Below are 71,536 nucleotides of genomic sequence, written 5' to 3'. Positions count from 1 at the left end.
GCATGGCCTACAACCCATTCTACCCAGGCCCATGGCACAACATGGGCCCACACAGGCTTGGGCCATGGGTCATGCCAGGCTGACCCTCAAATGGGGGAATGTCATTCCAGCAGGAATGGGAATGGGATTCCAATTCCGCCCAACCAAATAATTGGAACCAGAATAGTCCATTCCAATTCCAATTCCAGATCCCCTTATTCTTGTGAGGCAAATGGGGCCTAAGATCTTTTCAGCTGTGAATTGCGGACTTTTGGGAGATCTTGGATTAGTTCTCAGTTCTCACAATAATGGTAATTGGGAATTGATTTCTGGGTGGAAACACAAAGTTAAGAAAATAAATGGTTTTTTTCTTGGTTGAACAAGTGGAATTAGTTCATAGGTATCAAGATCAAACAAAGGTTTCAAGCCTTGGTATAACTAATGTAGTCTCTTTTAGATAGTTTTTTTTTTCATGTATGCTTTTCTTTGAGTGGTAGGATTCATGCCTTGACATATAGTTATTATAAATAATATTCTTCCTTAAGTCTATGTTTGGTTTGAAGGAAAAGGTAGGCAGAGAAACCTATACAAGGTTTGTAAAGGTTTTCCTACATTTCCCTACTTTTTTCCTTCAAACCAAACACAACCTAAAAGATTATTTGATTGTGTACATAAAATTTGAATAAAAAAGGGCAGCCCAATGCACGAGGCTCCTACCAATGCAGTTTTAGGGAGGGACAAATGTATGCAGCATTACCCCTGCACATAGAATACGAATACAAAAGCAATTTCCTTTCCTTGCAATGGCTGAACATTGAAAAGTAAAAATATCGTACACTGAAAGCAGGAGGTAAGGAAACTTCAAGCTAGGGTTTGGAAATGATGAATAATCAATTAGCAAGATGGTTGCTTGGCACCCCTTCAAAATAGGAAGCGTGAAATCAAATCTATGGAATTGTAAACTCTCAAAGAACCATTCAACTTAAAAGCTTAAATTGTTAAGTGAGATCTTTGTATAGATTTTTATTCTTTAACATGCCCTCTCACATGAAATCTCATCAAAATTGAAGCATAAATAAATATAAGCCGACTTATACCTTATGCTTAAATTTAATTAATTATAATAAGGACACTGAAGATCAAACAATGGACCATCAAATAAGCTCTAATACCATGTCAAATGGCCGTTCAACCTACCTAAAAGTTTAAACTATTAGATGGGACTTGAGAATTGGGACAGGAAATGAACACGGTGCTGTCTCACTTTTTGCTTTGGAGGCTCAACAGTCTCAACTTCAATCTCAAAATCAATGACAGTTATAACAGTTCAAAGAGAGGAAGTCATTTTCTTATCTTAGAAAAATGATCAAATTAGGAGATGGATTTCCCTGTAGGATTCCCTTTCCATTGTACAAACAATGAAAATGCCATTCCCCATTGAAAGAGCATATTCCCCAACCCAACAAATGTCGCATCCTTGTAGTGACAGATGTCAATGTTTTAAAGCTCGTTTCGATTAAATATCAAATTGAGTTCAGACCAGAGGAATTAAATACAAGGAACACACACCTACCCTATTTCTCCCACTTAGATAGATGATATGACCACACCCAATTAATATTATCCATTCGAATTTCACATTTCTTAACAAAAATTTTCTCTCTGAAATAGACATTCAATTAATTGTTAATATTAAATTTTAAATCATCACCATTATCATCATCATCATATGTCTTATTCCTGCGTCGGTTACATGATTCGTTAATTCATTTTATATAGAACTATATCTACAGTTAAACTATTGGAGCCCAATTTTGAATGCTTAATTAAATTTGTCTTTAAAATTTTAGATTGGATTTTAAATGCTTATTCTACTTTTTATTCGCTAAAAAGGTTCTTTACAAAGAACTCAATATTGGGTTTTTTTTTTTTTTTAAATTCGAGGGCTGCAACATGAGTTGATCTGGCCCAAATGCAACCCAGCCTACCTAATTTGTTCAATTCCGGTCCAGGGCTCAGTTTTAGGGCCCAAATTAAGTTGACTATCGACCTGAACTTTTGGACTGACTTTGGCCCAATCCACAATTATGGGCCCATTTAGAAGGGTTGAAGTTGGTTCAGCCACTTTCACTGAGCTGCTTTGGAAAAGTCTCCAAAAAGCTTTAGAAAGTCATATTTTTAACATTCAGGCGGTCATTTTCAGCTTTTCAGGATTTTCACCAAACATAATTCATAGGCTGTTCAAGTGGAGGCCCACCTCGCAAAGCCAGAAGCCACTGTGTAAAATCCCTAAGGCTTAGCTCAGTTTGGAAGGAGTACAAATACAAGATTTAAAAATATCATTTATAGTGAATATATTTGAATTTATACTCAGTTTTGCAATAAATATATTTATATTTGCACTTTTTTCCAAACTGAGCCTAGCCTAGTTGCACTCAGTTTGGAAAGAGTATAAATACATACAAAATAATACAAAATACAAGATTTTGCACTCTACATATTTGTATTTGTATTCCTTTCAAACTGAGCCTATTGGAAAGAGTACAAATATAAATATGAACAGTACAAAACCTTACATTTTGTATTATTTTATATGTATTTATACTGTACGTATTTACAATCGTAATCTTTCCAAACTGAGCCTAATGCTCCATTTGTGGGAGTGCAAATCAAGTGTTTGTTTGGTAAAGGGATCCAAAATATTTAGACAATATCATCCGTAAAGTTGATAGAACGTCCTAAAATTTTCCATTTTATATACTGCATCAAAACTGTACAGTCTACAATGGACTTGAGGCTAGCAACTGGCTGGTCTAACCCCCAAAAACCATAACTGACCTAGGTTAGAGTAAGAGAAATATTTATATTTTTTACGCTTCATCTGGGAAGAGGGCAAATACAAATATGTTCAGTGCAGATACAAAATGAAGCCTATGTGTATGAATCATGCATATTTGTATTTGTATTTACACTCTTGGTAAACCGAGCCTTATTCTTTTGGTAACATTGGCTAAATTCAAAATATGCCCTTCACAAACCAAACATATTTATACAGCGTTGGGATTAAAGAACAAGACTGGCCCAATTGCATTAAAATGGTTGTTTTCTCTGCCATATGTAGGTGATAATGACTTAAATTAAACAAATAAATAAATATCCTATTAATTGTTAGTAAAGGAATTATTACATTGTACAAGTTTTCCTACCTTTTCTTTCAAACCAAACACGGCCTAAATAAGATAAGATGTTGCCTAAGTATGACAAACCTTCCTTGTGGACTACATCTTCAGTAATAGACTAATGGTAGAAGAACAAACAGGAAACTCAGCCCAACCATGTTCATTGCCTCAGCCTGGTCTTATAATAGTGAATCCAATCCAACTATGGTGCATTCACTAATATTTGTTGCACATTAAATCAAGACTGTTTATCTACTTTTTATGGTTCACATATTTAACATCAAAACTTTAACAATGTTAAAGATATCAATTGTGGCATTTTGTCTACATTCTTGGTTGCATAGTGCAATTGATGCAACATGGATTTTGGGGTAAAAGACTTAAACATACCTTGAGTTTTTATAAACCGACTTAAACATACCCTAGGTTTTTCAAGTAAATTTAAATGTACATTCTGGGATGACCCATTAGACTTAAACATACCCTCTTTTAATTAAACGTTATTTGTCGTTTCATAGACCTATTTTAATATTTTAAAAATCCTATTTTACCCTTTAAATTTAAAGAATATATCTCTTTTCTTGTTTTATTTCTACAACCGTAAGGTTTGCAATAAAACTTGATTACCACTTCTTAGTTGCATTGAATCCTGTGATATGGGATATATAATTGAGATGCATGTGCAAGGTGTTGGGTTTCCATTTGCTTTGATTTTGATTTGGTTCATAGATTAGATCTTTTTAAGGACGTTGTGATATGGATTTGCATTTTCTGTATCACCCATTTTCAGTTGCATTGGTTGGTTGTTCTTGTTGGGGCCTCACAACAACCACCCACAGTATAAAATCATAAGGTATCTGAAACATCAATCACGAGAAATCTAATAGCAACAAAAATGATGAGATCCAAGCAAAGACAAATAAAAATAAGAACCACAAAGAATACAGAAATTTACGTGGTTTGGCCTTACTACCTACGTTCACGGAAGAGATGAAATCTGATATTCATTATGAAAGAAAATTGAGAAGCATTACATATATCTTGTGCCTTGCAATTCAAACCGACCCTTAACCCTTGTACACCCGTTCTCCCTTTTCTCTCAACCCAAAGAACAAAAACAAGATAAAAAGCCCATTCTCACACCAAGAGCACTCTGTATTTTCCTCTCACACCTTCTCTCCAAAAAAAAAAAAAAGCCTTAACCTTACATACAAAAGAAAAATTGTATATGTATGTAAAACCCCTTTAACTTAAAGAGGGACCGCACCAACCGTTAAATTAAAATTAATCCAATGATTGTAAAATAAGACACAATCCCAACAATCTCCACCTTGGTTTATTTTTCAACCACCTTAGAGATATATTATTTGTGCCTCCACCTATTTGCAAATACCACAAACCTCCATTAGCCTTATAAAATCCCACAAGCTACACATAACATGAATCACTCGGTCATGACTCCACTTGATTCAAACAAAATAACCAATGTACCTCTATAACTATACCCAAACTAATAATCCTAGTTAATTTCAAAGAGCGACCTTGATCCTTTCTTTCTTCCAATAGGAATCTTCTTCCCATCATCATCTATACATTGGAAACTTGCATCACTTTTCTCCACTTTATCCGCAAAAGAGACCTTTCATGTGGCCACACTACCTTGTGCATTCCATTTCCAATATCTCATCGAGGTCTTGGAAACCACTATACTCCCAATCAAATGATACAAACCCTTACATTTTTCTCCAGCCATCAGGACCATAACGTTACGTGTGATTTTCATGGCTCCACCTGCAGCTTAAACCTTGCATCCCTTGAAATTTAACCGGCTAAGTGATATTCGATTCCTGCACATTTTTGGGACATATGCCACACCATCTAAAGTGCGAACCACTCCATCAAACATTTTGATTTTCATTGTCTCAACACCCGTGATGTTACACGTATATCCATCACCTAAGGAGACAACATCTATCTTCCTCTCTTGGAACATGTCAAAATATTCCTTCCTAGAACAAATATGCATAGAACATCCAGAATTTAAAATTTATTCATTTGGAGAAAAATTGCACATACCTTCGGAGACTGTGAGAACGTCTCCATCATCATCAGATGCAATTGTCATGCTTCCGGATTCATCCCCACTCCTTTTTCGTGTAGGATAATCTCTCTTTATGTGACTAAATTCCTTGCATCTATAACATTGTATCTTGCCCTTTTCCCTAGCCTTGGATTTAGACCTGTTGCTCTCAGACCCCTTGTTAGACAACTTTCCTTTTCAATATATTCCCAGCATAACCAATACAGAGTCTTGCTCACTCTCATACTTGGTCTTCCTCCTAACCTAGTGGATAGAAGAGATTCAGTAACTTCTTCTAGCTTCATTGTATCTTTCTCGTACAACAATGTTGTCACAAAGTTATCATACAAATCAGGAAGTGAGGTAAGAAGCAAAAGGGCCTTGTCTTCTTTCTCCACCGTGACATAAACTTTCCATAGTTTATCCAATATATTGTTGAACACATTTAGGTGTTCCAAGAGATTCTCACATTCTTCCATCTTCAGATCATACAACTACCGCTTTAGATGTAGCTTTGTAGTCAAGATTTTTTTTTTCCAAATAAAGATTCTCCAGCTTATCCCACAATTCTGGTGCAGAATCTTCCTCCATAACGTTAAACATAACATTATCAGCCAAGAACAATTGAATCGTACTAACACACCTTGTCTCGATGTACTCCTAATCAGCATCCTTCATGTCTTTTGGCTTCTCATACTTTCCCTTCAATGTTCTAGCCAAACCTTGTTGAACCTGGACATCCTTTACCCTTCTTTGCCATGGGGTAAAACTACCTTTGCCATCAAACCTCTCAATCTGGAACTGAGAACCTATACCTTTTGATGCTATTATCTTTTAAGCAATTTTACAAACGCCTTGAAAATACTAACCTAGGAGCTCTAATACCATTTTGTTGGGGCCTCACAACAACCACCCACAATATAAAATCATAAGGCATTTGAAATAGTAACTATGAAAAATCTAATAGCAACAAAAATGATGAAATCCAAGCAAAGACAAATAAAAATAAGAACCACAAAGAATACAAAGATTTACATGGTTTGGCCTTATTGCTTACATTCACAGGAGAGATGAAACATGTTATTCATTATGAAAGAAAATTGAGAAGCATTATATATATCTTGTGGCATGCAACTCAAACCGACCCTTAACCCTTGTACACCCGCTCTCACTTTTCTCTCAACCCGAAGAACAAAAACAAGAGAAAAAAGCCCACTCTCACACCAAAAGCACTATGTATTTTCCACTCACACCTTTTCTCCAAAAAAACCTTAACCCTACATACAAAAGAAAATTTTTATATGTATGTAAAACCTTTTTAACCTAAAGAGGGACCACATTAACCGTTAAATTAAAATTAATCCAATGGTTGTAAAATAAGACACAATCCCAACAGTTCCTGTCATAGAGGTATCTATTTATCTCCCAAAAAACAATAAATTATCACAGTAATAGAAAACCCAATTTTAAGCGTCCAAATCATTTGATTGTTGCATCCCAGGAACAAGTCTGTGTAAAATCTTTCTAATTTCAGCTTTTCTCTAATTTTTATTGAAATTTTTAAAAATAACTAAAGCTTAAAAAGTCTTTTAATTCATTATGTTAAAAAATCTAACAAGCATAAGGCATATTTAAGTCTTTTTTTTTTAAGTTCAGGATATATTTAAGTCAATTTATGAAAACTCAATGTATGTTTAAGTCTTTTACCCTAGACTTTTCCTATCATATTTTACTTCCTATTGATTATGAACCCTACTAATTTATTTCTTTATTTTCTTTGTGACCATTTTTGAATTAATTTATTTATATTATTCACTATCTGATTGTAATCCAAATTTGATTCAAATCCAATACAAATATGATGTGTAAGATTTGATTCAAATTCAAATCTACCTTTACCCAACTCGATCCAATCCTACTCCAACCTATCCTAAATGAACCAATTCTAAAACCTTATTCCATTTAAATGTTTAAACAATCGATTAGAATAGATGTTGCCTTTACAAACTCAGCTTATCTAGATTGATTAGAATACCAATTTCCTTAGATAAAAATTCATCCCAATAAATAGAGAAATTTTATGCCCAACAATAAATGTGAGCTTTAGAATGTATGAGGCTCCATCAAGAAGCAAATTTGTTTGCCTGATATTTGAGCTACATAATCTTTTTTTATATCTTTTGAAGGGCTACACAGTGGGGGTAAACCATCCACCAACCCACAACCCCCAACCCCCCAACCCAGGTACAGGCAAGATTCGGTCCTAAGTCTCCATTACGATTAGTAGGAAACCTTACCAACCAACTGATCAGGAGTCTATGTTTAGTGGACCCGTGGGTTCACAGGACGCGTGAGCCCACCAATGAGAGGCAACCACATTGTCTGGGCGAAAAACTTCCTAATGTTAATAGGCCTTTGACCATTAACTGAAGTGTTCAGTTGAACCGGACACAAAAACACAGAAATGTGTGCTCATACCAGCGAACACACCACAGCAGCAAAAAGCACAAAAAATTTGATCTTCTGCAATTTCTCGCAGTGCCCGGGTGCTCCACTGGTGAAGTACAATTTGCCTAGAGAAGTAATATTAAATAGTGAGTTTTCATAGTTCATGTACAAGATGGGTTCTTTGAGATTGCAGGTGTTGAAGGCTTCCTCTGTTACTTGAACCACTAAGGTCATGTTGGTTTCCTCTTAATTCTTATCTATTAAGAGGAATCTTATAACTTTAAGAGGAAAATGGGTGCTTGTTTCTTCTTATCTCTTATCTCTTAAAGTAGAATCTTACAACTTTTTATTTTTTAATGATACCCCCCAAAGACATGCAAAAGTTCTGATATATGGGGTTAAAATGGATATCTGACAATTTTTAGAATTCAGAGGAAAGAAAATTTCACAAATACCAAAACAAACAAATGGGCCCTCGAGTAGAGGAATCCTGCAGGGAGAAATGAGATAAGAAGTCATGGATGATGAGATGAGTGCGAATTAGAAATGGGTTTTGGTGAAAAACTTATAGAGAGAGTCTCCAACTCTCAACTGATGTTTGTTGGACCAATTGGTGTAGACATGACGATTTGCTGAAGTGGGTACTCCCCAAGCATCCAAGTCTCCCATCTTGTATTAGTAGCAAGTGACTTGGGTTTGTAGCAACAAAAGCAATTGGAATGCACAACAAAGTTAACATCTTGTACTCATAAAATTAGCCCTCTCTCTTGCTGGTCTTGTCTTCAATTTTATGAGAATTATTGCTTTCAATCCGAGAGAGATGAAATTTTATTGGATCCAAAAGCACAGAAAGACGTCTCAAATTTAGATCAATTGGTAGTTCTGTTGCAGCTAATAAGGGCTTTGTCACCCTATCTAACCTTGAAGGGGTGCTTTTCTGCAATCAGATTGGAATTTGCTTTACAGTAAAAAAAATCTAATGGTTCAAAAGGCGCCCCTTACGGGTGAATCCGCCAGCGTGAGCTCCTTTTCAGGATCACTCACCTTTGTTCGCCTAAAGAATGACCACCAGTGTTGAAAATAGAAGGTTTGGATCATCTTCAATCTACTGAAAAAGAAAATCAGGAAGACCTTTGGAAGAAGAAGAAGAAGAGGATACTAGAGAACGCACCGCCGATGGCCAATGGCTTCCGAATGGACAGATGCGATTGTGGTGTGCTCGCCGGTGTGTGGTGTAGGGTTCGATGGTGGAGGAGAAACAACAAATGGTGGTGTGTTCACCTTCGATCAGCTGTTTTGTCTTTTGTGTCCAGTTCAATCAAACACTTTAATTAACGGCCAAAGGCCCGTTAACGTTAGGGAGTTTTTGCCCAGACGACGTAGTCGTCTCTCAATGGTGGGTCCACGTGTCCCGTAAATCCACAGGTCCACAGAACGCGGACTCGCTGGTTGGCACCTTGCATTGTCCAATATGAATAATGCGAAGAGGAGTATTATCACTGTATAAAAAAATGGGTTACCTTTTTATTCTTCGATCAAATCAAGAACAGATCTTGAACCAGTAGCTTGAGGCAGCAGCATCTTGTGTATTTTCACGTATGTACTAAAATCTATCTACAATTTCGGTTTTACTATAACATCCCGTATATTTTACAATTAATTTACTTCATCGACCTTTTGTTAGACATAAGGTTCAGCTTGGAGATGGTATAAATATAAATCTGTATAATACAAAACAAGGTTTAAAAATACAAAATACAATTTTTTGCACCGTACATATTTGTAGTTGTACTCATTCCAAATTGAGCCTAAGTGGAAAATGATGGTTTTGTTAAAACAATTTTAATTAAAATAAAATAAATATAGAAATTTTGTTCTTTCCCCTAGTAAAACATGTGCAAAGTCTCTTACCACATTAACAAGAAGAAGAAAAAGAAGAAGAATAAAAAAATTATCATGATTGGCATGATTGGCATCTCTTCTTCAATCACATACACTCAGCATCTTCTCCATCCAAGTTGTGTTGTAGGGGAAGGTTTTCTCTCTAAAAACTTGATATAAAGTGCTAGGGGTACTTAATTGACCTTCTAGTTAAATTAATCAATGACTCAAACCAAGTGGAAAATGTTTAAGGGCATGGCCCCATGGGTTATTCAACAACACAAATAGTTCTTAACATATGGTTGATTAAAACAGTTGGAGTATTTGGGGGTGTTTTAGTAAAACACAACTGATAGGTTTAAAAATAAATATGGGAAACCATAAGGGCTGTTTCAATAAATGTCTGTTTTAATTAGGGTAAGTTATAGACTCCCTCTACTATGGCATAAATGACAATTACCCCCCTTGAATTTTCATTTGTGGCAAAAATTCCCTTGAACTTTCATTTTACCAAAAATACCCCTTTGTTAGAGTTCCATAAACTAAATTTGAAAAATATTCTCATCCAACTGTTTAAATTATTTTAAATCCCAAAATTACCATTTTCTTATTTATTTAAACAATTTATTTGCTTAACTTTGGGGGTTGTGTCAAGTCAGTCCCCAAATTTCAAAATGTGTCTCTACAATACCCTGAACTTTCAAATTGTGTCCTATAGGTCCTTATTGTTAGTTGACCGTTAGTCAGCACCGTTACGTGACATATGGTGCACATTAAATAATTTCAAAGTGACAAAATTACCCTTTATTATAATTTTCTAACCATTTTACCCATTTTGTTAAGAGTGTTAGAATAAGGAAAGGGGAAGAAGGGTTATAAAACTAGATACCGATCAACTGTTGAAGCTCTCGCTTCCCTATTCTCCCCATCAACAATCAACTATAACCGGAAGAAGGGTAAGAAAAATATCATAAAGGGTAATTTTGTTATTTTAAAATTATTTAATGTGCACCTAATGTTATATGACAGTGTTGTATGACAATCAACTAACGGTAAGGACCTATTAGACACAATTTAAAAGTCCACGGTACTGCAAAGACATGTTTTGAAGTTTCTGGGACTCACTTGACACAACCCCCAAGGTTTAGGGTATTGTTTAGGAAATTTCCCCTCTAAATATAATATTGAAGTCTTCCTAGTTGTTGTAATAGATCATAGCAAATTACTGGCTAGGTTTAATATGTAGATGAAATGGTAGAGGTTTCTTTTTTATATATGTAAATTTAAGATTTTGCTTGATTTTTCTTGATTTGTTAGAGAAAGGACTTGATAATTTTTATGCTTTAAGATGATGATAGACATTCATATCAGCAGAATGAAACAAAAAAATAAATAAATTAAATTAAATAAGTTTGTTTTTCATCAATGAAATGATTCTTGTTATTTCAGGGGATGTTTGGAACCGTGGCCGTTTTTCAAAAAATGGTGTCACGTCAGATCTACATAGGCATTTCAACAAATGCCCATGTATCTCATTGTTTGGTTCAGCCGATTATTAAAAAATCGGGCATGCCTCGAAAATCGAGACCCCACCGATGTAGTGAACCATTTCCCCCTAACAATTGATTGATATGTATCCTATGTGGTGCTTACCTATCAGCACATACATGAAAAACAGTGATGAAAATCACCTTATCAAGCATCATAGTGTTGCTCATTGCCTACGTGGCAAAAGCGTTTTTTTGTGAAAAATGGGTCTTAGAAGCATATCAGTGCTTTTGTTTGAAAAAATTAAAGTATTCTTAGGTCAATTAGGGTTTAAGAGAAAATGGATGAAAAAAAAAAGAAAATTTTAAGAAATCTTTATTGCAAATGGGGTAATGGTCACTGATCCCATTAATACAGGTGGCTTTTATAAGTTATCCTTTTATTTATGCGACTACACAAAACTACAAAAGCATATAGCAAGCCATGGCTTTTTAATTTTTACTTACCGCAGATTAAAGCTTATCCAAAGTCCAAAAGCAGCTTTTTTTAAGGTTGGTTAGGTGGGCCATTGTGGCGTCCTTGCCCTGGACGAATCCTGGTTATGCCTCCAACTCCAACTCCGACTCCGACTCCGACTCCCAGACAACAATCTGGCCAATAAGGATCGGAGAAGGCCACTCCAAAACTACCAGAAGAAAGACTACAATCCTGAAATCTCAAAAAAGCTCTCAGCTCTCAAGCGAAAATGATAGCTGTTGCGATGCTCCGAGCTCTGAGACCAAGACCGTTCATCATTTCTTCGTCATCTCCATCTTCACCTCTCACTTCCGTCTCAAGATATGTAAGTTCTCCGCAACAACGGACTTCAAATTCACGATTTCTCTGTATAAATCTCCACATCGGCTATAACTTTTTTCTTTTATTTTATCTGAAGGTTGGGTTCCTAAATGTTTTGTTCCCAATGGTTCTTTTCCTCATTTCATGAAACTTGGTTTGTTATCGGATTAGTGGTTGATTTCTTGAATACAATCTTAAGTGTGGCTTAGATTGATCCATCTGAAGAAAATTGCAATAGATTATAACTGGTAATAGAAAAGGAAACCAAAATTCTATTAGTTCCGGTTGCTTGAAGAACCCGAATGATCTACCAAACTGAATTGAATTGGGTGTTAGTGGTCAATCTTTCAATTCAGATGCATTGTTGGAACCTGGAAATGCATAATTGCATATGGTCCTTTCACGAACTTTTTAGAAGGCCGACCTCCAAACTAGGACTATAATTTGGGATTTTGCCCTTTATTTTTATTATCTTTTTTTTTCTTCAGCTGCTTGTCATGCCCGCGTGGTGAACTGAACTAAAACAGTTTCTTTCTTATATGCACCACCTGTATTCTTTTAGCCTCACATATTGATTTTCCCCCGTCATCTTACATGTTAATCATCATCATCATCATCAACTAAGCCTTATCCCAACTATATAGGGTCGGCTACATAAATCCTGTTTTATGCATTCGATCAAACCATCGTAGTCCACTTTCTCTTATTTTAATAACACACCTTCTTCTTTGAAGAAGCAAAACTGCACATTGACTAATTTGGTTGACTGCTTGAGCAAACATGGCTTATGCATGCTAGCCATTGGTCTACTTGGCGATTGTGATGTAACGATAATTGAACTTGCATGTGTTATTTATTCTGCCTGTATTTCTCTGTTTTTTTTATCTAGATAACCACATTGGTTTTAGCTGAACATGAAGGCGGGCTTGTAAAACAATCATCCTTGAGCGCAGTGGCAGCTGCAGGGACTATTAGTGAAGGAAACTCCATTTCTATGCTATTGGCTGGGTCAGGCCCATCCCTTCAACAAGCTGCTTCTCACGCTGCCTCATGTCATCCTTCAATTTCTCAGGTATCTCTTGTTTTCCATAAAATATGATGGATTGTTTAAACGATTAATTTAATAAATTAAAGCTCACCCTATGAACTATTTAGTTGGTTTCACTCTTAATTATTTTATAATCAAACAATATTCAGTATTGTTATAAGGTAACTGTTGAAATCTTCTTCATATAAGTATATCTGGACTGCTTCTAAAATAACTTCAGGTTTTCAACTTTCTCTTACTGTTCTTTTTTTTAGGTGCTCGTGGCCGATACAGATAAATTAGCACACCCACTTGCTGAACCATGGGCTAAGCTAGTCCATTTGGTTCAGCAGCAAGGTAGCTACTCACACATAATTGCTGCATCAAGTTCATTTGGTAAAAACATACTACCACGAGCAGCTGCTCTTTTAGATGTTTCGCCCGTTACAGATGTCATTGAAATTTCTGGACGTCAGTTATTTATCAGGTATTTTCTGTGTATATTTCATTGCACGATTGTGATTAATTCTTTTCAACTATCTGGACTATTCTCTTGTCAAATAAAGTGTAGTTTGTCCAATGCGGGATGTCCCTACTTACCTACTATTCAAGAAACAGATGTTTGACTTTGCAAGAGGTTGTTTTTGTTTTTTCATTTATAATTGTAATGCCTTTTATGTACCTGCAGTCAAAGGCACTGAATGATGCCTGAGAGGGCTGCTTCCTAGGCATATTAGCATGTAGAAAACTTGAGGAATGGTCCAGACATATTCAAGTCCAGTTTGGCTAGCAAATGCGAACCTGACTATTTATTATTTGAAAATGAGATATTCACATAAACTCAGGGATATTCATGCAGATTAAGTTGTATCTTTGAAAAATGAGTGGTTTGAATCCAAGGGCTTACACCTTGATTGTTGCACCACATTCTTTTGCAGATGAAAATGACAAAACGTCAATTTTTGCAGATACTTCAAATGTATCTTACACTGCAAATGCAGAACATTCTGTCATTTCAGAGACCCTTATCTGCCAGTCACAGGTGGGTTCCACAAAGAATGCTCCAATGTGTGGTGTAAGATGTATTTGAAGGAGTATAAGAAAAAAGATTTGTATCCTTGGCAATCTCAAACTTGAATGATTTTTTTTTCGCAACGTGTTGAACCATTAAAATGTTCTGCAAGTTGACCTACATCACATTGTAGACTTAATAAAGATGCATCCTGGAAACTGAGAATTGAAAGAAAGAAAGGACAACTGACCAAGACAGGAATACCAAAAGTGAACTTGGTCTTTGTTATTACCACTTCACCAGAAAGAGAACTAAGATCCAGGATGTAATGTCCATTTCCTTTATGAGCTGGGCAATTATCCCCCATCATGACCATCTTCTAGTAAAAAAATAGTTACGGAAAGAAGCCATGTAACAGTTTCAATTATTAGTTAAACTAAATAAAAAAGATTGTTATTTAACTGAGGAACACATTTGTAGATATTAAGCTAAGAAGATTCTGATATTGTATCATTACGCTTGGATCATTTTGAAGTTGAATTTGATCATCATCTATGATTTAAGTGTATATGTGGTAAACTATCATTACCTTATCGGTTTGTTCTTACACATAATAGGTGTGTGATTTCTTAATTTGGGTCAGATATAAGGCATTGTTCTATCTGGCAGGCCAATTTATGCTGGAAATGCTCTTTGTACCGTTCGATACATGGGAGCAGAGCCTTGTATGATGACTATTAGGTCCACATCTTTTCCAGTGCCCTTGAGTTCATCTGATTCAAAATCTAATGGCGCTCCCATTTCCCAGGTTGATCTCTCAACCTTTAGTGAAGGTCTGTTTGTATCATTGAACTTCTATTCATTACATTTCTTCATGGATATTAACTATTATTAGGCCTAGTTTAGAGGGGAAAAGAAAGGTTCGGCATTACAAGGATCACCAGTTTACAGGATTACAAGTTTCTGTGGAGTTCACATTTGTTCTGTAATCCCATTAATGACATATGTCTTTAATTCCATACATAATTCTAGCCACCTGACAAACAGCTTAAAACCTTAATCGTGTTTTATTGGTTCTTTAGATGTGATAATGAGACTTCATATTTCATTTCTCTTATGTACAGATGGCATTGGGAAATCTAGATATCTAAAGCATACATCTCAGGACACAGAACGCCCAGATTTGGGAAATGCACGTGTAGTAGTCACTGGAGGTAGAGGCCTGAAAAGTGCAGAGAACTTTAAATTAATAGAGAAGCTTGCTGAAAAGCTTGGTGCAGCAGGTATGCATTTTATGAATTTTCTTGATGTACACAATTTTTTCTACCCATATATCTTTCTATATTGAAGTACTGAACCGGTTGATCTGTCTTTTCTCTCCTTGGAACATGCTAGGTAATCATGCCTTCCTCCCATAACTTTGAAGCCTTAGGGATAACTGCTCCTTCTTGGAGCCTTGGATGTTCATAGTTCATTTTAGAATTGACTTTTTTGCTTTTACTTGATTATGTTGGTTTTAACCCCTTTTCTTCTTTTCTGTAGTTGGTGCTACCCGAGCTGCTGTTGATGCAGGGTTTGTTCCTAATGAGCTCCAGGTAATGATGTTTTTCTAGGAAGCCTTTCATTTCGTCCCGAGATCACTTCATTTCAAGGTTTACTTCCTTTTTAAAGCTCAAATATTTGTTAATGCATTCTCTGTAAGACAAGGAGCAATTATCTTCCATTCTCCTTATATTTGTTCTGACTAGAAACTGTTGATGATTTAATGCTTATTAATTCAAAATGTAGGACATGTAGATGCTTTATGTGAAACTGTACTGATGTTTTGAAAACCATGGGCAAACTGCTTTTTTCTTGGTCCACCCTTGGTAGTTTAACCATAGGTCTGGCTGTTCAACCAGTGAAGATACCAAGCCAGTTTGGGAACAGTCCATATTTTTTTCCATCTTAGTGGCCCGGCCCAGTTCAGTTTCAAAACATTGACCGTGAGTCCTATTTTATTATAGCAACTGAATTTCTCTTTGCTGGTTCCATTGTGTCTACGTAAGAAAAATGTTCCAAGGCACAAAGGTCATTGAAGTTCTAATAACATGTTAGGGAATGCTATGCATTAATAAGATGAGTGAGTTGTATAATATCACTGTCTAAGTGTCTCACCATATATAGAGTCATGGTTAATAAGTTAGGATTGGAGTCTCAACCCACCTGGTCTTTTTCTTCCTCAGACTTAATTTCACAAATGCATTAGTTTCAAGGGTTAATTCATTGGCAGCATGCAGTATGTTCTACCTATTGGGATTGTCTTATTTTTCAACCATTGGATTAAGTTATAATCTAATGGTGGGTGTGGTGCTTCCTTTAAGTTAAAGTGGGTTTCATATATAAAAGGTTTCTTTTGTATGTAGGGTTTTAAGAGAGAGAGAGAGAGAGAGAAAGAGAGAGAGAGAGAGAGGTTTGCTCTTTTCCTTGTTGAAGAGGGATAAAGGAGAGCTTGAGAGAAGAAAGGTGGTCTTCGTGTAAGAGTGGGTTTTGTTCTCTTGTTTTGTTCTTTGAGTTGAGGGAGGTAAGGGAAAACGCGGGTGTACAAGGGTTACAGGTTGGCTTGGTTTCCAAGCCACTAATTGCTTCTCATTTTCTTTCATAGTGAAGAATGGTTTTCATCTCTCCCATGGACATAGGTGGTAAGGACAAACCACGTAAATCCTTTGTGTTCGTGGTGGTGCTTGTTTCTATCCGTCTTTTCTTGGATTTTTTTGTTGCTATTTGCATTCTCTTGGTTGTTATTTTGTTTCAAATACTTTATGGCTTTATCCTATGGGTGGTTGTTGTGAGCCCAATACTACCTCCAGAAATTTTTTTGTCAGTTGGGTAGCAAGCAACATCTACCTCTGCAGATTTTTTTTTTTTTGATAAATGAGTAATCAAATTTATTATAGAGAAAAAAGGAGAGTACAGTCAGCCTTGGAGGAGGCATGAGATGCTACCTCCTCATAGGGATGAGTACAGACCCAAACACTTATCAGTAAGCAAAACTATAAGTTAGCCCAATACAAAGAAAACCGAGAAGCCCCTTGTTTAGCCATAGAGTCTGCCAATGCATTTGCTGATCTGCTAACCCACTAGAAACTGAATGACATATTCCTCTGTAGATAATATTTGCCAACATGTAGATATGTATTTTACATGTTATGTGCATGTGTGCATGCATTAGGATTATATTTTAAGATTTGATTGGATTTGGTAGGCTGTAGTTTCCATTACTTGGGATGTACTCATCTATGTATTATCTATGTTCTCATCTTAGCACACTACATTTACACAAGTAAGAAATCTTTTGCTCATGAAATGTTTTATCCTTGTACATAAGTAGTTCAGCTGCAAGGTCATGTATTTTCGTTATGATGGTAGGAAGGTAGTATATATTTTATAAGGGTTATGACCTGAAATGCCTTTTCAGGGCAATAGTTGTTTGATTTGATCATTTATTTGCTTTGTTTCATTATTGGATCTTGCTGACCTCCTTTTTATGATGATCTAATGTATTGGATATTGTTTATCAGGTTGGGCAAACTGGAAAGATTGTTGCCCCTGAGCTATATGTGGCATTTGGGGTATCCGGAGCCATTCAACACCTTGCAGGAATGAGAGATTCTAAGGTCATTGTGGCTGTTAATAAAGACGCGGATGCACCTATATTCCAGGTGGGGAATAAAATCTTTATCATTCTCTATCTTTTGGTGGGTTATTGCAAATTTATTTGGAAATCTTGCATATTTCCTTCTGATTATCATTATTCGATGTGATCCAACCTGTCCTTTTTATATATTTCCATTTGAGAGTTAGGTGTTGGCAAGACCCATGTGGAGAGGATATATATAATGAGTATGGCAGAGTTGTAATTTTTAAGGACCATAACTTAACAATGAATATGGCACTGAACAAAGCAGGGTGGCAGAACAGGATTCATGTGGTAGACTACTACATATAATTAGCAGTTAAGACAAGGCTTAGATGAGTTGAGTTGAGTTGTTTTGAGAAAAGATGTGTGTTGGGATAAATGAGTGGAAAAACTTAGGGGTGCAACTTGGGCGAGCCCAACCTGAGCCCAAACCAACCCAACCTACAATTTTACACCAGTTGGGCTTGGATTTTCGGTCTTTGGGTTGGGCCTGGGCCCAAGACTTTGGGATTTTTTTGTTTTCAGGTTGGGCCTGGGCTTAGCCCTTAGGTAGCCCAAACCTGGCCCAACTATACACATCCATAATTTCATAAATACATATAAATATATATTTACATATATACATACATATTTGTATGCATATTTGCATATGTCAAATTTTAGAGTGGGCTCATTGACCAAGCCAAGCCTGGCCCAGCCCAACGCAAGTGCATCAAATTTCAGTGCAGGCTGGGCCTGGGTTGACAAGATCGAGCTTGACCCCAGGCTCAGTTTGGGCTTGGACCTTAGGCCCAAATCTTAGGGCCTCCCTAGAAAAGCTAGACCCCAGGCTCAAATTTCTAGGGGCTTGCACCCCTAGAAAAGCTAGATCAGATAGGATTAGAAATGAGCATGTTTGTAGGAATCTATGAGTCACCTCCATAGGTGATAAAATGAGGGAAAGTGGACTTAGACTGTCTGATCATGTCAATAGACTCAATACAAGATCACCCAAGCACTAGCAAGTGAATGATTTAGAAAAACTAGGACACAGGTTGAAGTAGTGATAAATGATTTGATGGTCCATAATTACTACAGAAATTATACTGAATAGAGCAGAATGGTGGAATAGGACTCATGTAATCAAACCCATATAGTTGGGACAAGGCTTTGTTGAGTTGAGTTGAGTTGCATGAATGGTTCCCTTTGTCTTGGTCTTCAACATCTTCCTCTAGTTGATAACACTTGATTGGATAATAACAGTCACAAAGTTATGTAGCAGCATATGCAAACTCATGATCAGCATATCCAATAGGATCGCTGTAATTTGGTTCACACTGATAGCCGGGTTAATTTTGGATTTTTTTTCTTTCTTTTCCCCTTTTTTTTTTGGGAGGGGGGGGGGGGGCTAGAGGTGGGGTATCTTGATACCAACTATTGCACAATGTACATTCTAAGTTGATCCAAGTATGTGCCATATATGGTGGCTGGATTTTCAACAATCAAAAAAGTAATAACTAAGGCACAGCAATGTAGAACCATAAACTTGGATGCTTACAAACTACTCTTCGGCATGTCTGAGCAAATTATCTGGTGTAAAGATGGTAGAATGCCATCATTATTAACCATTATGTGTGCCATTAGAACAGTGTCATGTGCTAATCACAAAATATCTCATAGATTTTCCTAAGAAACATAATTTTAACATTGTAATGTTCTTCAGTATCATGTTGGCTGTTATAATGGTAATGAGCTGGTAGCGTTTGATAACTGGGTGCATTTACAACTTTATGGAAATTACATTTTCCAGTCTCTTCTATAATAATTTATCTTGCAGCTTAATGGTTATAGACTTGTAGTAGTGGCAAGTGTTTTCTGTTTTTTTTTTTTTTTTTTTTTTTTTTTTTTTTACTTTGAACAGGACAGTTTCGTCTTATACCCATGTAATTGCCTCTTGAATGACAGGTTTCTGACTATGGGCTTGTAGCAGATTTATTTGAGGTAATACCTCAGTTGCTGGAGAAGCTTTCTGAAAAGAAATAGATGATTGTATTCGAGTCACTCATTGCCAAAACAGTGCTTTATATAGTTATATGTACTAACAAGGAAAGTAAAAGTTCAAATTAAGTTTAGTGGCAAAGGGAACTTTTATATTCTTACTTACATGGGAATAACATTGTGTTCATCCTAGGCAAAGAAAGTCATATCAAGGAAAGAGAAATGCATACACTTATGGTAAACTTCAGCAGGCGAGTTTCAAAAAAGCTATTTTGTAAAGCTGGTGACTAACCAAATACTAGAAGGGTTTTTTTTTTCAAAAAAGCCCATTTCAAAACGAGGCTTTTTCAGAAGCCCATTTGTGCCAAAAAGCACTCCCAAACACGACCCAAGCGATTTGCCAAGGGTCCTCTGGAGGGATTAAGGGTGTCAATGGACCGGTTTTGGACTGGAAGGACCAACAAAACATATTGAATTGGACCAATCCGATCCAAAATATTTATTAGATTGGACTGGACCTGGTCTGTAATAAATTTATATTGGATTTGGTTGGATTAAGCCAATATATGGTCCATCGATCTAAGATAAGAATATAGGTATCAATGGACCGGGTTTGAGTCAAAATCAATCTAAATTAAAATGAATTTAAACAGATTGGCCAGTCCAGACATCAAATTCGCCTGGTACAAAATAGTTCAAAATATTCATTGGATTGGATTGGACCTGGTCCATTTATAATGGATTCACATTGGACTGGATCAGATTGGACCAAATCCAGTCCAATTGACACCCCAAGGAGGGGCTACTCAGAATGAAGTCCGTATTCGTTCAAAGTCTGATTCAACTCTCTCAGTGTTTTGTCAACAGAACACGATATGGAAGTAAAATGGGACTTCAAAATAATGACAAATAGTTATGTAAACTATTAAGTCATTTCATAGATGAGTACCCACTTAAACTGGTTCGACGCATTGAGTCGGCAAAGTTTGAAATCTCAACATATTTATATACAGACATATATGCTTATATTGGGTAATGGCCCTTTGTTTTCCAGGCAAATGGATCAGTGATTACTGATTAGCAGACAGTACTCGGTAATTAGAACTTTTTTCTATGTGGGAGAAGCTTTCTGACAGTTTCATGGCGTTCTGGGTTCCTCAGCTCATGTAATGTCAGAAGCAAGGTTCAAAATATTAATAGTCTGATATGCTGGTAGGGGCGTAACAGACTGTATCATGGCTCACATCTTTTTTTTTTAATGTTTTTTTTTTTTTTCAATCTGGTTCAGAGGGATCGGTTTAAGGCCCATCTATCCCCTGAACTGGGTTAGACCCCAAAACACCCCTTATAGGAACATATCGAAAAAACCCATAATATGATACATGTCCACCGATACTGCCGTTGCATGGATGCCCTCCCAAACAGGCACTTTGTGTAGGCTTGATGGACTTATTGTGATTAAAAGCCTTCTTATGTTTTGCTTTTCTTTACCTTTTAATTTGGGTTTTGTAATTCAATTTAAAAATGAAGCAATATACTATAGAAGATTGTGTTTATGTTCAGGTTGGGTTTGCCTGTTCTTGGCCCAGACAGCCCATTAGAGGCCTCAAATCGAGTTTAAGTCAAACCCAAGTTTTAATTCTTAAGCCCAGCTAAAGAATCCGAAAATCAAGCCCAACTTTTTGCAAGGTTCCTGTTCCTGAGTCCTGAGTCTCCTGACTCCATTTGGTCCCGCCCAAGTTGCAAATTGCAATCGGTGCAAATTCGCTTCAAAGTTTCGCGCGTTTGAGAGGGGCCTTAAGAAGCATCGGTGAATCGTCACTCCCTTTATTATCTAGTCTGCGACATCGAGTCATCGATTGCTGTATCTCTTCCTCTTTTCGGTCACTGGAGATTGCTTCACTTCTTTTCCTGTTCAAATTTTTGTCTGCATTGGCCATTGGGGCGGAAACCTATTAACCGACGTCGCTTCGTCGATGTAGAATCGCTTCACGGGTGAGAGATCTTCATCAAACTCCCCTTATTTATCAAATTTAGGTTTCAACGACAATCTGTGTGTGTGTGTGTGTTAGGATTCATTCAATTTCTGTAATGTTATTGCAGCTAATTGTTTTATTGGATCTCCTGTAATTGTCTTCAATTATTGTGAACTGTTATGGAATTGAGCAATTATTTTGATGCTTTTCTTGCAACCTGAATCAGTAGTTTGTCTTGTGGTTCTCTGATTTTATAGGATCCATTTTTCCATCCGATGCCATGTAAAAGAATGAAGGAAAAAACGAAGAAATCCTAGAAAATGTGAAAAATACAAGATGTCTCTACCCAAATTATAAGTATTTATAGAGCCCGGGATGGGAATTTAGTCTATTTATTTAACTTTAACAGGATTTTAGGTATTTGAATGAACCATACTACATAGAATAATGGAATATTGGTTTTGTATCTCAACTTCATATGCACCTAAGACATTAACAAGAATCAAATCTAATTTTTAAGACAATAGTTCATTTCAATTTAGATGGTTCCTGCCACATGATATTCAACATGAAATGTGTTTTTTTTTTTCCCCCTCTTTCTAACAATAAGATATCTAATTTTAAGGTCCGCATTTTTAAACACCACGACTTATTGTAGCTATATGTAGCTAAAATGTGAGATGGTCCTTTTTTGCAACCTCTGTTGAGATATATTCTTGGTTGACACATGATTTCTAAACCTCTCTACCATTATTTGGATGACAGATTCACTACCATGGATGAGAATGATGTATCTGCTGACCATGTGATTGCAGAACTGATTGAGATGGGATTTGACTTTTGTAAAGTTACAGAAGCTATAGAAGCAGTTGGCCCATCACTAGACAATGCTATTGAGTTCCTCTTGAATGATTCTTGCAGAAAGAAAACAGGTGTATCATGTGGTTCAAAAAGTTCTACCAGTAATTCACACAGTTCAGGTGAAAGGGTTATTTCTACCTCAAAATCTCTGGGCCGGATGAAACAGTCTAGCATCATGGGGCATCTCCAATCATCAGGTAGAACCAAAAGAACCAAGATCCATGGTGCATTCAATACATCCCATTCTGGCTCAAATATGGTTTCCAGGGTAGCAAAGCAGGAAACATCTCTTCCTAATGTTAAACCACTATCACCTCAATCATCCCTACATCATATTACACAAGACCAAGTGATAGGACCAGACTGGGAGCAGAAAGTCGATTACATATTAAACAAGTATTTTGGGTTATCATCATTGAAGAGTTTCCAAAAGGAAGCCATAGAGGCTTGGTTATCTCACCAAGATTGTCTTGTTCTTGCTGCAACAGGATCTGGTATTTTTGTTTTCCTTACATCCTTGCTGCTTCACATCTTGTGTCAAATTTAATCACAGGCTGCAGGCTTGTAGCTAGTTTACTAAATTATCTTCTAAATTACATATTTACATTTTATGCAGGAAAATCTCTTTGCTTCCAGATTCCTGCATTATTGACAGGAAAGGTTGTGGTTGTCATATCACCTTTGATAAGCTTGATGCATGATCAGTGCTTAAAGCTAGCTAAACATGGTGTATCAGCTTGCTTCCTTGGATCTGGACAAAGTGATGGTAGTGTGGAACACAAAGCAATAAATGGCATGTATAATGTAATCTATGTTTGCCCAGAAACAGTGTTAAGGTGGAAGATTCACACTATCTGTTTGTTGATATGTGAATTTGATTTCCCAAAGTCTTTCAAAAAAAATATTGTTAATAATGCATTTGTTTTACAGGCTTATAGGACCACTTCAGGGGCTTGCAAAAAATCGTGGAATTGCACTATTTGCCATTGATGAAGTTCATTGTGTCTCCAAGTGGGGCCATGACTTCCGCCCTGACTACAGGTGTACTGCTAGTGTGTTCTAAAAATTACATATTATAATTTTGCAACCAAGTACTGCTAGTGTGTTATACATTATACACATTCAGGCACATGAGACCCATAGACATCGACTTCTTTGGACTATGGACGTCTTCCAAACTCTTGCAATATATAGGTCATGTATGCCATTGGTGAACTGTATTTCTGGCATAGTTATCAAGTGAATGGACAATTCTAGGTAATGGTAGAGTGTAAGAAAACCTGAATTCTAGGTTAATTCCCTAATTTTGTATTTCATTTAGCAAGTTTGTAAATTGGAAAATGGTAATGCTCTTTACTAAATAACAGTGAATTTCATATTACAGCCATGGTTTAAAGTATCGATACGATACGCCCCGTATCGGGCGTATCGTATCGTATCGTATCTTTTGAAAAAGATATGGTCCAAAACGCCTGTTTCCAGGTGTTTTGGACCCCCCAACTTTTTTTAATAATAAAAAACATGTTTTAAGGTTCCAAAAAAACCAAAATTTGAAAACAAAAAAACTAAAAAAAAGGTGTTTTGGCCGTTTCTAAGTACCGATACGATACGACCGATCTGCGTATCGTATCGATACTTTGAACCTTAATTACAGCATGGTAAATTGTGGTAACAAAAAGACAATAGCATTTTGATCTGTTAATTTTTGTAAATGGTAGTCAGTCTCCAAACAGAATATAAAAAGAAGAGAAAGAGAAAGGAAGAGGAAAATAGAGAGAGAAAGAAAATTAGCCTCTCCCCCAGGCAGCCAGATCTTATTTATAGATTGAAATTAAATGCAAATGACTAATCTTCCCCTAATTTAATTGGGACAAATATAAGTATACGACTAAACAGGGACAGATTTGTAACTATACTTAATAAGACAAAAAGGACGTAAATACACTTGTTTACACAATTACACACCTCTCAACAATTTCAAAATCTCAAACACAAAATGCATCATCATCATCATCCATGCTTTACCCCAACTATATGAGATTGGCTACATGAGTCCTGTTTTTCCAATCCGTTCTATTTAAAACCATATCCATTCTTAAATTATTAGTTCTTAAATCATTTCTTACTACTACCCATGTCCTTGGTTTACCCCTAGCTCTTCTAGCCCCTTCCACTTGTAACAAATCACTTCTTCTAATTGGAGCTGTTGGTGGTCTTCTATGCACGTGACCAAACCATCTTAGCCTACTCTTTCTCATTTTATCACATATTGGAGCTACTCCTAGGCAACTCCAATCACTCCTAGAGAAATTGGATATCAGAAACTAATGGCAACTAAAGAAGGCTATTTTTTTTTTTGCTTTAATATTGCAAGATCTTGATGTGGAATATATTTTGCATGGGTATATATAGTTGCAAGTTTTATATTCTATTGTTGCTGTAATAGCCCCATGCCTTGATGTAAGAGATAATCTCACAAACACAAACACAAATGTTATAGAGGTTGCAAAAAGATAAAGGCACCCTCCTTTCTTATCCTTGTCATTGTTTTCTTCTTCCTTATTTTGCCGTTTTGCTTCTGTCTTAAAAGTAAGACCTAAGATAAAACATATATAATATATAATATATGATAGGATATATAAAATATACACATTAATAATGTGTCCAAAGTAATAAATATTGCAATAAGTCACCATCTTGTATTTTTTTGTGCCCTAAATGGGCACTTTTTGAATATAATTCATGGTCTAGGCGACTTTTGGCTTTATTTCTTTCTCATTGTACGTTTAAATGCTTTGCTTCCAAATTCCTAACATGTATAGGTCCTGTATGCCATTGGAATCTTACTGGTTTAATTTGATTTTCCTTAATACGTCTGCTTTTAGTTTTTAGGTCAAGGGATGTGTTTTGTTTCATCCTTTATCTCTGCTTGTTTCAGGCGATTGTCTATATTGAGAGAAAATTTCAGAGCCTGCAATTTGGATTTTTTGAAGTTTGATATTCCATTGATGGCTTTGACTGCTACCGCCACAATTCGTGTTCGAGAAGACATTCTTGAGTCATTATGCATGGCTAAAGAAACAAAGACTATCCTCACATCATTCTTCCGACCAAATCTTCGGTTTTCAGTGAGTTGTGCATCTTAATTTTGAGTATGATATGAGTGTGCATGGCTTTGTATATGCCCCATGATAACTTTTTGTCTATTACCCACAGTCGTGGACACACAACTTTCTCCATAAATCTCAAAGAAACCCTCATATGCCTAATTGGCTACAGTATTGTTTCTAAATACCATTTTAATGCAGCCTTTTGCTTTCATCATGGCTTCCACTTGATGTATCCCTTAGTTCTTTTAATGTACATCAATGTTCATTCTCTTTTCTGTTGCTTACAGGTAAAGCATAGCAGAACATCTTCTATAGCATCTTATGAGATGGACTTCTCTGAATTGATAGATATTTATACCAAAAAGAGAATTGATGGTGGTAAGGAAGATTGTGTTATCTCATGCGAGTCAGATGATGACTCTGACAATTGCAGCATGTCTGATGCAAATGAAGGATCTCTGAGCGATTTTGAGGATCTCGAACAGGATTATTTGGATGGAAATGATGCTGAAGCAAGTTCTCAAATTGGGAATTATCCAGCTTCTTCAATGGAAGACCAACTTTCGGTTGAATATTTGGAAGATGATCTAGATAACTTTCGCTGTGTGGATGATTTGGATGGTATTTTCCTTCACCATTTACTTGCCAATTTCTCTCCTACTTTTAGCATTGTATGTGTTGGCTGTGGATATGTTTCTCCTACTGTTCAATAATGATATCTATTCATCAAATAACGATCAAGGGTTTGACTATGAGTCTCCAAAACTCTTGTGCTAATACATCAATTCCACGATTCCCCATTTTGTAGTTGCCTGTGGTGAGTTCTATGGGGATTCTCCTGAGAACAGAGATATTTGTTCTTCATTAGAGACACTCGGTCCCCCAATCAAGCTGGAAGAAAGCCTGAGACATTTACAAGGGCCTTCAGATCATGGACCGACTATTATATATGTCCCCACTAGAAAGGAAACGCTAAGATTAGCAAAATATCTATGCAAATTTGGTGTAAAGGCTGCTGCTTACAATGCAAAGGTATGTTTGTGCCTTTTTCCTTAACCTTCTTCCATATCTCAGATATCCTTCAATTCTCTCTCTCTCTCTCCATATTTTCTTATGAGACCACAAGCAAACAATTTATAGTGTTAGTCAATTTCTTTAATCATAGATATTAGGTGCATGACCCTTGAAGGTGCAGAAACACCAAAGGACATGGAAATTTGGTGGCTGCAGAAATAAGTATAGACAGCCATCATCCACACTCTTTTCAGCTTTGCAGGGTGTTTCATCAAGCACTAAACAATCAACTGGAATGGCATTTGATTGTTTTACCTTTCTTGCAATCTTACTTTGCCCTTGAATATGCTCTTAAATTTTTGTCAAGGTTATATACAAATTCAGTCACTTAGGTATATATTTTGAGTTGGTGCTTATTAAAAAAAAGGATATTATCTTTATTACTGCATAAGTTGCTTGTTACCATCAAAATGTTATTTGTATTTTGGCTGAACAATTAATCTATATGCCTTTTTCCAGTTGCCCAAGTCACATCTAAGGCGTGTTCACAAGGATTTTCATCAAAATGCTTTGGAGGTATGGAGAAACTATATGATGGAAAATAGTTCTTAGATTAATTTTGGTCAAGTCGAACCATGTATAACTTTTGAATGGTAAGCTGATTGATTTCTCACTAGGTGCTCAAACCTATAGTTTGAATCTCTTCATATATTAGCAATTTGATAGTTGAGTCTTAGTCATGATATGGTGTAAATGAACATTCTGTTTATGTAGAGAAACTGCTTCTCTCTCTCTCTATATTTTTTTAATGTTTGTCCTCTTTAATAGGGTTTAGTGTTACTATTATGTATCTATGCTACTAACAAGAGAGACCTTCCTATTTTCCTGGTTTTTTTTGTAGAAATCTTGGGGCTTGACATGTTTTTGCCATTTCTTGTTATATTATCTCCTTCACTCCAATAGAATGGGAAAACATAATTTTTTAAGAAAGATATTTGGCATTTTTTTTTCTTTTTTCTTAAATTTTCTTCTTTGGCCCCATTTAGTGGGTGCTGAGTTCTCTTTAAAATCAGGAAAATTTTGACTTTAAGATGATAGGTATCCAGTTTAAGCTCATTGTGAAAAAGATAGGGCAATAGGACCATACTACCATTAGATAACTACTTTAAGTTAATTACTTATCTCGGGTACATGCTACATGGAACCTCAATTCAACATGGTGTTCTTGTGATTGAATAATGCACTCTAATGATGATTATAATCCCTGCAAGGAAAGTTGCAATGAGAACTATCTTTTTCTTTTTTTCTTTTTGGTAGTTAAAGTTGTATTGTTTTAATGGCACAAAGCATGCAAAGGACAACTTCCCTAAGCCATTTTCTCCAGATGCTGTATTGGGAACCCTGGGAACTCAGATAATATTGGTGAAGTACTTAGAAATAACCAAAGATACATTATCTTGCTATATTCTGGTCCAATATGTTAAATGGATTTTACTTGGGCATAGCTGCTAGCTCTACTGCATGTCTGCATTGGCTGAGATTAGGATGCTCTCATGTCTATAGTAATATAGAAATAGAATGGATTCTCAGGTGGTTGATTGGTTGGAGGCAAAATAACTTTCTTGGACCTTGAAAGTATGTGTACACTAATGTTTTAAAAAGTGGGAGGTGCGATATGAAGTGCAAGGTGTAGTTCATAATGCAAGAGGCATAAGCCTCCTGTGCACAAGGAGGTGTAAAGCTCGTCAAGAGGAGGAAGTTCTTCTTCTTTCTGTCATGGGGAATGCATGATTTGTACACCTCATGCAAAAGGTGTTTGAGGTGTATGCCTCAGAGGCATCCATTCCTCCAGCATATGCATCAGGGTATTTTGTGCGTGCCTGTGCACACCTCAAATGTCTTTTAAAACATTTTATCAGACATATTTATACACACAGCAACTTTGTGTTGAAGAGTAAACATGGTTATAAGACAAATGAACTAAGGGAATAGCCATTACGACAGCTCAAGTGGATGTGACTTTTGTCGACCAAATTTTTGTGGATTTTCAAATGGAATGACCTAACATTGTTATAATGGGTTGTGAATACTTTTCATTCTCACCTTTCTTTCTTCCATTTGAAAATATAACTCATAAGAAATAAATGAAACTGTGTCATAAAGTGCACTGTTGTTTTCTCTGATCTCCAGGTTATAGTTGCAACAATTGCTTTTGGGATGGGGATTGACAAGTCAAATGTCCGGAGAATTATCCATTATGGTTGGCCACAGGTCTATTTTTTGGATCCGATATCTCTGCACTATTCTTGTATGAATTCAGCCTCTCCCAACTTGATTTATTCTTAAAATCAGTGCTGTAAGACTCAGACCAGACAAAAACTGAAATGCTTGCCAGGTTGTGGGTCAAACAGTTTGACTGCAGGTTATATAATCAATATACATCATATTTTTTTGTAAATTATAACACATGTAGTTGTGTTGGATTACTGGTAATAAGATAATTGCCTAACTAATAGGTCATGAGTTCATATCATACCATTGGCATTTTAAGTTTCTGAGCATTTACTGACCCCGGTGTGTCATTAAAACCCAACTGGTTTTCAGTGGTTATGCTGGGGTTTAATTGGTACTGCTGGTTTTCCAGAAATTTGAAAACCAGGGTTTAAAAAAACCAGAATAACTTTTGGTTCCCAGGTCTAATGGTTTGACCAATCTGTCCAGTATGAGTCTTACATGGTTGCTTGAAATAGTTAACTTTCTGCTTCAATAACAAGTTTTTTCAATCAACAAATCATTGTGTATTTTTGGAGTGTGTGAGAGTCTTTTTGTGGTTAACCAACAAGCTTTCATTCTTTATTCTCTTAATTTTTCCATACAAAATATTTATATATGTTGCAGCATCTTTTGATTTTGTTAAATCAAATGGCAGAGTTTGGAAGCATATTACCAAGAAGCAGGTCGAGCTGGAAGGGATGGGAAATTAGCAGATTGCAGTGAGTTACATTTTTTAATGGCAATTGTTGCTTTCTCTTTGAATATGGTTATATAATATTTTCAGTTAATCTTCTTGGAATATAGTAACAAACTGTCTTGATCTGGCAATCATTGACAAATTAGCATATTGTCAGTTCTTAGCAGTATGACAATTGCTGCATAATGAGGCAAGAATCAAAACAAAGTGAGAAATTGATTTTGCAGTTAAACTTCCTCTTCTAAAACCATCGCAAATTGTACCTTTGAATAACAGTTCTTGGATGATCTTTCATGCACAAAATCTATGTCGGAATTCTCTTTCTAACAGTCATTGTCTTAATTGTTAATATTTATAATTTTTATGTTTTGTCAAGCAGTTCTTTATGCAAACCTAGCCAGAATACCAACACTTTTGCCAAGTCAACGAAGTGAAGAGCAGACAAAACAAGCATATAAAATGTTATCTGATTGCTTCAGGTTTGTGTTAAATACTTCTGCTAGGACTTTATCTTGTTCCATGTCCACAAGTAACCCCCCCCCCCAAAAAAAAAAGTAAATAAATAATAACAATAATTAATAATAAAAAATCTCACAACCTTTCTCATTTGCAGATATGGAATGGCTACTGCATGTTGTCGAGCAAAGACTTTGGTGGAGTACTTTGGAGAGAAATTTAGTTATGAGAAGTGTCTCTTGTATGTTATGCCCCCTCCCTTAATTTAGAGTTTCTCTATATCTCTTGAGATAAGATTGTTTTGTTCGATGGAAAGGGTTCCTCGATGGATGAAAAACTTATATGGCTGTCAAGAAGAGATAATAAGGGGATTCCACAACTGATATAATGGCAGATTTATAAATTTCTCTGTTAGCAAGTTTTAAAGGAAAACTCCATATTCATTTTTAAATTTCAATGTCAATCTAATTAAATACCGTCCTTGATTATCTTTAATAATTTCTCATATGAAGAGCTTTTTTCCAATGATTTGCTCAGTAAATAACTCTTATTTTGCACCAGAGTGAAAGGGAACAGATTCTGTAGGATACACCCAATACAAGCATGCCAGAGCAAGAAGTCATGCCCTGATATGATCTAGGGAAGACTAAGATTTACCTGTATATGTAAAACCATGTTTTTACTTTATTGTTAAGCTTCACTGCAGGACCAGAGGATCTGCCAAATGGAAATGCCAAGCATGCTTGAATTTGTTGTTCTCTCTTTCTAATACTATTTCCATGTATCTTTTTCTAATGTCTTTGCATATTTCTCATAATACCCTGTTCTCTGAGGACCCCAGATAGCTGGGATCAACATTGGTTAATGACCTTTTTATTCTGTTTGTGTTCTCTCCAAACATGAAATATCCAAGTGTTCATAATTGTACAAATGCTCAGGAAGATGATGCTAATCTTTGTCTCCACTGTTCATACTCATGTATGTCTACAATTGCAATCTCTTCTTTTTGAAAATTTCCCATATGCAGGTGTGATGTCTGTGTTGGTAGGCCTCCAGAAATGCAGAATCTGTGGGAAGAGGCACATATTTTCATGCAGGTTCTTTCTGCTTTGTATGTAAGTATTATTAGTATGTGAATCGTTTATTAGCATTTGGTTATTTGCTCATATTCACTCACAATAGCTCTTGAGTGTCGTTTCTGACCTGTTAAAATTAAAAAATTTATAAGACTGTATCTTCTTTAGGAAAATGGGCAAGCTAGTGCCCAGTGTTAATACTGCCCATCTTACTGCCTTCAACCTGTGGGTGTAGGAGATGAAAAGGAGCAGAACAAATCTTGATATCTGCCATTCTTCATGCATTTATTAGGCCATTAACAGTTTGTATCTGTGATAGAACAAGAACCGGAAGAAATTGATGTCTTTCTATTGAGAAAGTAGTACATATATATACAGCATTGTAGATACTAAAAAGGAAGAAAATCATACAGTTTGCACAGATACAAAAAATGAAGAAAATCATACAGCCTTGTAGATACTAAAATAGGAAGAAAATCAAAGAAAGAATAATTCCTATAATCAAGCTATTCCTAATTGGGCTAATACTACATATATACGGCTTATAATTTCGTAACACTCCCCCTCAAGATGGAGCATAAATGTCAATCATGCCCAGCTTGTTACAATTATAAGAAATTCGAGCTCCATTAAGAGCTTTTGTAAAGATATCTCCTAACTTCTCTCCAGTCTTCACATATGCTGTAGAGATCAAGTTTTGTTGAATTTTCTCACGAACGAAATGACAGTCTATCTCAATATGTTTAGTTTGTTCATGAAAAACTGGATTCGAAGCAATATGAATCGCAGCTTGATTATCGCACCATAGTTTCGCTAGAACTGAGAAAGACCGACCTCGGTTAAGAGTGAGAAACCCACATAACCTCACACGAAACTTGTGCCGTTGCTCTATACTCAAATTATGCACTAGATCGCGACACCACATTTTGCTTCTTACTCTTCCACGAAACCAGATTACCACCAACGAAAACACAATAGCCAGTAGTGGACCTTTGATCAATCTTGGAACTTGCCCAGTCCGCATCAGAAAAACATTCAATGTTACTGTGACCATGATTCCGATACAGTATCCCCCGTCCAGGAACTCCTTTCAAGTAACACAAGATTTGTTCTAAAGTTGCCCAATGATGCACTGTAGGAGAGGACATAAATTGACTTACAATACTAACTGAGTAAGCAATGTCTGGACGAGTCACTGTGAGATAGTTCAACTTTCCAACTAATCTTCTATATCGTTTAGGATCATCAAAAACATCTCCATCCTTTGTGAGTTGCTGGTTAGGAAGCATTAGAGTACTGCATGGTTTGGCTCCCAATTTCCCAGTTTCTGTTAACAGGTCCAAAACATACTTCCTCTAAGACAGAAAATGCCTCTTTTACTCTTTGCCACCTCAATCCCCAAAAAGTATTTTAGGTGCCCCAAATCTTTAGTATTGAACTGGCTCTGCAAGAAGGATTTCAAGAATGAGATTCCCTTTGTGTCACTCCCAGTGATAACAATATCGTCTACATATACAACAAGTATAAGGATGCCAAATGTGGACCACTTATAGAAAGCAGTATGGTCAGATTTGCCCTTCCTCATCCCAAACCTCTCTACTGCCTGATTGAATTTTCCAAACCAAGCTCGAGGACTCTATTTTAGTCCATACAACGATTTTCGAAGACGACAAACTTTTCCAAACTCCCCTTGAGCAACAAACCCAGGTGGTTACTCCATATAAACCTCCTTCTGAAGAACTCCATGCAGGAAAGCATTTTTAATATCAAGCTAGTAAAGTGGCCAATCATATGTAGCTATCAGAGAAATAAATAATATAACTGAAGTCAATTTTTCCACAGGGGAGAAAGTATCAGAATAGTCCACTCCATATGTCTGTGCATAGCCTTTGGCCACCAGGCGAGCCACTGATCCATCAAAATTAAATTTGACTGCAAAGACCCACTTGCATCCAACCGCTTTCTTACCAGTAGGTAAATCAACCAGATCACAAGTACCATTCTCAGTCAAGGCATTCATTTCCTTAAGCATGGCATCACGCCACCCAGGATGGGATAAAGCCTGGTGAACAGTTATGGGAATCCCTACAAAATTAAGGGAGGCAACAAACGAACAAGAAGTAGAGGACAAACGATCATAGGTAACATTAGAGGAAATTGGATAAGTACACTGACGCTTACCTCTCTGAAGAGCAATAGGTAGATCAATATCACAGGGCATTGGATCATGACGAAGAAGAGACCGGTGCCGGACTTGTGACAGGAGGATTAGGTCGTTGAGAATAGACTTGAGTAATAGGTAGTTTTGGTTGAGAAGGTGGTGATGGGGTATTGGAACAACACTAGCGTCTGGACCGGTGACATGATACACTAGTAGATCATCATCTTCTTGTGGACACACAGGTGTAGATGGAGCAATAAAGAAAGGAAGATGTTCATGGAATGTAACATCAGCTAACACAAGATACCTGTTCAAGAGAGTAGAAAAACACTTGTACCCTTTTTGGAGACGAGAGTATCCTAGGAAGACACATTTTAATGACTTAGGGTCCAATTTGGAAACCTGTAGACGAACATCATGAAGAAAACAAGAACATCCAAAGATACGAGGTTCAACAGGAAACACAGATTTATTAGGAAATAAAATCTTATAAGGGATCTGATCATTCAGAACAATGGAAGGCATGCGATTAATCAAAAAACACGTTGTAGAAACAGCATCAGCCCAAAACTGTTTAGGAGCATGTGTTTGAAATAAAAGAGCCCTGGCAGTTTCAAGAAGATGTCTATTTTTTCTCTCAGCCACTCCATTTTGAGATGGAGTATCAACATAAGATGATTGATGGAGAATTCCATTTTGAGCCATGCAAGTCTGGAAGAAATCAGAGAAATATTCTTTGGCATTATCACTTCGCAATGTTTGTACAAACACATCAAACTGTTTAGGAACATGTGTTTGAAATAAAAGAACCCTGGCAGTTTCAAGAAGATGTCTATTTTTTCTCTCAGCCACTCCATTTTGAGATGGAGTATCAACACAAGATGATTGATGGAGAATTCCATTTTGAGCCATGCAAGTCTGGAAGGAATCAGAGAAATATTCTTTGGCATTATCACTTCGCAATGTTTGTACAAACACATCAAACTGGGTTTTTATTTCAACACAAAAAGTTTAAAATGTGAAAGCAACTCAGAACGAGATTTCATTAAATAAAGCCAAGTCATACGAGAAAAATCATCCACAAAGGTAACAAAATATCGAAATCCAGTCTTAGACATAATGGGACAAGGTCCCCAAACATCTGAATGTACTAACTCAAAAGCATGACTAGCCTTTTTATTAACTCGAGAAACAGACGATAGACGATGATATTTTGCAAACTGACAAGACTCACAATCTAAAGAAGATACATCATGAAACTGAGGAGATAACTTTTTAACAAAGGTAAAGATGGATGCCCCAACCGACAATGAGCTTCAAAAGGAGATAAAGTACTGGAATAGGCAATGGTCTGAGGTTCCTGGGTATCCAAAATGTACAGACCTCCTGATTCCCGTCCTTTACCAATAATCCTCTTCGTCATAAGATCCTGAAATAGATAATGATCAGGAAAGAATGAGATACAACAGTTAAGAGTACGAGTGAGTTTGCTAACAGATACCAAATTAAAAGAAAATTTTGATAAACTCAATACGGATGACAAAGAAAGTGTTGGTGTGGGTTTGATAGTGCCAGAACCAAGGACAGAAGAAATAGAACCATCTGCTAAGGTGACTGAAGAAGGAAAAGTGTGTGATTGGAAAGTGGAAAAGAGACTAGGATTACTTGTCATATGATCTATAGCACCAAAATCAATGACCCACTGAGAGGAAGAAGAAAGAAGACATGTATTGGTTTTACCTGACTCAGCAAGGTCAGTGATGGACTGAGAGGAGTTCTTTAATGCCTCTTGATACTGGGTAAATTTTGCATACTCATCTGCAAAAATTGTAATGGTCTTATTTGACGATGGATGAGGAGCATTACTCGTAGTTACAACATGGGCTGACTGAGACCCAAAAGACTTCTGGTTTTTCTTTAGCAATTTCTGGCAAGTCCTTTTAGTGTGTCCTGGTTCATGACAATAGTAGCAAACTATTCCCCTTGTGGCCTGAGTTCCAGCATTCCAACCACTATTACTGCCACCTCTACTACTATTCTGAGAGCGAGACTGGCCAGTTGATCCACTATTCTGATTGACAAGTGCACTAAGTTGTTGTACAGGTGAGGTATGGGAACCAGTATCTGTACGAAGGACCCTAGTAAAGACCTCTTTTAAAGAGGTAGACAGAATCAATGACTTAGTATCATCAAATTGAGGATTAAGGCCAGCCAGAAAACTCATAATAGCCATCTGTTCACGTTAAGTCTGCTGAACTTTGATATCAGTACTGAAAGGTAACAAGGCATTCAATTCCTCATAAGTGCGTTTGAAATTCATGAAATAGGTCTGAAGAGACTGATCCTGTTGTTCAGCCCGATAAAATGTCTTGCAAATATAATAAATACGGGAAATATTTTCTTTACCAGAGAACAGAAAAGCCAAATATTCAATTAGTTCGTTTACAAACTCACAGTGAGAGACATGACCGACGTACTCATTCTCAATAGAATTGTGGATTTGCAAAAACAATTGAGCATCAATCTTTAGCCATTTAGTGCGGGTCTCATTAGTAGGAGGGTCCTTAGTCAGATGGTTGTCCTTAGAGATATTCTGTAAATACAAATGAACAATCTTACTCTAGTCTAAATAATTAGTTCTGTTTAGTTTTTGTTCAGTGATCTTAGACAGAATGGGGATAACACTAGGCATAGCCAAGTTCTTTTGTTCAACAACCATCATAAACACAGGAAAGTAAACTTTTAACAACCAGCAAAGCCAATAAAACACATTTAAACAGAATCGGCAACAGATGCAACACCCAAACAGCAAGAAACCACAACTGGCAGCACCGAAATATCAACTGTATAAAATGAACAGAGAAGAAAGACTTTCCTAATGGGTAAACAAACACCACAGGAGTAACACTGAGGTTGTTGTGCTACTCTCTGACCTGTTGCAAACTTGAAAGCCCTCTCCCGATCGAAGTGAAGAAGAGATGGGTGAAGGTGGGTAGGCCGATCTGGGATTCCGCTTCCATTGGTAGGGGCGGTGAGATGCAGATGTTACTCGGAACGGGTGACCTAGAGATCGCAGCTGCTGCTCACTTGGGCAGTAGAGGGAAGAAAACCAGAATTTAGTTTCAGACTAGAATTGGTGTCTCCAGCTCTGATACCATGTGATAGAATAAGAATTGGAAGAAATTGATGTCTTTCTATTGAGAAAGTAGTACATATATATACAGCCTTGTAGATACTAAAAAGGAAGAAAACCATACAGCCTTGCAGATACAAAAAATGAAGAAAATCATACAGCCTTGTACATACTAAAATAGGAAGAAAATCAAAGAAAAAATAATTCCTATAATCAAGCTATTCCTAATTGGGCTAATACTACATATTTACAGCCTATAATTTCGTAACAGTATCATTAGAGGGCCTATATTTTTAATGGACCGGGTCCAGTATAGATCTGAAATGCATCTGGGTTGATCTGGATTCCACCATAAATGTGGTTTCCTTTAGAATCTGACTGGGACCCAAATTTATGAATGGGTCAGATATTGACCCACTCTGACAAGAGGTCTTTTGCAACTGTTTACAACCCCTGCTATGGCTAGATTCCAGCCTACTTGTTTTGCTTCCATGTGCATCCTGGCCAAGGTTCTAAATGTTTGGTTCTTAGGTGGGTTTTAACTAGGGGATATTGCTTAGTGAACTGGTAATATCTTAGGCTGAAAGTGTGAGAACTGATAATTTGGATTTGAGGCTTTTCCTAAAATGGATGCCTGTCATGCAAGTTAAAACTACTTTTTGTACAAGGAACCCTAACTTTTTGAGTAAATAAGTAAAGGTCAAATTAGCAAGAGAGCATTTGACTTTCTTTGCATAAAATACAAAGTCTTGCAAACAGTGAAACAACCCTTAGATGCTTGTTTTGTAGTATCATATGCCCATATTGCAGATAGAAAAGAGCATTATTCTTTTTTTTTTTGGTCTTGTATTATATTTTCTGAACAAGAAGCATCTTTGGAATTTCAGGAGCCAATGAATCACAGGTATAGCTCTTTTGATGATCCAATATGTAGTGAATTTAGAGGGAGACTCATTGAGAGACCAGACTTCAGGATGGTGGTCTGCAAAATAAGGGAACAGGTAGTTCTTGAATTTACTTTCAGTTTGCTCTATTATATTCTCATATCTCTTTGCATAAACTTGGAGGCAAGTATCATAAGCACAAGGGCCTTTCTGTCTGCAGTTTGTTTTGCTGTCATATTTCTTGCTTTTGGGCAAACTAGCCTCATGAACATATCTTCCCAATCCTCAATAAATAAACACGTCAGATATCACCCTGGTCAATAATTCCCAACAGATGAACTGCTATTGGAACACTGGCGTGCAGATGCTTGCCCCACTGCATGGTCATGAACAGCCCAAGCCTTATCCTAACTATATGGGGTCGGCTACATGAATCCTGCCTCGCCATTCTATTCTGGTGTGTAAATTTAACTTGCTGACAAAACAACTATACAGTGTTCTTAAAGCTCCTAATTACAGCATTGCTTCTGACTACATTATGGAAGACTTTCATATTCAATGGTTAGAGTCAGAGATCAGGTGATTTGGGGGATGTGTATTGACCAAGGACAGGCCAAATAGGAATGTAAATGGTATCTATTTATTCCAATTCGAATTCAAATTTGATTCAGTTAAGGGTGATCCAAATTTGATCCATTTATAATTAGATTGAATATGGATCTACCCCTATTCAATCAAATATAATCTGATTCAATTTGATTTCAATGTATATGCTTATATGTTTTGTTCATGATCTACAATATCAAAGTCATTTTATTAATTATATATGATACTTTGTTAGTTTTTAGTTTAATTTATTAATTCTATTCAATATCCAATTACAACCTGAAATTCTAAATTGATACAAATTCAAATATAAATGAACCAAACTTGGTTCTACCTGATATAAGTGAAAGAAAAGAATCAGTAGAATGATATTATTTGTACGTTGTGACGCTTATAAACATGGTTGTAAATTCAGTTAGATGTTAAGTCATCTTTTATAAGCTTGCTAAGGAACCGGATTAACAAATTATTGCTTTAGAAGAAAAACAGTCTTTTGAGAATAAAGGACTATTTAGAACAGATGCAAAAATCAAAATAAAACAACAGAAATCATTCTTTTAAGGAAGAGAAGATGAAGAAGAAGATGGCGGCAATAAGGGTTCAGAGTAAGAGAGTTTTGAACCTTCATCTCTACTCTTACACCCCTAACATAATTTTATTAAGTCAAACTTTGATAATTTACAAAGAGGCCCTTAGTTGGGCAAGAAATTAAAAGAACATAACATAGAAAGAATAGGCCCATAATAAGGCTCATTACAGCAAAGAACATAAAAGATAAAGAAGGATAAACAGCCTATGGGTCATTCGGCCCATCTTCTCTACACTCCCCCTCAAGCTGAGCATAGATGTCAATCATGCCAAGCTTGCCAGTATCATGCTAAAGTTTAGCCTTGGGAATGCCCTTGGTGAGGAAATCTGTTCACTATCCTTCAGAGGTGATGAAAGGTAGACATACTTCACCAGAAGCCACTCTTTCTCGAATGAAGTGTCTGTCAACTTCAATATGCTTAGTTCTGTCATGTTGTATTGGGTTGTGAGTAATGTTGATGGTGGCCTGATTATCACAATATAACATCATTGGCTTATCATGCTCAATCCTCAGTTCCTCCATCAATGATTTTAACCACAATAGTTCAGAAACTCCATGTGTCATGGCTCTGTATTCTGCTTCTGCTGAAGATCGAGCAATAACAGATTGTTTCTTGCTTCTCCAAGAGACAGTATTACCTGCCACCAAGCTGTAGTACCCAGAAGTAGATCTTCTGTCATCAATGTTTCCAGCCTAGTCAGCATCTGTATAAGCTTCAAGTTTCATATGGCCATGCTTGGCAAATAGAATTCCCTTTCCAGGGGAGCCCTTCAAATAACACAGGATTCGCTCTATTGCTGCCATATGAGTATCTCGGGGAGCATGCATGAATTGGCTGATGCAACTAACAGCATATGCAATGTCTAGCCGAGTCATGCATAGATAAATAAGTTTTCCAAGGAGTCTCTAGAAGACTCCTTTGTCTTCTAACAATATTCCATTTGAAGCAGATAGTTTATGACTCATATCAATAGGAGCAGCAACTGGTCTAGCACCCATATTCCCTATTTCAGAGAGCAAATCAAGAGCATACTTCCTCTGAGAGATAAGAATCTTATCCTTGGATCTAGCAACTTCTATGCCAAGGAAGTATCTCGATTCCCCCAGATCTTTGATCTCAAACTCTGTATAAAGAAAAGATTTGAGATCATTAATTCCTGAAACATCATTACCAGTCACAACAATATCATCAACATACACAATCAGGTAAACTGCCAGAAATCCTCTCTTCACAAGGAGAGTATGATCAGATTGTGTCTATACATAGCCAAAGTTAACAAGGGCGGCCCTAAACCTCTCAAACCATGCTCTAGGGGACTGTTTTAGTCCATAAAGAGATCTCTTCAGCTTGCATACCTTTCCTTTCATACATCCCTGGAGGAAGAGACATATAAGTCTCCTCATGTAATTCTCCATTCAGAAATGCATTCTTTACATCCAGTTGATAAAGTGGTCAGTCTGAATGGGTAGCCAAAGATAGAAGAACTCTCACAGAAGTCATCTTGGCAACAAGGGCAAAGGTCTCCAGATAATCAATCCCATATGTCTGTGTATAACCTTTTGCAACCAGCCTAGTCTTGTACCTCTCAATGGTACCATCAACATGATATTTGATAGTAAAGACCCACTTACAGCCAATTGGATCATTCCCTTCAAACAAATCAACCACTTCCCAAGTGTCATTCTTGAGTAGGGCATCAATTTCGGATCCCATAGCATCCCTCCATTCTGGAATATTAAGAGCTTCTGACACAGACTTAGGAATTGGGTTAGAGGCAACAGAAGAAAGGTAGGCAAAATATGAAGGAGAAAGCAGACTAGAAGAAAGGTGTTTGGAAATGCAATGTGTAGTATACTTCATTTTTCCTTTCCTAATAGCAATGGGGATATCAAGGTCTTGGAAGGATGGTTCCAAAGGGGCTTAAACAGTACTTGTTGTCTCATCTGTAATTGGAAGTGCACGAGGCTCGTGTGTTGTAGGGGAAACAACTTGCTCATTTATGGATCTTTGCCCTTGATACATCTTGAGATTAAAAAGAGGACGATAAGATAAAGGGGGAGGAACACTGGGACAGGAAAAGTGGAATGATTGATCCTCCCTTTATTCATTTGAAGGAGGAAGAGACTAAGTAAAAGACTCAACTGAGACAGGAAGAGGAAGAGCAAAGGCCTGTGACAAATCCTTCCCCTTTGGACAATGTCCCTCCATAGAGGAACCATAAAAGGAAAAAAGCTCATCAAAAGTGACATCCATTGTAACATATCGAGTACCAGTCTTTGGATCAAAGCAACAATAACCCTTTTGTGTGGGGGAATGACCAAGAAAGATACACTTGTGGGCTTTTGGCTCAAGTTTATGTCTTTAGACACTAGGGATATGTACATAACAAGTGCAGCCAAAGACACGAAGAGGAATAGAAAAAAGCTTATTGTTCGTATGAAGGAGACTGAAAGGAACTTAAACCCCAAAACCCTAGATGGCATGTGGTTTATGAGGTAGGTAGCAGTGAGAACAACATCACCCCAAAACTTTGTAGGAACATGTGAGGCAAACAGGATACTTCTTGCAAATTCAACAATATGTCTATTTTTTCTTTCAACAACTCCATTCTATTCTGGGGTCCTAACACAGGAGCTTTAATGAATAACCCCTAAGTCAGTGAGATAGCAGGACAAGATCTTCTCAAAATATTCTTTTGCATTGGCAGATTTAAAAATTTTAATCCTGGTATCAAACTGGGTTAGGACAAATTCATGGAATTGCCTCACAAGTTTGGGAACTTCATCATGGGATTTCATCAGGAATATCCAAGTAAACCGAGAAAAGTCATCAATGAACAAGATAAAATATTTGTAGCCGCCCATAGAGGGTAAGTGGTAAGGCCCCCACACATCAGAATGCACAATATTAAAAGGAGAAGATCTTTTATTACTCGAGGGATAACTGTTTCTACAATGCTTTGACAGCTCACAAGACTCACAATGAAGACTGGACAAACTAATTCCCTTAAACAGTTTAGGGAATAAATGACTCAATGTAGAAAAAGAAAGATGACCCAAACGAAAATGCTATAACATGACTCAACTGATAGACTTTGTAGATATAGACCCAAAAGCAGCTTTTCCAGGTTGTTCAGGGCACTGTCCCAGAGTATCAAGCAAGTATATTCCATTCGCCTCACGGCCACTCCCAATCACCTTCTGAGACTCTAGACCCTGAAAAACACAGTAGGAAGGGAATAAGATTACACAACAATTTAATGACTTAGTTAGACTACTTACAGATAACAAGTTTGTATTTAGTCTAGGTACATGAAAAGCAGAAAGAAGGATCAAGGAATCTATAGCCTTAATGGTTCCCTTGCCAGAGATAGAGGCAAGAGAACCATCGGCTAGGGTGATTTTGTCATGTCTAGGAAGTAAATCATATGAAACAAACAAGGTAGAAAGATTGGTCATATGATCAGAAGCACCTGAATCAATAATCCAAGAATCCTATGATTACTTGAAATGGTTGCATGATTGGCAGAAACCCGTATACCTGAATGAGCAAATGCAAAAGATGTTGAATTTTTTGAAGGGTTGGAAGAAGAAGTCACACCCTCTAGGTGACTAATCATCCTCCCAAATTTCTCATATTCTGCTTTCATGGCTACTAACTGCGCACTAGTTGTCATCTCTTCAGTTTGGTACTTGTCACTATCTGGACCAGCAGCAACATTAGCACTCCCTGCCCTTTTATTATCATGCTTCTTCTGAAACCGAAGAGGTAGAAGTTCAGGATGTAATTTCTAGCACTTGTCTTTAGTGTGTTTTGGCCTTTTACAATACTCACAGACAACCTCTTTCTTCGTTGAACCACTTGGAGTCCTTGCAACCCCTTTGGGTTTCACTCCCATATTAGCAAAGTGATCATTTAGACCAGCCCCTTGAACCTGGACAATTCTTCTGCTCTCTTCACTACTTACCAAGGCATCAGCTTGTGACAGTGAGACACTATCCTTGGATAAAATATTTTGTTTTGTAATATCATACTCTGGGTTTAGTCCAATTAAGAACTCAAACACCCTGTTTCTCTCAACCAGTTTTCTGTAGTTCTCTGCATCATTAGTGGTGTCCCAGGTTACAACTTCTATCAAATCTATTTCTTGCCACAAAGACTTTAGTGTTGAGAAGTATACAACTAAAGATTTCTCCCCGTCTTAAATTCTTCACATCACTTCTCAACTTGTAAGCTCTAGCGACATTTAATTTTTGGAAATAAGTTTCAGCAACACTATCCCAGATTTCCTTTGTTGAGTTCATCCACAAATAGTGCTGACTAATCTGTGGCTGCATTGAGTTCGCAAGCACCCAATAATAGTATAATTTTCTTGCATCCACTTCTCATAAGATGGATCGTCTTCTGAGGGAGACTTTTTACTCCTGGAGAAAAAACCCCACTTTCCTCTACTACAGATGTGAATCTTTACCGATTGTGGCCATGCCAGATAATTAGTTCCATCCAGCTTGACTGTGGTCACAGTCAGTAAACAGTCAGTAAAGGATTGTTTAGAACAGATGCAGAAATCAAAATAAAACAACAGAAATCATTCTTTTAAGGAAGAGAAGATGGCGGCAACAAGGGTTCAGAGTAAGAGATTTTCGAATCTTCATCTCTACTCTTACACCCCTAACACGATTTTATTAAGTTAAACTTTGATAATTTACAAAGAGGCCCTTAGTTGGGCAAGAAATTAAAAGAACATAACATATAAAGAATAGGCCCAGAATAAGGCCCATTATAGCGAAGAACATAAAAGATAAAGAAGGATAAACAGCCTATGGGCCATTCGGCCCATCTTCTCTACAGCTTTCAAGTTTCTTGTCATAATTGCCTGTTAAAAAAATCAGATTATTTGATTTCTTCGTTATTCATACCAAAAAATAATAAAAAACATAGTTCTTACTGATGCGTTTTTGGACAGTACCACAAATTTGCAGCAAGTGATCGACTGTGGTGGCAAGGTCTTGCTCGCATATTAGAAGATAGGGGCTATATAAAAGAAGGAGATGACATGGTTTGCACTTAAAACCACATTAATATTTTCTCTTTTATTTTGATGCATAGTTACCATTGATATCATTTCCCATAGATGTTTTCATAGCAGAGGAAGTAACGATTAAAATGCAGTACGAGGAGTATATGGTTTCTGCATGAAGTGCAAATGCATGAGTTGTTTTCGTAGTGATTATATATTTGCATTCCAGATGCTCTTAGTAGTCATAATTTATTTATTTTATTTTATTTTTTGTTGATTCAGTAGTTATCAATTATGAAAATACAAAATTGTTCTGTTATGTTATTAATTTTCAGGTTACCATGTATTTGTAGGCATACATGCTCAGTCATGTCCAAGTTGATTTTATTGCAGGAAGTGTTTTACACGCATCTAGGAAGAATGATTTTTTCAAGAAAGTGAAGCGTTTGTTTTCCCTTATTTCATTCTGTTTTCCCTGGTTCGAAGCATACTTCCTCTTATAGTTTGACCTAATGCCCACAAATAAAATAAAAGATGATTAGTTTTGGATATGCATATAACTCAACTAAGGGCCCCAAATATGTGGGGTTCGTTACATTAATCCTGCTCTGCCATTCCACTTGGACATGCATGATTTTCAGATTATTGAGCCGTACTCCTTTTTTAACTCTTCTCTGGTATTAGTTTAAGTGTTTTTCAAAGAAACCCTTGCATTCTTTAGAAGAAATGCGTGGTTGTGCATATGTAAGCATCCATATCTGTATGTGATTTCTATGTTTTTACAAGCAGCTGTAGTCACTCTGTTCTGATTGTTTGAAATGAAATTCCTTCTGCAGACACGGGTTCGTATAAAATTCCCAGAGCCAACAAAGTTGGGACTTAGGTTTCTGCAGTCAGACACAGAGCAAAGTTTCTATGTTTACCCTGAAGCAGACATGCTGCTCTCAGCGAGAAAATGCAAATCTAATTGCTCTTTCTCAGACTGGAGAAGGGGCTGGGCTGATCCTGAGATCCGTCGCAAGCGCTTAGAAAAGTGGAAAAATAGAAGGAAGACGCGAAAGAGAAAAGCAGGCCATCGTCAAGATCTTAGAACAGTTAGAGGAAGATTAGCAGCAAAATTATTGAAGCCCAAATATTAAGCCAAGGCCCACCTAGGAAAGGGCATGGCTCCAGGAATCTCAATCCATGCACGTCAAAATCTAGTGCGGTGACTGGTGAGAACGTAGGCAAACTTTGCAACCGCAGCCATGTAAGCAACCAAGAAGCTTTCCCTCCGCTTTCCTCAAATTCTATGTTGGAGCACTGATATTGGGAAATAAGCAAGTATCGGCCTATCAGGTATCTATTTATTATTCTCTGCACCTGTTAATCGTTCAGATGTCAAGGACAACTATGCATTGGAATGCTTGGGTTGCTCAAGGAAAGAAATGTGAGAGGCTTTAAGTTCACCTGAAACGCAACCCAAGTTAAATTGGACTGATATTTTTCAAACCATACCCTCATCCGACCTTCAACCCAATCTAACACCTAACCTTTTTTATTCCCCGGGCTGTTTCACATTGAATTCAGGCAAAATTGAGCATGGATTAGCTGAACTTGATATGGCCGTTCTCTGGGTTGTGTAACCAATAATAAGTAGCAATGGCGGGGCACCCCAAGGCACTCTGCCCTGTCCCCATCAACAGGCAGGCTCATGGTGAAGCATTCATTATCCATCGGGGATAAGGAACCCCTGAATTTTCTCCACCTTGATCAATCACTTGAAAATAATATAATTTATGGATATTTTACAAATAAAATTATTGGAATTTAAGAGTATTTTAGGAATTGAATTATAACAATTTAAGGGTCCTTTAGAAAAGGAATTATGGGACTTCAGAATTTTAAGAATTTGAAGAAAAGTTAGAGATATTATAAAAATTAATATTAAATCTAGGGGTATTTTACTAATATATCACTGGATTCGGGGAATTATATACAAGCCCTATTTCCAATTCGGATTAAAAATATTTTTCTCATTCCCATTTAAGATTGGGAAAAAACTGACCATTACCATCCCTGATAGTAACATCCTACGTCAGCCAACATGTGAAGAGAGGTTGAGAGTGGTACACTTGATGCGGGTGTTATTTTTAGCTATACATCCCCTAACACATCAGTTTCAGCTAATGGGGAGTCCGGACCGATAAAATTAGCCAAAGTCGTCGTTTTAAATTTTCAAGCAATTAGTATCTTTGAATTGGGTTACTCAAGTACCAGGAACTCAGGGAGGGGACCTCGTTCAAGTTTGACACCCTAGGTGTCAATTGACATGCTGATTCATGTTCCCGACAAGAATAAGAGAACTGACTCTGCTTTTTTGATAGGGATGGGCAAACACTGGATCAGAAGTCAGAACGGGTGAGCCAAATCATTCCATATAACCTGAACTCAGTCGTACCAACTGGAATGCAGCTGAAGACAGGCTTGACACCGAGGCGGGGCGGTGTGATTTGGGACTTGGGAAACTACTTCGTAAGTCGCAACACTTACAGGGCTTCACTATTCTATTGAAGCTATTAAAGAGGTCCGTGTAATGTACGGGCGGGTGTTAAAATATGCCCAAATGTTACATTCAGTTCCTCAATTTAATTAGTTGCGGGTGAGCTTTAAATTAATGGCCCTGTATTTAGTTTTTTGTTTTTAAAAATTCAAAAAAAAAATCACAAATTTATAAAGGAGATGCAAAGCAATATGAGGAGCTTGAGTAACTCTATTTTATAAATAGTATAATCCCGTATTTAATTTCTTATTTTTTAAAATTCAAAAACAATTTTAAAGGGATTTGATTTGGAAGCAATACGAGGATAATGCTTTTGAAAACCAGATCGGACTGGATGGTTGACCGTTGACTTGGGAACTGGTCATGGGTTCAGGTCTAATTTTGGACCTTAAAACTGTGGCTCAGGCTCGAACCGGATAATCAGACCATTTGACTGGGAACCGGTGGTTAAAATGATTCTGTTTTGATCTGATTTTCAAAACCATGATGAATCTTATCACTTGTGTGGACAATTGCACTTTAGAAGCATTATCTTAGTCGTCATTGTCGTCATTGTCGCTGTCCAAGCCTTGCCCTCAGTATCAGTTACATAAATCCTATTTCGCAAATCTGTTCTATTTAAAGCTATATTCACTATTAAATTAGTAGTGATTAAATCATTTATTATTTTTTTTTACCCACGTCCTTTTTTGTCTGTCCTTAACCCTTTTAGTACTTGTAAATTATAACAAATCACTTTTTAAATTTTAACCGATGTTGATTTTTTTTTTTTTGTGCATGTTTTCAAAACATATTAATTTATTTTCTCTCATTTTATCATCTATAGAGATTTATTTGCTTCGCTCTGGAGATTTGGAGGCCTTCTAAGCAGGTGCCCCAATCACCCGACCAAAGGTGGATTTGCGATTGTGTTTTCACTTTTTCAGTTTTCACATAGACTAATGATTCTCGTGCCTGTCATATGGATTATGGACTGGTTAAATAAAAGCTACATTTTTACAGATATTTGGTCCTGCCTTAATTACCCAACCAACTGAAAAGTACAACAACGTCCTCTGTTCTTTTGTTTTACTACATCCGTAATTCCATCAATACAAAATTAACTGAGATTAAGAGAGACTGAGTAGTTCGCTACTTCGGTTTCCCAAAAATTTGACATGGAAAGGTTACTATTTGTCTTGTGATTCGTTAATGGTAAAATACTAATAACGATGCAATTTGGGTAGGCCCAAATCAACATTTTACACATTCTCAAAAAAAAATAGCATTTTACACTGATTGGGGCTCAGGTTTTGGGTTGGATTCATTGAAATTTTGACAAAATCCCAACCTTAATCCACACAACATGCACCCCTCTATTATGGGAAACTTGGATCAGCTCCTCCCAACCCGAGTTTAGATTTGAACTCTTGGTCTTTCAGATGGATAACATTCAAGTTAGTCTAGCCCAGCCCACCCGAACCCCATCAGATCTAAGCTCCATGACATGTTTGTGTAATATCTTTGTATGGAGAGAAGTAGATATAATTGTATGCATAGGGTATGTACATTTATTTGGCCCAATTCAAATACACTGTTTATACATATGTAGAGTATATATATATTCTTTCATGAGTTATTGTTTAAAACTTTTTTTTATTTTTCATTTATCAAATACATTGTATTGCAAATAGGGGTGTCAATGGACTAGGTTTGGGTTGGACTCCATCAAATTAAAACCCATTTGAATGGGTTGGACGATCCAATAAGACATATTGAATTGCACCGGTCCAGACTTAATGGTCCAAAGTATTTATTGGATTGGATTGGACCTGGTCCTTCTGTAATGTATTTATACTGGATCAGGTCCAGTAGAATTAATATCTGGTCTATTGACAAAGAAAGTAAGGGTGTTAATGGGCCGGGTTTGGGGTGGATGCAATCTGAATTAAAACCAACTTGAATATGTCGGATGGTCCAATAAGACATTGAATTGAACCAGTCTAGTCCAAAATATTTATTGAATTGAATTGAACCTGGTCCATCTGTAATGAACTCATGTTGGACGGGACTGGGTTGGACCAATATTTGGTCCATTGACAGCCCTAACTACAAAAAGTAAATTTGTAGTTTGCAAAGAAACATGAAGGTATCTCTTGATTGTTTTGCGCCATTGGGCTACAGGAGGTAGCCCATCACCCAAAACACAACACCCCCCCAACCGTTGATTTTGGTAAGCAAACTACTAATCTGGGTGGTTAACAGTTCAAACGGTTTTGACCATTTTTATTTTTTATTTTTTTTTTTGTCAGAATGGATCGACTGTTCGACCTGGGAACTAGACCCCTAACCTGTTCGTTCTCTGGGTCAGTTTTAAAAACCTTGATCCGAAGCCTCCGCTACAAATAACTGGAGACCTTACTAACCAGCTAGTGGACACCTTGTAAGGTATCTCTTGATTGTTGCATTGTCTGTTAGGTGCATGGTAAATCACCTTGATTAGTTGATTGGCATAGGGGTGTCAATTGGACTGGATTTGGTCCAATCCAATCTAGCCCAATGTGAGTTCATTACAAATGGACCTGGTCCAATCCATTCTGATGAATATTTTGGACCATTTTGGACCATCCAATCTATTCAAATTTGTTTTAATTTAGACTAATTCTAACCCAAACCTGATCCATTAACACCTATATTCTTATCTTCTATAAATGAACCAGATATTGGCTCAGTCCAACCCAATCCAATATAAATTCATTATGAATGGATAAAGTTCAATCCAAACCAATAAATACTTTAGACCATTAAGTCAGGACAGGTTCAATTCAATATGTTTTGTTGGTACGTCCAATCCATTCATAAAAAGGTGGGGAGGTTGCAGCGAACACCCAAAAATAATATAGGTATGATTTTAAAGATTTTATTTTTCAGAACACAACAAGCGAGCACATCTGGTGTAGTGGTATCATAGTACCCTCCCACGGTACTGACCGGGGTTTTAAAATTATTAAATTAACTATTGGTTAATTATTTTTCAGATATCATAACTTTTCCATATCATAGTCGAACCTTTTTTTTAATGGATTATGAATTTATGATACCGAAAATATATGATACCAGAGCAACTTAACCTATCACCTGTAGGCTGTAATCAAACCCTTCCGGCAATATATGACTCAGATTGTCCATCATGGCTTTCGGCTGCCCGAAGCTCCATTCTTATACTAAATGGACGGTCCTTATTTTCTGTCAATCAATGCTAGTCAAAATGGACTATGAAATAAAAGCAGTTTTTTATGAATTTTCTTTCATCATGCCTAGACCTGTGTGTGGGTTGGGTAGCTTGACGAATTGGCCTAGGCCGGTCCATTTTTTATTGGGTTTGGATAAAATTTTAGGTTTCTGGGTTCAGGGTTGGGTTTTAAACTATTTTATTTAAGTCGAGTTTGGACATTTTTAAAAAGCCTGTCTCAATAGTATTATGTATAATAAAAATATTTTAATAATATATAAATAGTGATGGTGCGCGATCTGGATTTTCCTAGCTGTAGGGCAGCTCGGATGTTTGTTGCCAAGTAGGTTGCTTGAACTACAAAGAAAAGGAGGATTAGAGAACCCGGGATGGCTAACCTGGCGAGGTCGCTTCGATGCTTAAGTCAATAACTATGATGTGAGCTAAGAGTTTAAGAAATAGGAGAGCTAAAATGCACTTAATCACGCATACCTGGGTCTTGGGTGTCGATGCCCTTATATAGTTGAGCTGTCGTGGGTCTCACGAAACGGCTCTAGGATCCTCGGCTCGCGTAGATGAGATCCATTCCGCTTTAGAAGGAGAGTAACGTATCAGTCAATGAAGTTTATCGTTATCTTTCGATTCAAGCGGGGAGAGGATAAGGCATGCTGTTTCGCGGTGTGATCCTGGGAGATTCAAAGTCCGTTGAGAAGCTTCTGGAGTTGATTATGTCTCACTTCGGTACTCGGGTGCCGAAGTGGCTTTGGTACCGAGGTGCCCGAATACCCAAGCTCCTGAACTGCTAACAAGTCTCTCCTTGCTAATTTGTCATCCTGCTAGCAGGTCGTGTCCATGTGTCCTTCACTTACTAGGTCGGGCCAAATCACCCCTCATCAATTTCCCCACATTCCTCGTGCCAGGGGTCCTGACCTAGTGCGGGGAGTTCATGACGAGCCCAGGTGGATTTGGCACAATGTCTAGATGGTGCGGAGGGCGGATTTTCGGTCGAACCTGTATGATCGCTTGGCTCGAACAAGAAATGACCCAGATTGCGTATCAGGTATGCGCGGATGCCATGCCATTTATAAACTCCACAGACATCAAAATGCGCGCTTAACTGATTTCAAACTCAGGTGGCGTGTAGCCGGTTTTCATAGGAGCTGTTGGATCATGCAGATCTTGGTCGTTGAACCTCGGTTACGGTGGCTATAAATAGGGGCCAAAGGGCCCATTTTTCTCGCCACAAACCACGTGATTGAGTTCCTTGAGATCGCGTCCAAGTCTCCTAGCTCGGTGTCAACTATCCTACACTTCGCGTCGGGGTTGGGCATTGGACAGCTTCAGCCCATCTACGATGATGGCTGACAGGCTCCTATCCCTAGTAGCTCGGTACAGGTTGCCCTACAGCCTTGTGTATAGCATTCCTTGTGATCATGGTTATGACGAGATCGTGGTCTTCGAGGAGCAGCTTGTAGGTAGGCTACGTTTCTCACTTCACCCTTTCATAGTCGAGGTCATCAAATTCTTCAACGTCGCCATAAACTAGCTCCATCCCAACTCGATCCGTAATATTGTAGGTACTATCTCCCTTTCCCACAACTATAACCGGCCTTTGGACCTCGATACCTTTTCCTCGATCTTGTCCATAAAAAAGAATTCATCTTGTGTTCTCCCCGAGCATAGGCGAAGTTATTACATGTCTCATCGTCCCGAGTACAAACTCTTGTACGAGCTCCTGAACAAAGTCCTGACCTAGAAGAGGCGCTACTTCGTAGTTCGTAACAGTGCAGGGTGGCCATTTCCAACTCAATGGAGGCCTGCCATTCAGGACCCCAGTGTCATGTTGGACAAATAGACATGGGAGGAAGTCTGATCTTGGGTGAAGCTTGAGCTAAAGTTTGAAAACTTCGTGACCAAAGAGAAGCTCATACAAGCCTGGCTAATTCCTCCAGGCAGATCGCCATCACGATTGTTGTATTTGCTTCCTTCTTGTTTTATCTTGATCTTGTGACTTACCCTGTTCATTACTTTTTGCAATAGCCATGGCTGATATTCCTACTGTCGAACTCTTTGGGAGATGAAGAAGAGGGCCTCCAAGAAGGCTCATTTCCACGAAGCCACCACCACTTCCAACGTCAACATCGCTATCCCCGAGCATCCCCCAATTTTCGAGCACCCTCTAGTTATCGACTTGGCTGAGGAAGATCCCAGTATCCGAGCCCCAGAACACTCAGGCGGCCAACCCTTTGAGAGATGACTCCTCCCAAGCAGGTTGGAGAATTTTGACTCGAAGATTCGATCTCCTCAAGAGCAAGGAAGCGGTCTTCTCCGAGGAGGTTGTACATTGGGTCGATCTGCCGGTGGCTCAGCCCAGGGCTAGAGAGGTGACTCACTGCATGGTGGTACATACCTAAACCTTGGACTATATTCTTCACGCCTCTTTCTTGATACTTAGATTTTTTTCTTCTTTTGGGAAGTGAATTCCGCGATCCATGCTTTGACTTATTAGTCCGAGGTGCAGCTGAAGCGGGCCCTCCAAGCCGAAGAAACTTCTTGAAGCATTCAGTGCGAAATAGATTTAGCTTGTGGCGAGATCCATAAACTGGAGAAGGATGCACGAGCTCAAAAGGAGTTGATCGTGCTGTTGAGAGAGGAGAAGAAGAGGCTCAAAGAAGAGAGGGAGGCCCTCCAAAGAGAAAAGGAGAACCTCGAAGAACTTGTGAAGAAGCGCATGAAGATCTTCACCGAAGCGCTGAAGGAGGCCAAGGTCAAGGCCATCGTGGAGTACAAGTCTTCGGCAGAGTAGCATAATCTGTTGATCGAGACTAGAACGGTTGCATATCGCAAGGGCTTCAAACTTAGCAGGTGGCTGACATGATGTAAGTTCCCCGAGCTCGACCTCAGCGCTATCACCACATCCCGGGTTACTGAGGAGATGGCTGGGGAGGCTACTAACGACCCAGACTCCGAAGAGGAGAGTAGCGATGACCTCTTCGACGAACAGACAACGGAGGAGGGAGAAGGGGATGCCGCCACCGAGGACCACATGGAGACCGACCTTCCTGTTGATGCCATTGTTGGGGGTGAGGAGCCCCAAATTGGATGACGTTTATATGCCTCTTTTCTTGGACCCCCGTACATACTTGATGTCCTGAGCCTCCGAGCTTGGTTAAATAGTTGTAATCTCTTGTTTTTTTTTTGCCATGTACTCCAAGTATCTCCCCATTAAAGAAATACAATACTTCAAAACCTCTTGTGCACAAAGTTTTTTTAAGTATATATTACTCCTGAATCATCGAGCTGACGAGCTAGATCATGTAGGAATAATTCGATGTCGTTGTATGCGCGGGGTGAACAGACACTGTATGGTATATGCCCGACCTATCTGCGTACGAGCTACTTTTGACATACCCATGCCAAAGCGACTGGGGTTTTGGTTGCCTATGCTGAAGCAACATGGTCTTAGGATGCCTATGCCAAAGCGACTAGGTCTTTGTAAGCCCATGCTGAAGAGGCGACTGGGTCTTAGGCTGCTTATGTCGAAGAGGCGACTAGGACTTCTATGCCCATGCTGAAGAGGTGACTAGGTCTTATATTGTGCCAGAGTCTTTTATTAGCTCGACACCACAACCCTTAGGCTCTAGGAGTGACGTGGGGTCCTCTTTCCACTTCTTCATCCTTTTGATCAGCTTAGTGATCTTGTGGACTTAGTAATTTTTCAGTTGCGTTGGAGTCGCGAATTCATAATAGTATCTTCTCAGGTTGTCAACGTTCCAAGCTTGAGGTACTCATTTTCCTTCCATGGTCTCGAGCTCGTAGGTCCCTTCTCCGAACACCCGTCTCACCCAGTATGGACCTTTTCAGTTCAGACCGAGCTTACCCACACCGGGCTCAGGTACCATCACCTTACGAAGGATCTGGTCGCCGACTCGAAATAGTCACTTCTTGACCTGGGCATTATAATATCGAGCTACTCATTGCTGGTAAGCCACAGTCCAGATGTGGGCTCAGGTACCATCACCTTACAGAGGACCAGGTCGCCGACTCGGAATAGTCACTTCTTGACCTGGGCATTATAATATCGAGCTACTCGCTGTAGGTAGTCACTTTTTTCAAGCCATACAAAGATTTTCACAACTGACACACCATACCTGGTTTATTTGACTGAAAACTAGGTGGCATTCGTATGTAGACTTCCTCATGAAGGTCACCATGCAAGAATGCGTTATGTACATCCATTTGAATAAGCTCCCAATTTCTAACTGCTACGATTGCAAGAAAGGTACGGACAATAACCATTTTTGCAACTGGGGCAAAAGTTTAATTATAATCAATTCCCTCAACCTGCTTGTTCCCAAAACTCACGAGACAGGCTTTGTATCTTTCCACCCCAACAACGTTATACTTGATTCGGTACACCCATTTGCATCATATGGCTCATTTTTCAGATGGTAAAGGCTCCATGGTCCATGTTTGATTATTTTCAAGTGCCTGCATTTCTTTTTGCATTACATCCCTCCATTTTTCATCCTTCACAACCTCAGCAAAAGAAATAGGTTCAACTCCTACAGTAATAGCTGCCAAGAAAGCACGATGTCGATAAGAAAAATTGTTACAATTCACATAGTTATCTATGGGATAAGGACTACCTATAGAATGTGATTGGCTGAGTGAACTTGCAAAGGGACGCGGAGAGAGACTCAATCGTTGTGTGGTGTGAAGTACATAATCTCTCAACCTTGTGGACTGCTATTTCTATTGATGCCCACGCCCCAAATGAAATTCAGAATGTTGTTGTTGCTCAACATCGCCCCCCCCCTACGTCAGGACTGTCTTCGCTTACATTTTCTGTGGTGGTGTCACAAGAATGCATGGGTTCACCAACATTTGCATTCAGGTCTAGGTGGGTTCCTTATTCTACACAAACTCCTTCTTCAGCAAGTTTTCCTCGCTGGTCAATCTCCTTCTCGCCATTTGCTTGTCCTGGTAAATAAGCAGACGTCACCAATACTTCATCTGTTCCACCTATTCCACAATGAAATTGGCCTTGTGCTTTGTTTGGATGTTCATTTTCCTTGCGTGCATAAGGGAATTCATCCTCTAAAAAAGTAACATCTCTTGATGCAAAGAACGTGCTGGACTCTAAATCATACAAGCTCCATCATTTCTTTCCAAAAGGATACCCAACAAAAACACACTGTTTGCTTCGACTGACAAATTTATCCCCTCCATGTCCATGATTGTGTGCATATGCCAAGCAACAAAAAACTCGCACATTATCATAAGAAGGAGGTTGCCCAAATAAAACTTCATAGGGAGTCTTTCCTTTCAACAGAATGGACGGTGTCCGATTGATCAAATAACATGTGGTCAATACACATTCCTCCCAAAAATCAATAGGCATGCTAGCTTGAAAACGCAATGCTCGGGCAACATTGAGTATGTGGTGGTGTTTGCGTTCAACCCTCCCGTTTTGTTGAGAGGTCCCGACACAAGTGGTTTGATGAATAATACCATGTTGAGCAAAATAACTAGCCAAATAGACAAATTCGGTCCCATTATCAGTACAAATCACTTTGACAGGTTTGTTAAATTGCCTTTGAACCATAATAAAAAAAAAATTTGAAGAACTTGTCCCACTTCCGTCTTATCAATCAGAAAATAAATCCAAACACCTCTAGAAAAATCATCTACTATTGTCAAGAAATAATGAGCACCACAAAAAGCTGTAGTCCTATAAAGACCACATAAATCACAATGAATTAACTAAAAAATATCGGATGCTTTATTATTACTAGAGACAAACTCTTCTCAACATTGTTTAGCTCGGAAGCATACGTCACAACCCTTAATACTGTCATTCTTATTATTTTTAGTACTAACAAAAGGCAACAACTTAACAATTTTATGAGAAGAATGCCCTAACCTTTGATGCCAAATATCACACATCTTGCTCTCTGTAGTTTTCATAGGTCTTGCTGAAGCAATGCTCTAAAAATAATAGAGTCCCTCTCACTACTCACCCACTCCAATTAGCATCCTCGTAGTTCAGTCCTATATCACACAAAATTTATTAGTAAACTGAACAATACAATTCGACTTCTCAATCAATTGCGACACCGAAATTAAATTGCAATTCAAACTAGGCACATATAAAACATTAGTTAGTTTCAGATGACCGCCCAACACAATTGTGCCTTCTTTCACTACTATTGTCGCTTTTCCATCTGGCAGCCCGGCTGAGCATGGAATGACGTTCTTTACGTCTCTATCAACTCAAGGCTTCCTGTCATATGATGAGAAGCCCCTGTGTCTATTATCCACTCTAACAATTTTTGCTTACCACTTCGTTGTTGACTCCCCTTTTTTTGTGTGTTCAAAAGGTTGAGTAACATGTTCCATTACTCACTACTTAGTCCATTTAACCCAGTTTTGACTGCATCGACCGATTTTCCTTGAAATGCATTGCCTTGCGTAGAGACTTTGACTGTATTGGCCCTGACTTGGCCGCCATGACTTTTTTCCTCCTGCCCCTTCTCCATGATTCCCCCCGCCCGTATCCACTCTGCCTTTCCGTCCGAACGGATTTGTTATATCCGAGACTGCGTTGCTGTTCCCGTCGGGCACTACTCCAATGTCCAATGACGATGAAGAGACGCTCTGGCTAATTGTTAGAGTGGTGTAGCCGTAAGAAGGCTTGGATCGACAGAAACCCATATCAAAGCAGCGGTCATAGGTGTTCATCAGTGGTGGCGGAGGGGGTTTCATATGCACATGAACTATGCTATCAACATTGGTGCTGTTCTGGTGGTGATACCTCGTCTCCATGGATGACCCATAGTTGAGATCGAGATAAGGATCCACGTCGGAGAAGAAATAGTCGTCTAACTTCAGATCGGGTGTTTCCATGAGTTTGGCAGGGTTTGGGTTTGGAAGTAACGAAGAAGCAGCTTCAGCCTCCTCGCGGCAGGTGTTATTGTCTTCCTCTTTGTCATTATGATCGTCATCGTTGTCCGAGGACTTGAGGAGACCATCAGGAACAAGGAGGTTGGCTACGTTAGATTTCATGGCAAAGGCAGCCGATTCGTAGAACGAAATGGCAGGAATTTGCTCGTGCCGCCAGGCGAGTGGGGTTTGCCGAGTGGATGTCTCGGTTGCAAGTGATGCAGAGGGCAGCAACGTCAGTCTTATAGGTGACACTGGCTGGGGCTTGCTCACAGACCTCGCACATCTAGACCCGCTCGTGCCGGGAGGCAAGCTTGTTCGCGCCATGAAGCTTGGCGTTGTAGTTGAAGCAGAGGAATGCCGAGTTTGCCTGGCAGAATAGTAGGGCTGACGCCGATTTGCATGAATCACAGGGCTTTGTCGACAAGCTCCAACTCGTCGAGTATCCCTTGCCACTTTCGTTGTCGATGGCCATCTCTCTTCTTCTTCTTCTTCTTCCTCTCTCTCTCTCTCTCTGTGACTTTCAATTGGCTCTAATACCATGTAAAAAACCAAAGTTTTTTTGGTTTTTCCTTTTTCTGTCTCTTATTCATTGAGAATTCAAATATATATACATGAATACAACCACTGAACCCCTAAGCTTATGGCAACTAGAACTCCTAAGTTTACAGAGACTCAATCTTTCCTATCCTATCTGAATTATTCATGATAAGGAAAGAAGATACATACATACATACATACATACATACATACATACATACATATACATATAAATATAAATATAAATATATAAATATATATAATAAATAATTTTTATTATATAATAATATTTTATATACGATATTTTTATTTTTATGTATAATGGTAAATAATTTTTATAATTCTTATTTTTTGTATGTAAAATAAAACATTTTTTATATGTATAATAATAAATTATTTTTATAATTCTTAATTTTTAATATGTAAAATAAAAAAAATATTTTTATATGCATACTTTATATTTTTTAGAAAAAAATCTTGGCTTGCAATCGAGTTCGAGCCAAGCCGAGCTCGAACTTGCAAGCTTTGAATCGAATCGAGATTGAGCTCAAATCTATAGCTTGAATCAAGCTTGAGCCTAACACAATTTCAGCGAGTTGAGCTTGAATAGCCAAGTATTCAGCTCGGCTAAGATCAAATCCACCTTTTGAGTGTGTGTGTGTTGTTCACTTGATTTTTTTTTCATGTATCATTAGTGAAAACCAAATTCAAGTATAACAAGTCTAGGAAAATGTTGTATTACTGATTTATTGTTAACAAATGATATTTTTTTATGTCATATTACTATACTGGGATTTAGGAAATATGAATAAGATTCAATTAAAACTTAAAACTTAATTTTAATAGTTATATTGATTAGATTAATTGTTTTATAAGTTAACATGAATTTATTTGTGTTTTATTAACTTAATTTATTGTTGTCATTGACACGCTGCTCAATTGCTCATTGATTTTATTTTCATTACATAGTGGCAATTGAGGAGGGAAATCGAAATATTTGTAGCAGACCATTATGCCATCTTGCTAGATTTTGATGGTTCAAAACTCTGTACATATCATAAATTTTCCCTTAAGCTATATTTGGTTTAAAGGAAAGAGTAAGAAAAAGAAACCTTTACAAATATTGTATAAGTTTCCCCGCATTTCCCTTCCTTTCCCTACTCTCTCCTTCAAACCAAACATATAGCATTGGTAATATCAATAATATCGTTGGATCACCGGTGAAGTGAAGAAAGAAAAAAAAGTCAAGATAAAGAACGTGATCAGTCATTTGTACCGACTACCGAGATTCCAGCAGCTAAAACCGTGGTCTTGAAAGCGAAAAGGTAACCTCATTGCGGGCTCGGAACGCACGGATTGCCACCGTGTCAGGCCTCACGGTCGTTGGATCACCATCGCGACAGAAGCTGTAGTCTTGAAGCGGAAAGACAACCCCATTGGACGAACCACGGACTCATGGATTGCCATCGCGTCATGCCTTACGGCCGTTGGATCACGATCGCGAAAATGGAATTCCCGCCCCGTTACCACTATAAATAGAATTGCATTCTCCAAATTAACCATTCCACATTCAAAAATCAAACTCTTCCCTCTAAAGTCTTCTGATTCTCTCGAATCTCTTCTTTTCTCTGAAAATCAGTAATGGAGGGCACGAAGTCCACAAAGGCAGCCGGTGGCAGGCGAGGTGGTGAGCGAAAGAAGGCCGTCTCGAAGTCCATCAAGGCTGGTTTGCAATTTCCCGTCGGTCGTGTTGCTCGCTTCCTGAAGAAAGGTCGCTACGCTCAGAGGATCGGAACCGGTGCTCCAGTCTATCTCGCCGCTGTTCTCGAGTATCTGGCAGCTGAGGTAAATTACTAGATCTTCTATTTGCCAGCTTCTTCAAGTCATCAACTTACTTCTGCTTCGTTTCGTTGTTAATTTTTCCCTAAATCGTGTCGTTTGCTTCGTGAACTCTGGGTGAAAATAGGTGTTAGAGTTGGCTGGAAACGCGGCAAGAGATAACAAGAAGAACCGTATCATACCCAGACACGTACTGTTGGCAGTAAGAAACGACGAGGAACTGGGTAGATTGCTGGACGGAGTCACCATTGCCAGCGGTGGTGTCCTCCCCAACATTCACTCTGTGCTGTTGCCCAAGAAGACGGAGAAGAGCGAGAAGGCCTCTCAACCTAAATCCCCCAAGAAGGCTTAATTACTTGTGCCATATAGAGAATGCAGCCCTTTGAGTGGTGCTGTTAACCTTGTAGCAATCCTTCTTCTTTTCTTAATTAATCGTCTCCAATAGAAAAATCTCACCTTGAGATTCAGTTTTTTATGGTGTTGCTATTGAAGTACACTCCAAGTATGTGGTAAAATTCACAAATAATCGCCTCCGTTTTCCTAAATTTTTTTTTCTTGTTCTTCGATTTCAATGAACGGGATTAATGCAGAATAGGTGTTGGGCGATGGAACAAAACTATTAAGAAATTGCGGTTAAATGTAAGAATCTCTGTGAGGTGTCTGACAATCGTGAAAACCCCCTGTGATTGCCTCCCTGTTTAGTTTGTGGGAATCGGGGGGTTGGAATTGAAATTTACCTTTAGATTTTAACTGTTTGTTTGAAGAGGATTAGAATCCCGTTTTCATTCTAGGTGGAATGTCATTTTCCCATTTGAGGGATTTTTCATTCCCTCCCCCTGCCTTTGCAATGAAATCTCATTCAAGCTTATTCTATTTCTGATTAGGACAACGAACCTGGTGGGCTTACAAAGTGTTTTACTTTGTTCAATTTAACATGAAAGAGAAATGGGTATTTAAAAAATTTAATGCATTATGCTAGGGTTTTTCTGCTGGGTGTCAACGATTAACTATTGATAGGCTTTTGATGACAGTCTTGCATATAATAGCCGATTTTGAGATCTAACGGTGGATTTTGAATGGAAACCATATTCACAAGTCTGAAACTTATATTCTCCTATCCATCTCACCCTTCGCCCCAACTACTTGAAGTCCGCAAAATGCCATTCCTTTAAGACTCCTCTGTTCAGTTTGGCCATACTTTTTTACATGTTAAGGTACCAAACCATTGCTCCTATGAAGCTTCCTCTGTGTTTGCCCCACAAAATGGAGAATGTGATAGATTGTGAATCTATTGTCTTGCGAGCCCCATTTGAAATCCCAGGCTAATTGCAAGTCCGGATAACAAGTGAACTTGGATGACCTGTGGGTCTGGGTATCCTTGAGTCCCACCTAAGTGTGATTATAGGAGAACCTGTGAATCGTTCTCTATGCTTTCATATATGGCTCTATATATTACTTATGATTTCAGGAATTGCATGTTTGAGCTTTCAACTTGCACTTGGACAAAGCACCCAATGGGTTCTGTTGTTGATGGAGGTTATGGAGGTAGGCTGGTAGTTCCAGTCAGTTTAGATGGATAACAACTCTTATGAAAACTCATACTTGAGTCTTACTAGAGAAAAGAGGAAAACAGAAAATTCCCGATAGGTACCTTATACTTTAGGCTGAGTGTCAATTTAGTATCTGATTAATTACGAGCATCCTTCCATTAATGATTTTTTTATGCGATTCAAAATCTGGCACAAAATGAAGCTCTTTTTACTCTTTCCATTTTATGCTGCTCTAAAACCCTAATTTTGCCTTCTCCTTATCCCCAATGGTCTCTCCCTTTTGGCTTTGAAGTCTGCCGGTGACCAAACGTCAGACATCTCTGCATTCACCAATTGGAACAAAAACAACACCGATCCATGCCATTGGTCCGGAATTTCCTACATGAATGTTGCTTGATACTCTGACCCTCACGTTATCACAATTGTCATTTCCAGACAGAATCTCCGTGGCTACATTCCCTCCAAGCTTGGAGCTCTTATCTTTTTTGGCAGACTCCAACTCTATGGCAACTGCTTCTATGGTTCCATTCCTCTTTAGCTCTTCAACGCTACCTCTCCATAGTATCTTCCTCTACAGTAACAATCTATCTGGTTCGTTTTCGTCTTCAAATTGCCATCCCCTCCACCTTCAAAACCTTGATCTTTCGCAAAACTCGCTTTTTGGATCCCTCCCGAGTGACCTTGTGAATTGTTGTTAGCTGTAGAGGCTTGTTCTCTCCGGTTGCAAATTCTCCGACGAGATTTTCGATGGAATTTGGCCCAATCTCGACAACTTGGTTCAACTCGATTTGTCGTCTAACGAATTCAACGGATTGATCCTAGCTGATCTCAGCGATTTGAAATCACTTTCTGAGACTCTAAACCTCTCCAATCATTTCTCCGGCGAGTTCCCAACATCACTTGGCAGATTGTTGATGATGGTAAGCTTCGGTCTCAGGCATAACAACCTCAACGAACAAATCCCTCAGACCGGCACTTTTGAAAATCAAGGGCCGACTGCATTTCTTAACAACCCTTCCTTGTGTGGATTTCCTCTCCAAACACCTTGCATCGGGAATCCGCCAAAGAGTTCTCCGTTAGACCAACAGAATCAGGGAATGATATTTGATACCAATTCAAAGAAAGGGCTAAAACTATGTTTTTCCATTGAAAGATGAGTGAGATCATGACGATGTTGGGGTGGAATCGGGCATGGCTGGAGCCATTGACGCAGGCATTCTCCAGTGCGACAAAGAATGTTTGGTTGGTGGTGGATGGAGGCTTCACCTCTATAAAGAAATTTAGATTCCAGGAATCTAATCATTTCCAAGGGTAATTTTAATATTTTAAAAGTCTTAAATCACATATAAGGTCACATGATATACATAATTGATAGTCCATTAACAATTACTAGATTATTACATTTTGAAAGTTTGAGTAATAGATTATCATATTTTAAAATTCAGATATTAAATTGGCACTCGCCCTAAAATGCAGGTAACTATAAAAATTTTTGACAAAGCGGCGAAAATTAAGAAGTAAGCAGTTGGCCCCTGAATGGGTATATCGAACGGGCTAAGGATGAGAGAGAAAGCGATTCCTCCTATTGCTGTGTGGAATGATTGCCTCGGCGCTACAAGCCTGTTTTTTTTTTTTATTTTTTGTGGCCGTTACACACTATACCATACCAACTCAACTAATACATCAACGCCAGGTAAGATTGGCGTTCGGTGAAACGCGGGAGTCGGGACTGTTAGGGGAAGCGAGAATGTGAAGCTTCCCAAACGGCTACATAAAATGGAGGCACTTTTCCCCAAACTCGAGACGCACAGACGTGGCACCGTTTGTTTAGGAAACGCCGACGGTACCGAACAAGTATTATTAGAGTGAAGTGTTAATAATGAATGGAATCCGGATCTCCTGCACGTGACATCATGCACACTTCCTTGCACTCGTAATAGCAATGTGCCATCTCAGCATTGAATCATGGTACACCTCACATGTGCAACAGGCGTCTTAACCTTTTCTCTTATTTTTCATTCTTTGACTTCATTGCCATGTTCCGAATCAGATCTTGTTTGTTGCCTCTCGTCTGGCAAAACAATCTAATTGGCATGGGTACAGCAGCTGTGTTGGTTCGTGGATCGTCATGGGCCGTGTTGTTTTTTTCGATGAAAAATTTGGGGTCAGCTTGGCATGGCTCATAGTCCAGGCCTATGCGGGTCCGTATTGTACCATGGGCCGAGTTTTGGGCCAAGTCGAATAGTCCATCAGGTTAAAGCAATTTATTTAAAAAAATTGATAAAAACTTTAAATTTTAATTTTATATGAATTTTATGTATAAAATTATTTATATATATATATAATAATTAAATAAATTAGTATAATAAAATAAAAAACATATAATTTTATTAATATATTATATAATTATAATTTATATAATATTATATAAATATATAATATATATGGTTTGTATCGATCTAGGCAGCATTGCCCGTTCGGTCGTAAAGTATCGTATCGATCCATGGACCTAAAACCCTAATTTCAACACGGCTCACAGACCGTCATGCCAGACAACACAACCCGATTTACGAGTCTAATGAATGGGATGTAAATTCTGGTTTGAGAAAAAATTTATACAAAGAATAAATAAGAATTTGCGTCAAATCATTTTCACTACCACAATTTTGTATCAGTGCAATTAAACTTGTAGTGCATCCAAACGCATCTTTTAGGAACAATTAAGATGCAGTAGATGTAGATGATTTGATCCGATTGAAGTCAGACCTGGATGATGCTATCCACGTGGTGTGTCAGTTTTTTTAATCTTATCCTGTTACCCACTAAAGCTCCCATGCACAACAAGAATAGAGTGAACACTCTCCATTATTATTATAATGAACAATCTCCATTATTATTATTATTATTATTATTATTATTATTATTATTATTATTATTATTATACGACAAACGGACTATTATTGAAATATCGATTCTTCTTATTACAAAAGCTAAAGTATAGTAGATGACTTCTGAGTTGTAACAACAATCCGAACTTCGTTCGCTAAAAAATCGACCGACGACAAAACCACCGTTAAAACCCTGCTCGAAATTTGAGAGACGATGCGGAAGAGAGACAGAGTCCATGGCTTCTTCATCTAGTGTTGCTTCTGCATCTCAACGACCTTTGTCCAAGCTGGTCGGGACATGATGTCGGTGCACCAGGCGTTGACGTGGGGGCGGCTTTCGAAGAGTTTCTTGGCCGGCGTTCCCATCAAGTAAGTAACGGTAGGGAGGTGGTGGAGATCGGCCAAGGTGAAGCAGTCTCCGGCCAAGTACTTGGACTGTGAAAGCCGAGCCTCGTATACATCCAGAACCTTATTCAGCTTGGCTTCGTTCTCCTCTACGACTGCTGCATCCGTGGTCATGCCAAACGCGGGCTTCGCGGCCAGCTCCCACACCAGCTTTGAGGCCGCCGGGTCATACTGGTGGGCTTCCACCTCCATCCACACCGCCTGAATCGCCATTTTCTTTGAGTCCTTGTAGATCAACTCAGTCCCGGATTCCTGGTACTCGTGGGCTAGGTACTTGGTGATCGCCCTTGATTCTGCAATTAAAACACATAGCTTTCAGTACTGAACAATTCGACTTTCAAATTAAGCTTACGTCTTTGCACTGATCGAGGCAAAACTTACCAAATAGCTTCAAGTCTCCGTCTTCAAATGCCGGAACCTGACCGAATGGCTGCAAACCCATACAACAGAAAAAGAAAGTCAGAGTTGTTCTTTGTTTTTGGCTTGCCAATAATTCACTGGCTTCGTGGATGAATGTTAATGTTTACACTTACGTTGAGGGCAAGAAATGGTTCCTTCTTGTGATCTCCGACTCTCATGTCGACGGTAACGAACTCGAAGTCGAGTCCTTTCTCGTAAAGGCATGCTAAGACGCGCCTCGCAGCCGTTGATATAACGCTGCCGTGGACTTTCAGAACTGCCATGGCCGTCTGACTTAGATTTAAATGGATGCAGAAAGACTGAAAGAGATTAATTAGATGGGGAGAGATGGTTGGGCAAATTAAGAAGCTTGTAGAGGGCTTTTTTATAGAGGGGGAGGGACCGACCGAAGGATGGAACTCGGCCGCCTTTGGGCCGGCCGGCCACTTGTTCTGGAAAGATCCAAGGCGTGGACTAGTAAAAGCTGGAAAGTTTCATGGTTGTGTGGCCGGCCGGTCTGAATTCATAAGCCACTTGTGGTTCTTTAAAAAGCAAAAAAAGAAAGGAACGTTCGTGGTTCATGATCATTCAACAAATCAACAATGGCTGTTTTAGTGGATTCGGAGGGTATAAATAATAGAGTAAATAAACAATTTCACAAACAGCTAGGGCCCCGGGAATTGACAAACACTATGACCTCTCAACTACCAAACCAGTCGGAACATGAGGAAGCTGCTGTCAGTCTACCGCTCCACTTTCTCCACTTTTGCCTACTACAAGCAGGTCTGTTCTCACGAGTTCACATCTGCCCCCACTGAACGGAGACCGGATCGGCTCCGTACTTATTGGAAGACTCTGTCCAAATCAAAATCTTTTGGACGGATTGGACGGACCAATATAACATATTGGATGGGTCCATAATAAATTTATATTGGATTGAGCCAATATCTGGTCCATTGATAGAAGATAAGAACATAGTTTTCAATGGACCAGGTTTGAGTTGAAATCGATCTAAATTAACAGGAATTTGAATAGATTGAACATTCTCTGGACCAGTCCAAAATGGTCCAAAATATTCATTGGACTGAATTGGACCAGGTCCATTTGTAATGGACTCACATTGGATTTGACCAAATCCACTCCAATTGACACCCCTACTTATTGGTTATTATTCATGGGAGATGTTCTCAATGCATGGGGGATGTGGCTGTGAGGCGCTCATTTGTGAGGAGTAGATCCAGTCACCACTGAACGCGCCCCAAAATCGTCCCACATGCCCCCAATAGGTTTGTTCTCTTCTCATTTCTCAGTACACGGTTGGGATGTGATGAAGCGTGATCCGGCCGGTCTTAACTGTCAACGACCTTGTTTCTGAACTGGGTAGCAGGGAACCTGAAACGGAGGAGATGAGGAAGCTCCGGGGGGAACCCGGTGTAGCGGCTCCGAAGCTCAAGTTGGAATCTTTCAAAAGCAAGATAACACCATATAGCGCAAAGTTTTTGCATACCTTATAAGTTGGGGGCAGGGGGCTCTTATAATCACTTCGCGCACTCGCTCCGAGGCCCTTGTCAGGTCGGGTATGATTACCCCTGCGTTTGTCAATTCGGTCGTCGTCCTTTCTGTTGGGACAGAACCGTCACTGCCTAACCGTCTCTCTAACTGGAGATGGCGGTGTCAGTGGTGGTGGCAGGTGGCCGTTTAGAGTGCGGCCGCCAATCATCAGATCCCAAGTCAGTCAGGTGCGGCGCCCTCAGGCACGGACTTCCTCAGTGTCAGGCATGGTACAACTTGTTTGGTTTTGGTGCCCAGAAGGTGATGCGGAGTGGTGAGCGGGGCGAAGTCTTGAGTTCGGAGGTATCTATAGGGCAGGTCAGTTCGGCGAGGTGTATCCCGAACTGTTACAAGGCAGGCCAGTTCGGTGAGGTATACCCTGAGCTGTTACATGGTTGGCCAGTTCGGCGAGGTATATCCCGAGCTGTTACAAGGTTGGCCAGTTCGGCGAGGTATATCCCGAGCTGTTACAAGGTTGGCCAGTTCGGATTACTCTAGTTTTGGGCCAAGGGTGAGTTCGGGCCCCCGTAGGGACTTCGGTCCACTGGTGTCCCCTTGTTCACGCCTTAGGCTTGGCCCTTTCGCCGAGCTGTTGTTTCTGCCACGTGTCGCATAACTGTGAGGTCGGGCCAAATCTTCCTTCATCAATTGCCCCCCACTCCTCGCACCAAGGGTCTTGCCCTGGTGTGGGGAGTTTCGCGAGGTAGTAGGTGGATTTGTCCCGTCCTTCGAATCTTGACTGCGCGAGTTGCTTTTGCCAGGGTTCTTCGATTTTCGAGAAGGCTGGAAACGTGCCTACTCATAAATGCTGATGGTTGTGACGGCGCGCGTTTTAAATTTCAAAAATTCACGCCGCTGGGACGTGACAGCGGGTCATTCAAAAAAGGCGTGCCACTGCTGTATGTGCGCGGGCGGCTGTCAGGGAGATGTGCGGCGCAGTCAGTTTCGAAAAGACGCCTGTCGGCGCGACGTCGGTTTCAAGAAGGCGTGCGCTGACGTTTCGCTCTTTTCGGAAAGACGTGCGCCAATCACGTCTCGACCTTATGGGACATGCGGTCAGCGAAAACGTGGGCCATCGGATCATCTTTGATCTGAACGGTCGATTCATGGTTACTGTAGCTATAAATAGTGGGGGACCCCAATCGATTTGTCACTTCTGCGGTTTGTCTACTGAGCTCGCGTCCAAGTTTTTTCCAGCTCGCGTCAAGGCAGGTTACATAGCCTTCAAGGTTCTTTGGCTTGTTCCCGTCTTCGGAGCCTTCAAAACTTTCTTCCGGTGAGTACCTTCCTAAATCCACCTTTTCCTCAATGTCTAGCTTTGATAGCTCAGACGACACTTCAAGTAGGGCCGACGTAGGTTCTACCAACCGAGCCGTGTCCCTCGATTGCCTCAGTGATCCTGAGGTGGAACTCGAGGACTATGAACCAGTAGGCCGAGCCGCTTCGGGCAGTTTGGCGTCTACCTCTCGCCGAGGTCGGATGCTAGACAGGTTTGGTCCCTCGACTATGATGCCTGAGGGGCTTCAATCTATACTTATGTCTTACAACCTTCCTGGGGGGTATACATATTTTATTCCTTCGGGTAGCTTTCCTTGGGAACACAGTTCTGATGAGATCATGATTTTTCGAGAGTAGCTCGCTGCGGGGTTGCGACTTTCTTTCCACCCCCTTCTCGTCGAAGTCATAAACCACTTCGGTGTCACCATTGGCCAACTTCATCCGAACTCTATTCGGAACCTGGTGGGGACAGTTTCCCTTTTTTGCGAGCAGAATTTCCCCTTAGACTTAGAGATATTCTCCTCCATCTTGATGCTCAAGAGACAGGTGGGTTCTCTTCTGGGGGGAAGACGGGCATATTACCTTTTTCCTCGTCAGGGCTTTAAGCTTCTGCACGATCTTCCTAATAAGGTCCTGGCGTGGAAGCGGGACTACTTCGGTGTGCGAAGTGCACAAGGATGGCCCTTTCAGACCAGGTGGGGTGAGGCCGCTCCTGATTCAGGTGTTACTCTCGATAAAGAGACGGTGAAGGGCCTCCGACAATGGGCACGGCAAGGTTTAAAGTGCCATCACTACTTAACGGAGGCCAAGCTTATTGCGGCCGACCTGAGTTCGAGTAGGTTTCTAGCTATGCGGTTTCTTGCTTGCTTTGTTCTTTCATTTTTTCTGATGTCGAACTCGTTTTTGCAGGTGTGATGGACGCGGAGAGAACTCGTGGGGGGCGTCTGTTCCAGGGTATGAAGAGGAGGAAGTGGGTCGCCAAGTGAACTCGTACCGAGCTGCCCCTGGATGAGGAGCCCCAAGTTCCAGACCACACGCCGGAGGATCTGCCCAGGGAGCCTGAGGTGACTCCACCGATGCATGAAACTGCTGGGGTGCCTTACGCTGAGACCACTCATACGGGCGCTCCTGCATACTCAAGTGCTCCTGCTCACTCTGGGTCCGCTCATACGCGGGCTGGGCCATCAGGTTAGGGATCTCAAGGGGAGTTCAGGAGCGTGTTGATGCCGAACTACGCTCTTTAGAAGAGTAGGGAGGCTACTTTCCCTGAGGAGATCGCGGCGTGGACCGATCTTCCTTTGAATCAGGTCGCCTGCCGCGCCGTAACACATGCTATGGTGGTAAGTTAGATTCCGTCTGCCTTTTTCATTTTCTGTCGCTTTTGCTGTTATTGCTCACTTGTTTCTTTTGGTAGGTGAATTCTTCAATTCATGCCTTAGCGGCCCAAGTGGAGAGGAGCTCGCGACAGGCGCGAGCTGCTGAGGTTGCCGCTCATGCTGCTGAAGAAGTTTTCCGTGCTGCAGAGGCGAATACCCGAGCTGCTGAGGCCGCCGCTTATGCTGCCGAAGAGGCTGCTCGCGTCGCGATGGCAAGGCAGGTAAGGTCTCAGCGTGACGCCGAGGCCATGGGGGTAGTTGTCAAGCATATGGTAGACTTGAAGTTGGATTTGCAGCATCAAGTCAAATATCTTCAGGAGGACATCAGGGAGAGAACACAGATTTTGTCCCAAGGCATTGAAGACGCCAAGAAGAAGTCCGTTGAAGACTACATTGCCTCTCCGCGTTTTGACGATCTGATGGTGGATTCTTACAGAAGGGGGTTCAAACTGAGCAGGTGGATGATCCGGAACACGTACCCTGACCACGATGTTAGTGCCATATCCACTTCGCATATAACTCAGGAGATGGCCAATGCTGCCGATGGCGAGCCGGACTCTGAAGGAGAGGCAGGGCCTTCGGGTGTTGTTGAAGTGCCTTCTGATGGCGAAGAAGTAGCTCCAGGCATGTAAAGATAATCCTTTTTTTTTTGAAGTGCCTTCTGATGGCCAATGTACTCCTGTTTCTTGCAACGGAATAGATAATCTTTTTGCCCGTGTTCTTTTTCCAAGAATTGATTCTTTGTCGAACTGAATACGCCACTTTGTTGTCCGGGTTATTATGCTTCCGCGACCTGTTTTGCCACGAAGGTTTTTGCAGCGAACTGATTTTTGGCCAAGTTGATAATATGCCCAACTTTTCTTTGCTTGTTTACGCCGAGGTTCCTCTCGGCTCTACATCGTGGCCCATAGGACCTGATTTCGTACACTTCGCTTGGCGATTTATAGGTAGTATCGCCTTAAGTTCACGATGTTCCACGCTCGAGGTACTTGTTTGCCTTCCAAGGTTTCGAGTTCGTATGCCCCCCAAGCGCTCTCTTTACTTTATAGGCCCCTTCTCAGTTTGGTCAAAGTTTGCCCACGCCGGGTTTGAGCACCATAATCTTACGAAGGACCAGGTCGCCGACTCGGAAGCTTCGTTGCTTTACTCTGGCATTGTAGTAGCAAGCTACCTGCTGCTGGTATGCCGCTGTCCGGATGTGCGCGAGGTCCCTTACCTCGTCCAATAGGTCAAGGTTGGTACGTAACTCATCTCTGTTTGTCCGATCGTCGTATGTTTCTAGTCGCAATGTTGGTACTTCGATTTTCGCCGGGATCACTGATTCAGTGCCGTAGGTGAGGTTGAAGGGGGTTTCTCTCGTGGCAGTTTTTTCTGTAGTTCGGTGAGCCACAAGACACTTGGTAGCTCTTCGGCCCACAATCCCTTGGCTCGATCCAGACGTGCCTTCAGTCCGTGCATGATGGCTCTGTTCATTACTTCCGTCTGACCATTTGCCTGCTGGTGCGCGACTGATGTGAAGTTTTGCTGAATCACCATGTTCTGGCACCACTCTTGGAATTTGATATCCTCGAACTGCTTGCCGTTGTCGGAGATTAGTACCCGAGGTAACACGAAGCGACATACTATGTTCTTCCAAAAGAAGTTCTGTATGTTTCGGGCCGTAACAGTTGCCAGAGGTTCGGCTTCTATTCACTTCGTAAAGTAATCTACTGCAACGACTAGGAATTTTCTTCCACCTGTTGCTGGTGGGAATAGCCCCAGGAGGTTGATGCCCCATTGTGCAAAGGACCATGGGCTGGCGAGGTATTTGAGGTCGGAGGCAGGTTGATGGTGGATATTGGCGTGCTTCTGACACTTGTCGCATTTTTTGACGAGCTCTATAGCTTCTGCCTTCATCGTTGGCTAGTAGTGTCCTTGTCGAAATGCTTTTTGGGCGAGTGCTCTGCCCCCCAAGTGTCCGCCGCATAGGCCTTCATGACGAGGTCATGTTCTTTGACCTCGGGATTTGCCTGATGAAGTGTGACTGGAAATTGAGCAGGGCCTCTTTTACTTTTGCTAAATATGCGATCATGGAGAGCTCGTGTGCTTCATACTCGCCTGTAACTTGGTTGACCACGAGCTGGGAATCGCTGCAGATGACCATGTGTTTTGCCTTTACCTTTCGCGCTAGGTCCAGCCCAGCTATCAGTGCTTCGTACTCTACCTCGTTGTTGGATGCCGCGAACTCAAAGCGTAGTGCGTATTCTAATTTTGTGCCGCCCGAGCCTCATAAGACTATTCCAGCCCCGCTGCCTTGCTGGTTCGACGAACCATCCACGTGAAGGATCCAGGGCTCCTCATCCTAGTTCGCGTTTCGTCTGACCAGGAGAGATGCCACACTGGCTACTACTTCATGGGGTTCAGACTCTATTGGCTCGGGAGCTCCGGGTTTGCCCGAACTGGGGTACTCGGGCTCGAATTGTAGGGCTTCGTGGCTGGAAGTGCACTCGGCGATAAAATCTGCCAAAGTTTGGGCCTTAATAGCAGTTCTTGGCTTGTACTGGAGGTCGTACTCGCTGAGTTCGATGACCCATTTTGTTAGTCGACCGGAAACCTTGGGTTTGAGTAAAACTTGTCTCAGAGATTTGTCAGTCAGGACGATGACGGTGTGAGCCTGGAAGTATGGGCGGAGTTTCCGAGCTGCTGTCACCAGTGCGTATGCTAGCTTTTCTATCTGCGGGTACCTTGTCTCTACTCCCTACAAAATTTTACTAACATAATAGATGGGTCGCTGGACCCGGTTTGTTTCTTTTATTAGTACCGAACTGACCACCTCGTCGCTTGCCGAGAGGTACAGTTCTAAGACCTCGCCCACCTCGAGCCGGGCTAAGGTCGGCACACTAGCGAGGTAACCTTTTAGCTCGTCAAACGCGAGCTGGCAGTCCTGGGTCCACTCGAACCCTTTACCTTTGATTGCTTTGAAGAAAGGTAGGCAACGGTCTGCTGATTTGGACATGAAGCGGCTTAGAGCGGCTATGCGGCCATTTAGCCTCTGAACTTCTTTTACTTTCCGAGGTGGTCTCATATCTAGAATGGCTGTTATCTTGTCCGGGTTGGCCTCAACACTGCGCCGATTGACAATGTAGCATAGGAATTTGCCCGAGGTGACGTCGAAGACACATTTGTTGGGGTTCAATTTCATGCTAAACTGACGCAGGATTTGGAAGACAGAATCTAAGTCTTGTATTAATTCTTGTGAAATCTGTCTTGACGACCATGTCGTCTACATAGCACTCTATCTTCGTGCCAATCAGGGGCCGAAACAGCCTATTTACAAGTCTTTGGAAAGTCGCCCCGGCATTTTTTAATCCGAAGGGCATGACCTTGTAGCAATATAGGCCGAACTCGGTTATGAAGCTAGTTTTTTCCTCATCGGATGGGTCCATCCGGATTTGGTTGTAGCCCGAGTAGGCGTCCAGGAAGCTTAGCAACTCATGTCCCGAGGTCGCGTCCACTAGGCGGTCAATTCTGGGGAGGGGGAAGCAATCATTTGGGCAATCTCGGTTCAGGTCGGTGTAGTCGACGCAC

The 71,536-nt window shown here is 39.4% G+C and overlaps 4 protein-coding genes and 1 pseudogene across 8 annotated transcripts; 3 read left to right on the top strand and 2 right to left on the bottom strand.

Annotated features, from left to right (window-relative positions):
* The first annotated feature begins 11,543 nt into the window (after positions 1-11,543).
* Positions 11,544-19,752, top strand: ETFALPHA (electron transfer flavoprotein alpha). 2 transcript variants are annotated; one of them, XM_088978722.1, is made up of 8 exons: positions 11,544-11,896; positions 12,782-12,964; positions 13,195-13,406; positions 14,601-14,764; positions 15,056-15,214; positions 15,474-15,526; positions 17,492-17,632; positions 19,555-19,752. In XM_088978722.1, the coding sequence occupies exons 1-8, from the start codon at positions 11,801-11,803 to the stop codon at positions 19,630-19,632; spliced, it is 1,086 nt and encodes a 361-aa protein (XP_088834848.1). In that variant the 5' UTR covers positions 11,544-11,800; the 3' UTR covers positions 19,633-19,752. The 2 variants fall into 2 exon arrangements, with proteins under 2 accessions (XP_088834848.1, XP_088834849.1); XM_088978723.1 differs by having other exon boundaries at positions 11,610-11,896; positions 12,813-12,964.
* A 1,543-nt stretch (positions 19,753-21,295) lies between these two features.
* On the top strand, positions 21,296-46,209 carry RECQSIM (RECQ helicase SIM). 4 transcript variants are annotated; one of them, XM_088974409.1, is made up of 17 exons: positions 21,296-21,582; positions 22,329-22,918; positions 23,041-23,260; positions 23,355-23,465; positions 25,363-25,552; positions 25,822-26,155; positions 26,343-26,566; positions 27,068-27,124; positions 28,739-28,819; positions 29,478-29,541; positions 29,899-29,998; positions 30,133-30,216; positions 31,003-31,090; positions 37,233-37,346; positions 43,392-43,484; positions 44,282-44,783; positions 45,812-46,209. In XM_088974409.1, the coding sequence occupies exons 2-16, from the start codon at positions 22,339-22,341 to the stop codon at positions 44,582-44,584; spliced, it is 2,643 nt and encodes an 880-aa protein (XP_088830535.1). In that variant the 5' UTR covers positions 21,296-21,582; positions 22,329-22,338; the 3' UTR covers positions 44,585-44,783; positions 45,812-46,209. The 4 variants fall into 4 exon arrangements, with proteins under 4 accessions (XP_088830535.1, XP_088830534.1, XP_088830537.1 ...); XM_088974408.1 differs by having other exon boundaries at positions 29,896-29,998; XM_088974411.1 differs by lacking the exons at positions 43,392-43,484; positions 44,282-44,783; positions 45,812-46,209 and adding an exon at positions 37,450-37,686.
* A 7,901-nt stretch (positions 46,210-54,110) lies between these two features.
* On the bottom strand, positions 54,111-56,618 carry LOC148867474 (zinc finger protein CONSTANS-LIKE 5-like; annotated as a pseudogene).
* A 1,596-nt stretch (positions 56,619-58,214) lies between these two features.
* Positions 58,215-58,995, top strand: HTA7 (histone H2A 7). Its single transcript, XM_088980178.1, has 2 exons — positions 58,215-58,528; positions 58,650-58,995. The coding sequence occupies exons 1-2, from the start codon at positions 58,325-58,327 to the stop codon at positions 58,872-58,874; spliced, it is 429 nt and encodes a 142-aa protein (XP_088836304.1). The 5' UTR covers positions 58,215-58,324; the 3' UTR covers positions 58,875-58,995.
* Positions 58,996-62,919: 3,924 nt separating this feature from the next.
* On the bottom strand, positions 62,920-64,577 carry LOC148867472 (glutathione S-transferase-like). The gene is made up of 3 exons (XM_088980177.1): positions 63,899-64,577; positions 63,747-63,795; positions 62,920-63,658 (listed from the first exon to the last, which is right to left on the bottom strand). Exons 1-3 carry the CDS (start codon positions 64,046-64,048, stop codon positions 63,210-63,212), a joined length of 648 nt encoding a protein of 215 aa, XP_088836303.1. The 5' UTR covers positions 64,049-64,577; the 3' UTR covers positions 62,920-63,209.
* Positions 64,578-71,536: the final 6,959 nt, after the last annotated feature.

The sequence above is a fragment of the Nelumbo lutea genome, chromosome 3, assembly GCF_056320005.1.
Source record: "Nelumbo lutea isolate HS-2025 chromosome 3, American lotus-T2T, whole genome shotgun sequence".
Taxonomy (NCBI): Eukaryota; Viridiplantae; Streptophyta; class Magnoliopsida; order Proteales; family Nelumbonaceae; genus Nelumbo; species Nelumbo lutea.
Note: the sequence above shows the minus strand (reverse complement) of the source record. Positions and strands in the feature narration are given on the sequence as shown.

Excerpts from the sequence above, each read along its gene's own strand:
- ETFALPHA (XM_088978722.1), top strand. The coding sequence starts at position 11,801 with ATGATAGCTGTTGCGATGCTCCGAGCTCTGAGACCAAGACCGTTCATC. Across the intron at positions 13,407-14,600 it reads GGACGTCAGTTATTTATCAG|GCCAATTTATGCTGGAAATG; the intron begins GTATTTTCTGTG and ends TCTATCTGGCAG. Across the intron at positions 14,765-15,055 it reads TCTCTCAACCTTTAGTGAAG|ATGGCATTGGGAAATCTAGA; the intron begins GTCTGTTTGTAT and ends TCTTATGTACAG.
- RECQSIM (XM_088974408.1), top strand. The coding sequence starts at position 22,339 with ATGGATGAGAATGATGTATCTGCTGACCATGTGATTGCAGAACTGATT. Across the intron at positions 29,542-29,895 it reads TGGGAAATTAGCAGATTGCA|CAGTTCTTTATGCAAACCTA; the intron begins GTGAGTTACATT and ends TGTTTTGTCAAG. Across the intron at positions 29,999-30,132 it reads ATGTTATCTGATTGCTTCAG|ATATGGAATGGCTACTGCAT; the intron begins GTTTGTGTTAAA and ends TCTCATTTGCAG.
- HTA7 (XM_088980178.1), top strand. The coding sequence starts at position 58,325 with ATGGAGGGCACGAAGTCCACAAAGGCAGCCGGTGGCAGGCGAGGTGGT. Across the intron at positions 58,529-58,649 it reads TCGAGTATCTGGCAGCTGAG|GTGTTAGAGTTGGCTGGAAA; the intron begins GTAAATTACTAG and ends GGGTGAAAATAG.
- LOC148867472 (XM_088980177.1), bottom strand. The coding sequence starts at position 64,048 with ATGGCAGTTCTGAAAGTCCACGGCAGCGTTATATCAACGGCTGCGAGG. Across the intron at positions 63,796-63,898 it reads AACCATTTCTTGCCCTCAAC|CCATTCGGTCAGGTTCCGGC; the intron begins GTAAGTGTAAAC and ends ATGGGTTTGCAG. Across the intron at positions 63,659-63,746 it reads CGGAGACTTGAAGCTATTTG|AATCAAGGGCGATCACCAAG; the intron begins GTAAGTTTTGCC and ends TTTTAATTGCAG.